Here is a 72,089-nt window from a genome sequence, read left to right as displayed (position 1 = left end):
AATTAAATGGCGTCTCGCCCGAGTGTGTTTTCTGGTGACTGTGAAGATTTTATTTCCGTGAAAATGCCTTCCCGCACACAGCGCAATTGAATGGCTTCTCGTTCGTGTGTGTTTTCTGGTGTCCGTTAAGATTTGATTTCCATGCAAATGCCTTCCCACACACCGAGCAATTGAATGGCTTCTCGCCCGTGTGTATCTTCTGGTGACTGTGAAGATGTGCTGACTGTGCAAATGCCTTCCCACACACAGAGCACTTGAACGGCTTCTCGCCTGTGTGTGTCTTATGGTGACTGTGAAGATGTGCTGACTGTGCAAATGCCTTCCCACACACAGAGCACTTGAAGGGCTTCTCGCCTGTGTGTGTCTTCTGGTGAGTGTAAAGAAGTGATTTCCGTGAAAATGCCTTCCCACACACAGAGCAATTGAATGGCTTCTCGCCCGTCTGTGCGTGACGCTGTGGAGAGAGTATCTGCTCCATGTGACTGATTCTTCAGAGCAGAGTAACAGTCGCGGGTGTCGTTGAGAGTTAAAGGCACCCTCTAAGCTGCGTGGATGTCTGGCTCAAATCGCCAAGAAGCAAACTCTCACTAACGTCTAACCGACACACAGTAACGTCTCGTAAGTCGGGCTACACGCGACTACCAGTTTTATCCACTAACGAAGACACTTACTTGTTGATGCACGGCGTGTCGATGTCCCTGTAACCCGTCTGAAGAGATCGCTACGAACTCTCCCAGTCGCCAGGCAATCGGGCTCGCCAGGCTGGGTCTCGCAGGAAAAGGGTAATCTGCAGAGAGAGGAGTCGAGCGTCTATCCTCAGTGAAATCCCTCTCGAAATGGTCTTGAGGCCTAAATTTAAGCCCCTTATAACTCCCCTCTAGCATCCAAATCCTTTGTTCTCGTCCTGACCTATCATGGACTTTGCATTCAATTGTAAATTTTTACATTAACAATCCGCATATGTAGCAACATAGCTTAGCTAATCCGGCCATTGTAATTTAACCTTAATACATATGCATATCTCACTGCATAATTGTACGCTTCCGTTTAAATAAAGATCTACATATCCATGCATAATTCGTGCTTCGTGTTAATTTGCCAATATTCACCCGACAATGTCCTTTAAACTGATGCAAGTTTAGAAGATTTAACATCGACATAGAGTCTGAAGTATCAAAATGCTGATGTCCAGTTCGATTTGGACTAAGAGGTGCAAATGTATACTGTACTGACTTTGTTTTATAAAAACATATTTAAGTATTTGTGTTGATATGAGCGCGTCAGTAAATCAAGGTGATTTGTTTAATTTAATTCACGACAATTATTACGATTGCTGTCATACACTTGTATTGATAATCGAAATGGTATCGCTTGTAAGTGTGTGTGAGCAATGTCTTTCTCCAACTTTAGCTCAACAAGACCACTTAACAACGAGAGTAAAATCAGGACCACCTTAACGTGACAAAGTTTGGAATAAACAAGACAGCACGCTCACATCATTTGCTGTGCAATAAACACATTCCTTCGGAGTGGGCAGGTAGGAACTTGGTTGGACAGCGCATTCGTGCGATCCGTGTTGGATACCGTAGTCATGTTGGAGGTTGTAGCTGTTACTATTGCATCTGATGATGATTCTTGATTTATTGCTGTAGGTCTTTAAGTTCATGCTGCTGCTGCAGCAGGTCGCGCCTGTGCTGTGACGCCGCCTCCTGCGTGTACCACGCGCGCCAATCCACCTGACCTGGTCCTTGAACGGCCACGATGTTGTCGTAATGGCGCACCAGGTGCATGATGTTGAGCAGGGCGTAGACGCCGCAGTCGAGGAAGGTCACCTGCGGGCGTTGCACCGGGGAAACCCGGGGCAGCACGTTGGCCACCTCGACAGGACCGTCTTGCATGAAACAAATGGCGTTCCCCGTTGAGTGGTTCGCCCATATCAAGATGTCAATATTGAAGGCTCGGGCGGGTAAAATCGCGTTGAGCGTCGCGCTGTTCACTGTGGCCAGCGACCCCCGACGACCACAGTCGTGCCCGTTGTAGAGGCTGAAGTCGTGATCGGCCGGATCCTTCGCACAGGTCGAGCACAGGACGACGTTGTTGATGTCGGGCACGAGATCCGGATTGAGATGGTACCGGGCGTCGTTCGCGCGCAGCACGGAGACGTGCCGTTCACCGAGATGCTCCGGCAGGGTGCACTGCTCGGCGACTTGCTCATTGGTGAGGCGGAACACAACGGGAAGCTGTTCGACGGGGCCGGCGTCGACGATGGTCTTATTGGCCTCAAAGAGAAACTCATTGCACGCCGCGCACGCCGCGACGCGCCCCGTGCCGGGGTCGCGGGCAGCCGCACTGCGCTGACAGTGCACAGCGTCGTCGTGGCCTACCGCGCCGCCAATGGCTCGCAGGATCCGCTCGCAGACCGCGGGTCCGTTAGGCCCATGCAGGCTCTCATCATTGAAAACAAAGGCGTCGGGATGGTTTGCGCACAGGTGGAAATACAGCAGCGCCAGACGCGGATCCTTCACGAAATTTTTCGACTTTGCCAGGAACCTGACGGTCTCCTCACTAGGGTCCTGCTCAGCGAGAGCGGTCTCGGCCAAAGACGCGAGCATGGCGTCCTCAGTATCGACGCTGACGCGTCGCTTCTCGGCCTTCGCGACGCGCGCGCGCTCCAGTCGGGCAACACGCTCTTCGCCGCCGTACTGTGGCCAGACGTCGCCGATGGTTGCGAACATCCCCACTTTCTCCACACCGCCGATGGTTGCACTGAACGTCGGCGATCGTGCCAGAAAACTTTTGCAGTCAAGCAAACTGCAATATGCCAAGACAGTCACAGTCACTGAACTGCGCAGAGTGGACGACAGACTAATATGCACGACAGACCGCCAAATAATCCCTGGTGGGCAGTGTGGAAGCTGTTGTTCCTCCCTGTATAAGATTCAAATACTGTCAATAATATCTGTATTATAATAAAATACTGTCAATTATCCATTTTCACACTCACGATGTATGTATCATGTCAGAATAATTTATAAATAAGAAATGCCAAACCTATTTTTTTCAAATTAAGAAATGGCAACCTCGTGTCTTACCCACAAATGTAGCAACTACCCAAAGCGTTGAGTAGGCACGTAAAATAAATTCATCAACTGAAATTGATTATGCTCCTGACAAATAAACAAGTCACGTGAGATTAGATTATTTACAATGCATGTACATTACATGCCAATGTTCATCATCATCATCAGCCATGCTCAATCTACTGCTGGGAGAAAAGGTTCCCCAATATTTTCCCCGATATTGTCACCATCCCTCATGATCTTGTGATCCACCCAGCTCATGCGCATGAGATGATCTCATTGCTTCATCTCTGTGGTGGTTATTTTCTCACACGTGTTTTCTCCATCGGTTGACATTCCATCCCAAGTTCTGTCCACTTGCTATTATCCCTTTTAGTCACGATGTGTCTTGGCCAAGCCTAATTAAAACTCTACTTGCATTTTTGCAATGTTGCATTGAGGAGAAAGTAAAGTAACCAAAAAATAACTGTATGAATTAAAATAGAGATGGTCAAAATGGGAAAAAAATAATGAAATAATGACTGTAAATCTATCACAATTAATTGAAAACTGGAAAGTGTGCTGGGAGTGGGGGGGGGGGGGACTCCAGTTGAATCGTAAACATGGCCACAGGCAGCCATTGCCACCATGCACACATGTCCAGTTAGGGATGTTCATTGAATTTTTAAGGGTGTTGCGATAATTGCATGCACAAAAGCCTATTAAAAAAGCATTACCAATCTTCAGCACACCCACAATGAGTGAAATATGGTCAAAACAAGCTCAATGACTGACATGGCGTGGTTAGGCCTTCATCTAGCAGTGGCTTGACCAAGTGGTGAACGTTTATTATATTGTTTATATTGTATCTATAATAATCAGAACAATGACATTGCAAGATGCGTCTGTAAAAATGCGTGCCATGCGCCAAGCAGTTTGATCAAGTACTCAAAAAGTAGAAGATTATAGATTCCATGACTTAGGAATCAATACAATATTCCATAAGCAAACGATTCAAATCGATAATAAAAGTGCAGGAGATACAAAACACTGAGCACGCTTCGCCAGTACTCTAACTTACAATACGATATTATATGTGCATAGGCAGCTTATTCTGCGTCAAGAGATACGATAAAAAAGCTTATCTATATACTCGTGGTGTTTTAGTGATAAAGCAAATATCTGTGGAGTCGCGTACCGCCTTGAAGACTCTTAATAGAAGACTCAATTTCTAATTTTTCTCTCGTGGTTAAGTGGTTTTGTTGAGCTAAAGTTGGAGAAAAACTGTGATCACAACTTTGCTCAATATTTAAAACATGTTCTTTAATTTTTTATCATTGTGTAATAAATAAAATAACTTAAAATTATAGGTTTCAGAGTGTGCGTGGATTGCACGTTCGTTGTTCTTGTGTTTGATGGCTTGGACTTCTGGACGAATGGCTTCAGTCGAAAAGGACGTCAATGGGGAAATCGACGTTTACGTGTTAGATTTTAAGAATATGTTTCAACTGTTGAATTCCTATTGGGATATAATTTCCCTAGTTCCTTCCTGTTTGAGCAAGCGTATTAATACAGATTTCGATACGAGTATTAACGTGAATTTTCTTGCAGATTAATAAAGACCTGAATTGTTTTTAAGATGACTGACGTTACGTTATTTCAACCCTATCCTTCCTTTAAAAAACACGGACGAGTAGACATACACACACAAGTGTGCTTATAAACACGACTGTCTACAGCGGTGTGCATTCACACACGAGTGTGCATGTGTTTCTACGAGTTTTAACTTTAATTTACTTGCAGAACAATAAATACCTGACATGTTAAAGATGACTAATCGTCCCTTATTGAAGAAGGGAAATAAAAAAATAATAAAAATAAAACAATAAAAATAAATTATAATTTTTTTATTATGTTTTATTATTTAATAAAAATAAAACGTAATAAAACATTTTTTTAACAATTTTTACTATGTTTTATTTTCATTAAATAATAAAAAATGTCATTTAAAACAGAATAAAATAACTTTATAAAAACATTTTTAATTTATTTTATTTTATTATTTCCCTTCTACGTGACTTTACCGAAAGAACCAAGAAGGTTAATTTACTTGCAGAACAATAAAAACCTGACATGTTAAAGATGACTAATCGTCCCTTATTGCTACAATGTTCATAGCGAACACGTGTGGAGGCGAGTTTCAGGTGAAGCATCTCCAGCACACAAGTTGACCCTCACCTGGCAGCATCGTGGCTGTCCGCTGATCACACTCATGACGTCACACTCATGACGTCACACGCACGAGCTGTAGGGGCGGGGCTCTGTCCGCTCAGTGGCGCTGTTTTCATTAATTTAGCACCACGAGCGGGGAGTCTCATCCCTGTAGTTCCCTGTTGTGGTGCCGCATTCATCACCACGTTTTCTTGGTTCTTTCGGTAAAGTCACGTAGAAGGGAAATAATAAAATAAAAAAAAATAAAAAAAATTGTTTTTATTATTTCATTATTTCCCTTCAAAAATAAAAATAATAAAAAATTTATTTTTATTATTTTATTACTTCCCTTCTACGTGACTTTACCGAAAGAACCAAGAAGATTAATCCCAGCAGTCACGAAAGCTTTAAATGGAAACATTACCACGTTGCCCCTCAATTCTTTGTACGACACAATATGAAAATAAGTTGTGTGTTCCACTACACATACTTACACGAGTACACACATACACTCACTTGTACACACACCCACACACGAGTGGACATACACAGCGGTGTAGATACATACACGAATGTGCATATGTAATGTAGTAACTCGGCGGGAGACGACTTCACGGGTAACACACTCTTTATTTTATCAAACTCGTTTACATGTGACTAACACCTACTTATTATCTCGGGTGACAAACACCCACTTAGTATCCCGGGTGACAACACCCACTTAGCTACTTGGCGACTAACGCCCACTGAGCTACTCGGATGACCAACATCCACTTAGTACTCGGGTGACAAACACCCACTTAGCTACTTGGCGACTAACGCCCACTGAGCTACTCGGATGACCAACATCCACTTAGCTACTCGGCGACTAACGCCACTGAGCTACTCGGATGACCAACATCCACTTAGTACTCGGGTGACAAACACCCACTTAGCTACTTGGCGACTAACGCCCACTGAGCTACTCGGATGACCAACATCCACTTAGCTACTCGGCGACTAACGCCACTGAGCTACTCGGATGACCAACATCCACTTAGCTACTCGGCGACTAACGCCACTGAGCTACTCGGATGCACTAGGTCTTCAGCTCCGTCTTCGGGTCTTCAACTGGGTAACTCTCCCCGAGTGCTCTCGCCCGTCCCCCTTTATACCCCACCTGCGGACGTCGCTGCGAGCACCCACTTATTCGACCAATCGCCGGGCGCTGGCTACGATCCTCTTTTCCCACATCTCATCGTGCCTCACCACTCACGCCGCGCCGCCCCGTCATCTGTCACTCCCGGCGCGCGCGTCCACACCACGCCCACAACGCGTGCCCAACCCCGCACCCCGCGCCGCCCCGTGATCCATCACTGTCACAGTCGGCGCACGTCAATACCACCACTACATCACCCCCTACCACATAGCTCGCAGCCGCCCCGGCTGCTATAAAAATATACAAACCCCCCCTGTGTGCCCCGTAACACAACACAACAACAAGAACAACAACTAAGCTAACAACACAACACGACGCGAACACTACCATCCGCAACCCTCAACCAATGCCACCGCGACAATAGAACAATATATACAAACCGGCGAGTGACAATAGCAATGTGTATGCAAAAAAAAGAAAATAAATGGAAATTTTTTTTTTTTCTTTCGACTCGTGCAGTGTCCCCTTTTCTTCCGAGCGTCCCTACAACGGGACATTACCCCGGCAGAGGGGAACACCGGGCGAGCTCGGTGTAGAGCAAAAAACGTCTTCATGAAAATTTTTGAGACCTAGCCCGAGTCCGCCTTGCCGGTCCGTCGTACGGCACCAGACGCGGTTGAACGTCCGGTGGTGCCGGCGGTTCAGGAAGACATCGGCCAGGCATCGAGGACTCGTGCGTGCCCCGGGGTTCAGGCTCTCGACGGTCAGCAGCCGTCAAGCCCGAGGCACCGGGTTTTGTTGGGATGACTTGTGGCCCTGGTCGTCGTCCCGACGTGGTCCTGTGGCGCGCTGACGCGGGGCCCGGCACCCGGCTGTGACGTGACCCCGAAGGCCGCAGTTGTAGCAGACGACGGACGTCGTAGGTTTCGGTTGCTCCAGCTTGCGGGGCGAACGTGTGGGCGAACGACCTCCCGTTCTCCACTCCCCCGGACGCGATGCAGCGAAGGCCTGCTCCTGCACCGCAGCTGGCTGAGGTTCGGCGATCGTGGCGGCCAGTGCCGCGTTCCCCGGCCATTTGCAGACGACCCCCGGCTTGCGTTTGAGGACCTCGTACGCGTGAATGCTCGTGGCGATCGCCAGGGAGCAGATCTCCATCTCGTCTGCCACGTTGATGGGGACCCCCAACTCGTGGGCCAACACCAGCAGCTGCTCCGTCACCATGGCGTCCTTCCCCTCCTTATCCATGCGGGGAAAAGCTGCGTCCGCCAAGGCGAGTAGTGCCGTGCGGTAGGCTAGCGTCGTTTCCCCAGCCACCTTCCGCCGATCGTAGAACTGGTGGCGACACGTGGAGGGCGGCCCGAACACCTTCGCCATCAGGTGTAGTGCGGCCTGGAGCGTAGAGCGGGACGACCTTGCAGCAGATGTGAAGGCTGCAAGCGCGTCGTCGTCAAGCATCGCTGGCAACGCACGCAGGGCAGTGGTGTCGGACCACCCCGACATCTCCTGATGAGCGAGGAACCTTCGTTGGAAGGCTCCCCAGTCGCCCCCATCCGCCTTGAACGCCGACAGCGCGGGCAATCTTTGCTGGAGGACCCGATCGTCGTCGACGTCGGAGAGATTTTCCCGCGCTCCGCTGGAGTTGTGTAAAATGTCGGCTCGGTTGTCAGGCGCAAAATGGAGGGCTCCGGCGCGCGCTGATGACGTGGGCTGCGCTGCGCGGAGGTGTCCGGCCACGTGGCGTCCGTCTTTCCCGCCAATCGGTGGCGGCCCCCCAAAAACGGCGGCAACTTCCAGACTTTTGGCGCGAAGCGCCTTTTGGCGGGAATCCTCCAACGTCGCTTCCTCCACGACCCCCGCAGCCGTTTTTCCGCTCGCCGGAACGGAGATGTCGGCCAAGACAGCGGCGGCGGCGAGTAGCAACTCCGCCAACCGGGAGTGCGCGTCCTGGAGGCTGGTGTCGGAGGCAAGCGGAGCGTCGGCCATTACCGCGAAGTGCTGCATCGGCGGCAACTCCTCGTCCTCTACTCCCGAGGTCGGTGTCCCCGGTACGCCGTCGTCATCCCGACCTCGCTCGTGGGTACGGGTAGTCTTCCTTGTGTCCATACTTCTTGAAGACAGGTTTACTTCTGACGCCAGTTGTAATGTAGTAACTCGGCGGGAGACGACTTCACGGGTAACACACTCTTTATTTTATCAAACTCGTTTACATGTGACTAACACCTACTTATTATCTCGGGTGACAAACACCCACTTAGTATCCCGGGTGACAACACCCACTTAGCTACTTGGCGACTAACGCCCACTGAGCTACTCGGATGACCAACATCCACTTAGTACTCGGGTGACAAACACCCACTTAGCTACTTGGCGACTAACGCCCACTGAGCTACTCGGATGACCAACATCCACTTAGCTACTCGGCGACTAACGCCACTGAGCTACTCGGATGACCAACATCCACTTAGTACTCGGGTGACAAACACCCACTTAGCTACTTGGCGACTAACGCCCACTGAGCTACTCGGATGACCAACATCCACTTAGCTACTCGGCGACTAACGCCACTGGGCTACTCGGATGACCAACATCCACTTAGCTACTCGGCGACTAACGCCACTGAGCTACTCGGATGCACTAGGTCTTCAGCTCCGTCTTCGGGTCTTCAACTGGGTAACTCTCCCCGAGTGCTCTCGCGCGTCCCCCTTTATACCCCACCTGCGGACGTCGCTGCGAGCACCCACTTATTCGACCAATCGCCGGGCGCTGGCTACGATCCTCTTTTCCCACATCTCATCGTGCCTCACCACTCACGCCGCGCCGCCCCGTCATCTGTCAATCCCGGCGCGCGCGTCCACACCACGCCCACAACGCGTGCCCAACCCCGCACCCCGCGCCGCCCCGTGATCCATCACTGTCACAGTCGGCGCACGTCAATACCACCACTACACATACACACCGCTTTGTACATACACACACGGGCGCACATGCATACACGAGTGCGCATACACACACGAGTATACATACACAGCAGTGCACGTACACAGGGATTGCGTTTGACATCACAAATAAATGGGCGAACAAATGATTGTACATACCTATACACACACATACACGCGGGTACATAGCCACATGAACAAGTGTAAATATACACACGAGTGGACATACACAGCAGTACAGATCCATGTGCATACACACAGTAGCAGACTAGGATAGCGGGGTTTTGTGATTATTTTCACAGGTTTACCTGACGATATAAATCTTAGATGCCCCACAACACTGAAGTACGTTATACTTTTGAACAAAAAACGCATTCAATTCTAATTCCCTCTGTTTCCACTCCAAACTATTGGAATTATTAATATTATTTAAAATAGTGGCCCCATGTTTAATGAGTGTAGTGAAGACATTAGTTTCGTTTATTTCATTCTATTTGTTTGCATTTGCTACGGCACACTGGTTGAGATTATTTTTCCCATTTATGAAATCAAACTAGAATCATTTGCATTTTCTTCATGAACTTCCTTGCATTCAATTTTTATTCTCGGATGTAACGCTCCTCATATCTAAAAGACCTAATTTCATGTGGCCATTGTGCTTAAGCCTCAATAGTAATGTGCATTTCACTGCATCATTGTTCGCGTGCGTTTGAATACGGATAGGCATCTCCTTGCATAATAATGTGCATGTTGTTAGTTTGCACATTTACAATGGCCTGTAAATTGCTATCAATGTGTAGGGGTGTTAGAGAGAGAGCCCGTTATGCATGGCAGCTTATGGCAAACAAACACAGTGGGCGGGGCTACGTGAGTGCACGGGGAGGTGCTCTCTACGATGTCCGCGCCAGGCACCCGGGGGGGCCCCACCCCTCAGCGGGGGGCTGGGTATAAAAGGGGATGTATCGGAGGGCTCGGGGTTCTTGTTAAGCTAACCAGTGAAGACTGAAGACGTCTTAGCTAGAGCCCTGGACTCCCCTGGTTCGCCGTCCTTATCAGGGCCGAACAGGACCGAGCCAGCGGCGTGGTCCCGAGATCCAGAGCCGGTGCTCTTGTCAGCGCTGGTCTGGGACTCAGGGTACCGGGCCCGACTTACCAGTGTCGGGCCAGATAGCCTCCCCTAGCCCGTTAGAGGAGGACTAGGAGGCAGGCTAGGAAGTAGCTAGCGCGTGTATCCCCAGCTAGCCGGGTGAGGGGGCCGACACCCCCTCTAGTGTTGTATGCCACAACTGTGCTGTGTGAATAAACCCGTGTGCCTCTGTAATGTAGTAACTCGGCGGGAGACGACTTCACGGGTAACACACTCTTTATTTTATCAAACTTGGTTACAGGTGACTAACACCTACTTTGTATCTCGGGTGACAAACACCCACTTAGCTACTTGGCGACTAACGCCCACTGAGCTACTCGGATGACCAACATCCACTTAGTACTCGGGTGACAAACACCCACTTAGCTACTTGGCGACTAACGCCCACTGAGCTACTCGGATGACCAACATCCACTTAGTACTCGGGTGACAAACACCCACTTAGCTACTTGGCGACTAACGCCCACTGAGCTACTCGGATGACCAACATCCTCTTAGCTACTTGGCGACTAACGCCACTGAGCTACTCGGATGACCAACATCCACTTAGTACTCGGGTGACAACCACCCACTTAGCTACTTGGCGACTAACGCCCACTGAGCTACTCGGATGACCAACATCCACTTAGCTACTCGGCGACTAACGCCACTGAGCTACTCGGATGACCAACATCCACTTAGCTACTCGGCGACTAACGCCACTGAGCTACTCGGCTGACCAACATCCACTTAGCTACTCGGCGACTAACGCCACTGAGCTACTCGGATGCACTAGGTCGTCAGCTCCGTCTTCGGGTCTTCAACTGGGTAACTCTCCCCGAGTGCTCTCGCGCGTCCCCCTTTATACCCCACCTGCGGACGTCGCTGCGAGCCCCCACTTATTCGACCAATCGCCGGGCGCTGGCTACGATCCTCTTTTCCCACATCTCATCGTGCCTCACCACTCACTCCGCGCCGCCCCGTCATCTGTCACTCCCGGCGCGCGCGTCCACACCACGCCCACAACGCGTGCCCAACCCCGCACCCGCGCCGCCCCGTGATCCATCACTGTCACAGTCGGCGCACGTCAATACCACCACTACATCACCCCCTACCACATAGCTCGCAGCCGCCCCGGCTGCTATAAAAATATTCAAAGCCCCCCTGTGTGCCCCGTAACACAACACAACAACAAGAACAACAACTAAGCTAACAACACAACACGACGCGAACACTACCATCCGCAACCCTCAACCAATGCCACCGCGACAATAGAACAATATATACAAACCGGCGAGTGACAATAGCAATGTGTATGCAAAAAAATAAATGGAAAATTTTTTTTTTTTTCTTTCGACTCGTGCAGTGTCCCCTTTTCTTCCGAGCGTCCCTACAACGGGACATTACCCCGGCAGAGGGGAACACCGGGCGAGCTCGGTGTAGAGCAAATAACCGTCTTCATGAAAATTGTTGAGACCTAGCCCGAGTCCGCCTTGCCGGTCCGTCGTACGGCACCAGACGCGGTTGAACGTCCGGTGGTGCCGGCGGTTCAGGAAGACATCGGCCAGGCATCGAGGACTCGTGCGTGCCCCGGGGTTCAGGCTCTCGACGGTCAGCAGCCGTCAAGCCCGAGGCACCGGGTTTTGTTGGGATGACTTGTGGCCCTGGTCGTCGTCCCGACGTGGTCCTGTGGCGCGCTGACGCGGGGCCCGGCACCCGGCTGTGACGTGACCCCGAAGGCCGCAGTTGTAGCAGACGACGGACGTCGTAGGTTTCGGTTGCTCCAGCTTGCGGGGCGAACGTGTGGGCGAACGACCTCCCGTTCTCCACTCCCCCGGACGCGATGCAGCGAAGGCCTGCTCCTGCACCGCAGCTGGCTGAGGTTCGGCGATCGTGGCGGCCAGTGCCGCGTTCCCCGGCCATTTGCAGACGACCCCCGGCTTGCGTTTGAGGACCTCGTACGCGTGAATGCTCGTGGCGATCGCCAGGGAGCAGATCTCCATCTCGTCTGCCACGTTGATGGGGACCCCCAACTCGTGGGCCAACACCAGCAGCTGCTCCGTCACCATGGCGTCCTTCCCCTCCTTATCCATGCGGGGAAAAGCTGCGTCCGCCAAGGCGAGTAGTGCCGTGCGGTAGGCTAGCGTCGTTTCCCCAGCCACCTTCCACCGATCGTAGAACTGGTGGCGACACGTGGAGGGCGGCCCGAACACCTTCGCCATCAGGTGTAGTGCGGCCTGGAGCGTAGAGCGGGACGACCTTGCAGCAGATGTGAAGGCTGCAAGCGCGTCGTCGTCAAGCATCGCTGGCAACGCACGCAGGGCAGTGGTGTCGGACCACCCCGACATCTCCTGATGAGCGAGGAACCTTCGTTGGAAGGCTCCCCAGTCGCCCCCATCCGCCTTGAACGCCGACAGCGCGGGCAATCTTTGCTGGAGGACCCGATCGTCGTCGACGTCGGAGAGATTTTCCCGCGCTCCGCTGGAGTTGTGTAAAATGTCGGCTCGGTTGTCAGGCGCAAAATGGAGGGCTCCGGCGCGCGCTGATGACGTGGGCTGCGCTGCGCGGAGGTGTCCGGCCACGTGGCGTCCGTCTTTCCCGCCAATCGGTGGCGGCCCCCCAAAAACGGCGGCAACTTCCAGACTTTTGGCGCGAAGCGCCTTTTGGCGGGAATCCTCCAACGTCGCTTCCTCCACGACCCCCGCAGCCGTTTTTTCCGCTCGCCGGAACGGAGATGTCGGCCAAGACAGCGGCGGCGGCGAGTAGCAACTCCGCCAACCGGGAGTGCGCGTCCTGGAGGCTGGTGTCGGAGGCAAGCGGAGCGTCGGCCATTACCGCGAAGTGCTGCATCGGCGGCAACTCCTCGTCCTCTACTCCCGAGGTCGGTGTCCCCGGTACGCCGTCGTCATCCCGACCTCGCTCGTGGGTACGGGTAGTCTTCCTTGTGTCCATACTTCTTGAAGACAGGTTTACTTCTGACGCCAGTTGTAATGTAGTAACTCGGCGGGAGACGACTTCACGGGTAACACACTCTTTATTTTATCAAACTCGTTTACATGTGACTAACACCTACTTATTATCTCGGGTGACAAACACCCACTTAGTATCCCGGGTGACAACACCCACTTAGCTACTTGGCGACTAACGCCCACTGAGCTACTCGGATGACCAACATCCACTTAGTACTCGGGTGACAAACACCCACTTAGCTACTTGGCGACTAACGCCCACTGAGCTACTCGGATGACCAACATCCACTTAGCTACTCGGCGACTAACGCCACTGAGCTACTCGGATGACCAACATCCACTTAGTACTCGGGTGAAAAACACCCACTTAGCTACTTGGCGACTAACGCCCACTGAGCTACTCGGATGACCAACATCCACTTAGCTACTCGGCGACTAACGCCACTGGGCTACTCGGATGACCAACATCCACTTAGCTACTCGGCGACTAACGCCACTGAGCTACTCGGATGCACTAGGTCGTCAGCTCCGTCTTCGGGTCTTCAACTGGGTAACTCTCCCCGAGTGCTCTCGCGCGTCCCCCTTTATACCCCACCTGCGGACGTCGCTGCGAGCACCCACTTATTCGACCAATCGCCGGGCGCTGGCTACAATCCTCTTTTCCCACATCTCATCGTGCCTCACCACTCACGCCGCGCCGCCCCGTCATCTGTCACTCCCGGCGCGCGCGTCCACACCACGCCCACAACGCGTGCCCAACCCCGCACCCCGCGCCGCCCCGTGATCCATCACTGTCACAGTCGGCGCACGTCAATACCACCACTACATCACCCCCTACCACATAGCTCGCAGCCGCCCCGGCTGCTATAAAAATATTCAAAGCCCCCCTGTGTGCCCCGTAACACAACACAACAACAAGAACAACAACTAAGCTAACAACACAACACGACGCGAACACTACCATCCGCAACCCTCAACCAATGCCACCGCGACAATAGAACAATATATACAAACCGGCGAGTGACAATAGCAATGTGTATGCAAAAAAATAAATGGAAAATTTTTTTTTTTTTCTTTCGACTCGTGCAGTGTCCCCTTTTCTTCCGAGCGTCCCTACAACGGGACATTACCCCGGCAGAGGGGAACACCGGGCGAGCTCGGTGTAGAGCAAATAACCGTCTTCATGAAAATTGTTGAGACCTAGCCCGAGTCCGCCTTGCCGGTCCGTCGTACGGCACCAGACGCGGTTGAACGTCCGGTGGTGCCGGCGGTTCAGGAAGACATCGGCCAGGCATCGAGGACTCGTGCGTGCCCCGGGGTTCAGGCTCCCGACGGTCAGCAGCCGTCAAGCCCGAGGCACCTGGGGGTGGGTCAGGTGGAGACACGTGAGGAGCAGCCTGCGACACCTCCCTCCCCGAGTCGACGGTCACATCACACGCCCGGTCGTCACGGCACAGAACGGGGTCACACGGTGCCGCATAGGGCTTCAGTCGGGAGGGGTGCACATACCAACGGCGTTTCCCCCATTTAATCTGTATACTCTGGGGTCGTGCAACCCGCACAATTTCCACCGGTCCCCTCCAAGGTCTCAACAACTTGGGGGACGTAGCCAACGGTGCATGTGGACAATGCAGCCAGGCCTTATCGCCTGGTTTCCAATCATGCGTATGCACCTTCCGCTCATGCAATTTCTCGTTTGCAATTTGCCGCGACCGCGAATTCAACCTTGCCGCCTCCCGCGCTTCAGTCAATTTGGCGATATTAAATTTGATGTGGTCTGCCAATTTAGATTTTGCACGTGGCTGGGAAATCCCCAGTTGGACGTCCATGGCCGGATCGGCCTCCCGCCCATACATAAGAAAAAATGGGGAAAACCCCGTCGCCGCGTGAGGGGCCATTCGATAGGCCGCGAGTACCCCCGGCACCTGTAAGTCCCAATCAACCTGATCGTCGCAGACCTGTTGGCACAACATAGACGTAATCGTCCTGTTCAGACGCTCAACCATCCCGTCAGTCTGCGGGTGGTAGGGGGAAGTACGCACTTTCTTTGTACCCAACAGGTCGCACACCTCGCGCAACAAAACGCTCGAAAAATTCTTCCCTTGATCCGTCAGCAAGCGTTCGGGGGCGCCCTTGTCCAACACATAACCCTGGACAAAGGCGTCCGCCACCGCCGCAGCCGACTGGTTGGCGAGCGGCCATGCCATAGGCCATCGGGTGAAGTATTCCACGCCAACCAGCAGGAACCTATTTCCCCTTGGTGTAACCGGAAAGGGCCCCAAGATGTCCAACGCTACCAATTCGTTTATACGCGAAACCTGAATGGATTGCAGCGGTGGATTAGCTGCCAATGGTGGCGGTTTCCTTTTGGCGCACCCTACGCATCCCTTAAGAATATTCGCCACGTCGTTACCCATCCCCGGCCAATAATAGTCTCGCTGGATTAGGGCGAGCGTTTTGTGAAAACCCAGATGCATGAGCCGTTCATGAGCTGCCAGAACAACCCTACCCCGCATAGCAACAGGCACAACGAGCACGTGACGCCGGGACATGTTGTCCCACCTCATCAAAAGGCCCTGTCTGCACACCCAGGAACCGACCCGCGCCTCCCCTTCTTCGGGAGCGCCAACTTTCCGACGCAGCGTAAGTAGGGAGCTGTCGGACATCTGGAGGCGGCCCCACTCAATGAGGGGCAACGACAACAGCGAATCCTTCCCCGTGGGGGCGTCCTCTCCCGGGGTGTCAGTGGCGGCGAGCGCAACTCCCGGGGTGCCGGCGACCGGGGGTTTGCACCGCGCTGATCCCAACAAACATGTGCAGTCCGTGCACGGCGGCAACCGCGACAAGGCGTCCGCGTTTGAGTGCCGCAACCCCTTTCGGTAAATCGTCGTGAATTGGTAGTCTTGAAGGACCTCCAACCATCGGGACAATTGGCCCGATGGCTGTGCCACGCGCATAGCGTATTGTAGAGCCGCATGGTCCGTCCGGACCGTAAAATGACGGCCGTAAAGATACGGCCTGAATTGCTGTGTAAAAACCACAATGGCTAACAATTCACGACGAGTTACGCAATAGCGTTGTTCTGCGGGGGAAAGAACCCTACTACCGTAGGCGACCACCCGTTCAACCCCCCCGACCACCTGTGAGAGCACCCCCCCGATACCCGTATTGCTGGCGTCCGTGTCAAGCAAAAACGGTTGTGTGAAATCGGGGTAACACAAGGGGGGAGCCTGCACCAAAGCGTCACGGAGGGAGCAGAACGCAGCCTCCTCTTCCGCCCCCCAGTGAAACCTCACACCCTTAGCCGTCAAAGCGTGCAGGGGCTTGGCTATGGTGGCAAATTGCTTGACAAAACGACGGTAATAGGAGGCAAAACCAATGAAACTACGAACCTCCGTGACCGAGGTTGGCGTTGGCCATGAGCTGACGCAATGCGTCTTAGCAGGGTCCGTCGAGATCCCTGAACGACTCACGATATGGCCCAAATACCTGACCGATTCCCGAAGCAGAAAACATTTAGCCGGTTTAAATTTAAGCTTAGCGGAACGCATCCTGAGGAACACCGCTCTCAGTCGCTGAAGGTGCTCCTCGAAAGTCCGACTAAAGACGATAATATCGTCAAGATAAATCAAACAGGTATCCCATTGGAGCCCCGACAAAACCAATTCCATGAGTCTCTGGAACGTGGCGGGAGCGGAATGTAAGCCCATGGGCAAACGGTTGAATTCAAATAGGCCCCCAGGTGTTCGGAAAGCAGTTTTAGGTTTAGACTCGTTATCGAGTGGCAATTGCCAAAATCCAGAAAGCAGATCGAGTGTGGAAAAAAACTGCGCTCCCGCCAAGGCATCCAGTGACTCATCCATCCTGGGGAGCGGATACGCATCCGCCATCGAGATTTTGTTTAAGCGGCGGAAATCGACACAAAACCGCAAGGACCCGTCCTGTTTCTTTACTAGGACAATAGGAGCACCCCACGGACTAGAAGAGGGCGAAATGATATCTGCCGCCAACATATCATTAACCGCCGATTGCACATGTTCCTTCTCGGCCGGGCTGAGCCGGAAGGGATTCTGACGAATAGGGGCCGCGTCCCCTGTAGCTATGTGGTGGCGCAACAGGTCAGTGCAGCCGATATCGTACTTATGTTTGCTGAACACGTCAGCAAACTCGATGAGCAAACCCCGCAATGCTCCCAATTGCACCCCGGACAAGTTATCTGAACCCGCACACAGCGAGTCCAACCACTCAGGCCCCTCATCACTTTGAGGATGCGACTCGACAGTGAAATCTGCTTGAGCCACGAGCCGTTCCTCAACGGGTAGCGGCGCGGCGTGAGCCAGCACCGTTCCCTGCGCAATTACGGCCGGCCGCGACCCCGTATTCAGGACCATTACGAACGGCTCACTGTCCCCTCTCACCATGGTTTGAGCAACCGCTAAGTCGAGGCCCTTACTGGCTCTGTTTGACGGCCCCAACAGCACCCCCTGTGCCTCCGCACCCACCTCGAGTGGCTTCCTGAACCGAAGGGGTACTAACATTTGCGATCCCGGGGGCACCCGTACAGTGTGAGTCGCCAGCGCCTGCACCGTCGCACAAACCGTGCGCACTTTGGTAGGGCTCGACAAGAAGGCAACCCGCCGACCTGACGGAAGCTCTATGCAGGCCTGATCTATAAGAATTTTGATGGGCATTTTTGACAAAAAGTCCGTACCTAGCAAACAGGGAACGGCCAGCGATGATGATACAAAAATAGGGCCCGCTAATTTAATGTCACCAATACAAATAGTCGCCCGAATCTGGCCGATGATCCCCAGGGATCCCCCATTCGCCGCATAAAATGGCACGTCTACCGGCAGAAGGGGTCTACTTTGGACGGGAAGAATGTTATAAATAAGGTCCGAGATGATGGTGGCCGACGCACCCGTGTCAACAAGCACCCGGACCTCAACCCCGTCAATGAACCCCGTTACCACGGACGACCCGGCCGACGCAGCCACGATCCTGTGGGCCAATTCGGACCACTCGACTGCTTGCGGGCCGCGTACGGACCCCCCTCGCCGAATTGAACCCCCGGCACCCAGCCGCGAACCCCCCACCGCGAAGCGGCGACCCGAATGTGCCGTGTTTGTGGACCGAACGTGTGAGGTGCCGCGACTTGCCGGGTTTTGTTGGGATGACTTGTGGCCCTGGTCGTCGTCCCGACGTGGTCCTGTGGCGCGCTGACGCGGGGCCCGGCACCCGGCTGCGACGTGACCCCGAAGGCCGCAGTTGTAGCAGATGACGGACGTCGTAGGTTTCGGTTGCTCCAGCTTGCGGGGCGAACGTGTGGGCGAACGACCTCCCGTTCTCCACTCCCCCGGACGCGATGCAGCGAAGGCCTGCTCCTGCACCGCAGCTGGCTGAGGTTCGGCGATCGTGGCGGCCAGTGCCGCGTTCCCCGGCCATTTGCAGACGACCCCCGGCTTGCGTTTGAGGACCTCGTACGCGTGAATGCTCGTGGCGATCGCCAGGGAGCAGATCTCCATCTCGTCTGCCACGTTGATGGGGACCCCCAACTTGTGGGCCAACACCAGCAGCTGCTCCGTCACCATGGCGTCCTTCCCCTCCTTATCCATGCGGGGAAAAGCTGCGTCCGCCAAGGCGAGTAGTGCCGTGCGGTAGGCTAGCGTCGTTTCCCCAGCCACCTTCCGCCGATCGTAGAACTGGTGGCGACACGTGGAGGGCGGCCCGAACACCTTCGCCATCAGGTGTAGTGCGGCCTGGAGCGTAGAGCGGGACGACCTTGCAGCAGATGTGAAGGCTGCAAGCGCGTCGTCGTCAAGCATCGCTGGCAACGCACGCAGGGCAGTGGTGTCGGACCACCCCGACATCTCCTGATGAGCGAGGAACCTTCGTTGGAAGGCTCCCCAGTCGCCCCCATCCGCCTTGAACGCCGACAGCGCGGGCAATCTTTGCTGGAGGACCCGATCGTCGTCGACGTCGGAGAGATTTTCCCGCGCTCCGCTGGAGTTGTGTAAAATGTCGGCTCGGTTGTCAGGCGCAAAATGGAGGGCTCCGGCGCGCTCTGATGACGTGGGCTGCGCTGCGCGGAGGTGTCCGGCCACGTGGCGTCCGTGTTTCCCGCCAATCAATGGCGGCCCCTCAAAAACGGCGGGAACTTCCAGACTTTTGGCGCGAAGCGCCTTTTGGCGGGATCCCGCCAGCCTCGCTCCTTCCTCCAACCCCGCAGCCGTTTTCCCGCCCGCTGGAACGGAGATCTCGGCCAAGATTGCAGCGGCGGCGAGCAGCAACTCCGCCAACCGGGAGTGCGCGTCCTGGAGGCTGGTGTCGGAGGCAAGCGGAGCGTCGGCCATCACCGCGAAGTGCTGCATCGGCGGCAACTCCTCGTCCTCTACTCCCGAGGTCGGTGTCCCCGGTACGCCGTCGTCATCCCGACCTCGCTCGTGGGTACGGGTAGTCTTCCTTGTGTCCATACTTCTTGAAGACAGGTTTACTTCTGACGCCAGTTGTAATGTAGTAACTCGGCGGGAGACGACTTCACGGGTAACACACTCTTTATTTTATCAAACTTGGTTACAGGTGACTAACACCTACTTTGTATCTCGGGTGACAAACACCCACTTAGCTACTTGGCGACTAACGCCCACTGAGCTACTCGGATGACCAACATCCACTTAGTACTCGGGTGACAAACACCCACTTAGCTACTTGGCGACTAACGCCCACTGAGCTACTCGGATGACCAACATCCACTTAGTACTCGGGTGACAAACACCCACTTAGCTACTTGGCGACTAACGCCCACTGAGCTACTCGGATGACCAACATCCTCTTAGCTACTTGGCGACTAACGCCACTGAGCTACTCGGATGACCAACATCCACTTAGTACTCGGGTGACAACCACCCACTTAGCTACTTGGCGACTAACGCCCACTGAGCTACTCGGATGACCAACATCCACTTAGCTACTCGGCGACTAACGCCACTGAGCTACTCGGATGACCAACATCCACTTAGCTACTCGGCGACTAACGCCACTGAGCTACTCGGCTGACCAACATCCACTTAGCTACTCGGCGACTAACGCCACTGAGCTACTCGGATGCACTAGGTCGTCAGCTCCGTCTTCGGGTCTTCAACTGGGTAACTCTCCCCGAGTGCTCTCGCGCGTCCCCCTTTATACCCCACCTGCGGACGTCGCTGCGAGCCCCCACTTATTCGACCAATCGCCGGGCGCTGGCTACGATCCTCTTTTCCCACATCTCATCGTGCCTCACCACTCACTCCGCGCCGCCCCGTCATCTGTCACTCCCGGCGCGCGCGTCCACACCACGCCCACAACGCGTGCCCAACCCCGCACCCCGCGCCGCCCCGTGATCCATCACTGTCACAGTCGGCGCACGTCAATACCACCACTACACCTCCAACTCCGGCGTCCAAGAGTCGTGAACTCTATTACATCTGTATCGGCCTTAGCTGTGAAATACCGTCTAAGATATCACAATGTTGATCGAGATATACTTTAACTAAGAGGTGCATGCTTCATAGCGTGTTGATGTGGTTTTATGAATATGTTTAAGGACACTTGCTGATCAGCGTGTGTCTCGACAACGAAGGCGAATTGTTATATTCGATCAATTAAAATCGTTACAATTGCCGTGGATACCCATCTGGATGGTATAGTTTGTAAGCGTTGTTTATTATATTGTAACGCAGCCATTATCACATTTCAGTCTATAGCAGAAAGTCTCGTGTGTATTTAGACCTTTGTGTATTACAGTGCTGTGTATACGAATGTGTTGAAACATTTTCCACGTGTTTTCACGTTAAGTGCATTGAATGTGGAGGGGTAACCAGCCCCTCGCAACAGTCCGGAGACCTCGAGGGCCGCTGTGATCGCTATGAGCATTCCTTCCGGGACATTGCTCACAGTTACCACAGCTTTACCGTCCGCGAGGAATTTAGCATATTTATGGTAAAGGCGTAGGCGGTGAGCTGGGGTGTTTCAAAGTCATATTATGCCCGTGCATTATTCAGGATTAGCAGCATCAAAGGGAGGGGGTAGCATTAACAAAGGGAGTGAATGTTAATAGTATGTAGAAGCATGAGACCCGCAGTGGAGCTAATAATGCATTCCCTGTGGAGAACACAAGATACACAGTCAATGCCAGTGAGTGGACTGCGGTCTGAAAGTCACCGTAAACGTGAACAACAATCAGTTAAGATCCGAAATGGTTTATTACGTCCTGGCGGTGAGCTGTGAGAAGCTGTATGCCCCAGGCGAGGAGTGGTGGTTGCTCATGCCTACGCCGAAGGTGAACATCAGTGCAGGGATGCAGGCAAGACCGATTAGTCATATGCCTTTCGTAATATCCCGTATTATAATCACACTGTGCTCGAATGAATACATTGTGTGTGTATCTATATGCGAACTGCGGGCTGCGGGATTTGAATGGCATTATAATTACTAGTATCACATTGTGGTCGATTTAGAATCACACTATTCACTACTGGATCTGCCCTCTCAATGGATTCATATATATATACACGGTATGATTATTTGACGTTTACGTATTGATTTTTTAACTGTTGAATTTCTGAAAGTTTCCTGCTGTAAGTAGCAGCTCGGCAGGACTGTGGGGTTAGAGCGGGGATATAAACGCGGCGCTTTTGGTTCGTGACCACTTTTCCAGGCTCCACCTTATCGCCGCCACTATTTTATTTTTTATCAGCCAAAACTTCAGGCATGAGTTGTACTAATCACATACCTGCATTTCCCATATCCCCTCCCTTTGATGCTGCTAATCTTGCATAATGCACGGGCATAAGTAGTACTAATCACACACCTGCATTTCCCATAGCCCCTCCCTTTGATGCTGCTAATCCTGCATAATGCACGGGCATGAGTAGTACTAATCACATACCTGCATTTCCCATAGCCCCTCCCTTTGATGCTGCTAATCCTGCATAATGCACGGGCATAAGTAGTACTAATCACATACCTGCATTTCCCATAGCCCCTCCCTTTGATGCTGCTAATCCTGCATAATGCACGGGCATAAGTAGTACTAATCACATACCTGCATTTCCCATATCCCCTCCCTTTGATGCTGCTAATCCTGCATAATGCACGGGCATAAGCAGTACTAATCACATACCTGGATTTCCCATAAATATGCTAAATTCCTCTTGATATGCAAATTAGTTTGTCAAGGCGCCCTTCCCCCCCCCCCCCAACCCAGCTTATATAAATGCTCCAAGCACGTTTGCTGTTTCATTCAGACGCTGTCGCCTCGACAGACCTGGTTATCACCTGAGGACGGCTACTTGCGTTGTGGCCGAAACGTCGTGAGAATTGTTTTATTATGCTTTATTTTTATTATTTTATTACTTCCCTTCTACGTGACTTTACCGAAAGAACCAAGAAGAAGAAAAAACTTCAGGCATTTCAAGAGGGGTTGGTTTGTTTTGAATAGTTTAGATCACCCACCCTGCGTGTCTCTGGGACCACCCGATACGCTCGCGATACGCCGCAGGATGACCCCTTCATCCCGACATTCACATCTGAGCCTCCGCGTTCCCGAACACTCGCACACACTGAAGGCACTTGTCGCCTTACATGGCGTCTGCCACCGACTGTTGGGCCACATTCCCTGGTGTTGGCCGTGAGCATGAATTTAACGTGACCGAGAATTGAGCTGTGCGCTAACCACTACACTACCTCTACACACACGCGGGTGTGCATGCACAGCAATATTAACGTCAATAGTGTTTTGCAGATTAATAAAAATCTAATTTTTTAAAGTTATCTAAGCGTTCGTTAACTGTACAATGCTTACAACAAACACGTGTACACACACACGAGTCAAAGTCAAGTGTACTTACACAGCAGTGTAAATGCACACACGCTTACAAGCGATGCCATTTCGATTATCATTAAAAGTGTATGACAAAAATACTTCAGTCTGCATTTCCCTGGTAACGCCTTTGAACTGGCAGCAGTTTGCAGCACATTGCAGGGTGAATATTAGCAAATTAACACGAATTTTGCGGTGACATGAATATACGTATTCAGGATTAAGCTCAATAGCCAGATTACATAAGCTAATAGCTAGATATGCAGATTGTAAATTCAAAAAATAACAATTGAATGTAAAGTTCATGAAATGCAACGTCGGAGAACTTAATCTTTCATCAATGCAACATCATTCCAAACGAACCCACCATTCGTGCTGGTGTCATTGACCCAATTCGATTGATACCTGTGACTTACAGCTTTCCACACCTTACGCCACGCTCCCACGCCCCCTTCATTCGTTTTTTGTTTATCAGAAGGAGGCACTCCCTGTTGTTTGGCAATCCCCTGCCACGAGTAAAGTTTTGCAAAAACAACCCCCTTCCTTCATTGACGGTGTTGGACGGTAACGCTGTGGTGGATGTGAGCAATGTCCCGGAGGGAAGGCTCGTAGCCACCACAGTGGCCCACGAGGTCTTTGGACGGGTGCGAGGGGCTGGTAACCCCTCAATAGTCAATGCAATTAGCAAAAAAACTCGTCACAAATTTTAAAACTGGCAAAATATTGAACACATACACACTGGTGTATATACACACCGAAGGTCGTATGTTACAGACTAGAAGATGACGATTGTTTTTTTTGCGTAACGTTATTATGAACCACGCTTTCAAGCTAAACCATTCAGATGATTATTCAAAGTTTATGACGGAAATTATAACAAAACACACTCGTTTGCTAAAAGCGCCATGCTCAACACGAGTGTCCTTAAATATGTTTATTAAACAGGTTCAGAACAGTATTAACTTGCACCTATTAGTCCAAGATGGGGCCGGCTAGTTTTTTAGGCTAGTCCCGTGTGTGTTTGTTGTGTGAGGTGTCTTGATAGCAGTCGTTCTCCACTGCAGTCCTGGCATCTGCTGCTCAGATTCCTTCCACAGCTGTGGTCCCAGTGGCACCGTCTCTCCGGGGGGGAACCATGTGGTGTGTGTGTGTGTGACGTGTATCACGGGGTGTGTGGGTGTGTGCCTGGGATGTGTCACGGGGTAAGTGGGGAGCGGTGGTGCAGCGGTTAGCGCGCTGCGCTATGAACCTGGCGACCCGGGTTCGATTCCCGCTCACGGCCAACACCGCCAGTGACGATTATCTGAACCAGTCCTGGGCCTCCCCTAGGTCGACTCAGCCTCAAATGAGTACCTGGTGAGGTGTGTAAACATCGCCACTAGTGAGACAAAGGCGGTCGGGCGTGGTGCTGGCCACCCACCCTCTCGTGTACCGTTCCGGCCTTCATAGGTGCTCGCTAACAGCACTTGCCCCTACAGTCTGTTAAGGCTATACGGGGGATCTTTGTGTCACGGGGTGGGTGGGTAGTCTGGTGATAGTGGTCATGGTTGGCAGCGATCCACGACCACAACAACCACCCCTACTGTGTGGTGGACATGCCACCACAAAGCAGCACGCGGCGGAGGAGTGAGGTGATCGCTCTCGCCACGCGAGCAAGGCCCCCTCGCTTCCTCTTCTCTCCCTGCATCAACAACAACAACAATAACCGCCATTCGCCACTAAGTGGCGGTGACGTCACCACGACGCTTGTGCCAGGCCAAGTGCACCTTGAAGTGTCGAACGCCCGCTGGCAGGAGGTCACGGGGCAGACCCAGCAGGTGCCACGGGTCGACTGACCGAGATGACCGAGATGACTGGCTGATGCACCATCTGTGCCCCCTACTGTACCAACTTGCTGTGCTTTAGCCACCCGGCGCTCCGCTCGTTGTTGTGAGCATCGCTCTTCCGCCCTCCGTTGTTGTTGGAGGGCGACTGCCCTCCAAAACACACACGGGCGAGAAGCCGTTCAATTGCTCTGTTCGTGGGAAGGCATTTGCTTGGAAATCTATTCTTCACAGTCACCAGAAAACACACACGGGCGAGAAGCCGTTCAATTGCGCTGTGTGCGGTAAGGCATTTGCAAGGAAGTCAGATCTTTACAGTCACCAGAAAACACACTCGGGCGAGAAGCCATTCAATTGCGCTGTGTGCGGGAAGGCATTTTCACGGAAATAAAATCTTCACAGTCACCAGAAAACACACTCGGGCGAGAAGCCATTTAATTGCTCTACGAGGGAGAGGACATGTTCACGGTCATCACCCCGAAACAAGCACCAGAAGATCCGCAATGATAGAATTGAAATCAAAATGTAGAATTTAAAGTGCTGCAATGAGTCCTGATAAAAATGCATCTTACTAACCTTTGCAGGTGGATCCTGAGAGATTGCTGGATGGTATGGAGTGGCTGGAGACTCAAGCGTATTGAGTACATCTGTTAACTGATGCATTGTGTATATTCGCGTCTCTGAGATATATGTTTTCAGTGATTTCCAGTACACCGAGCTGGAGTGATGTTGTGAATGCTCTATAATGTGTTCAGATGAAAGCTTTCCTTTAAGTTCCAGAAGTATTCACTTATTTCAGGATGACAACAATGTTATACTTCTATAGATGCGTTGCTTCGTCTGGTGGTTGTATCATCGGGACTGGTAAATGTGTGGTGTTTATGGTAGAAGGTGCCATGTCATCTTCTCACAGCTAATTGCGTGTTAAAGTTTATTCTAGACTTCGTCACGTTAAGGTGGTGCTTTGCGCAGTGGTTGTGTGGTGGTTCAATTTCTAATTTGACTCTCGTGGTTAAGTGGTTTTGTTGAGCTAAAGTTGGAGAAATACTGTGATCACAACTTTGCTCAATATTTTAAACATGTTCTTTAATTTTCGATTTAAAGCTTTCGTGACTGCAGGGATTCATCTTCTTGGTTCTTTCGGTAAAGTCACATACTTTACTGAAAGAACCAAGAAGATGTTCTTAAAAATGTTTTATCATTGTGTAATAACAAAAAAAATAGTTTCAGAGTGTGCGTGGATTGCACGATCGTTGTTCTTGTGTTTGATGGCTTGGACTTCTGGACGAATGGCTTCAGTCGAAAAGGACGTCAATGGGGAAATCGACGTTTACGTGTAAGATTTTAAGAATTTGTTTTAACTGTTGAATTCCTATTGGGAAATAATTTTCCTAGTCCCTTCCTGTTTGAGCAAGCGTATTATTAAAGATTTCAAATACGAGTATTAACGTGAATTTTCTTGCAGATTAATAAAGACCCGAATTGTTTTTAAAGATGACTGATCGTACGTTATTTCAACCATATCCTTCCATAAAAAAACACGGACGAGTAGACAAACACACACAAGTGTGCTTATAAACACGACTGTCGAAACAGCGGTGTGCATTCACACACGAGTGTGCATGTGTCTCTACGAGTTTTAACTTTAATTTGCTTGCAGAACAATAAAGACCTGACATGTTAAAGATGACTAATCGTCCCTTTTTGCTACAATGTTCATAGCGAACACGTGTGGAGGCGAGTTTCAGGTGAAGCATCTCCAGCACACAAGTTGACCCTCACCTGGCAGCATCGTGGCTGTCCGCTGATCACACTCATGACGTCACACTCATGACGTCACACGCACGAGCTGTAGGGGCGGGGCTCTGTCCGCTCAGTGGCGCTGTTTTCATTAATTTAGCACCACGAGCGGGGAGTCTCATCCCTGTAGTTCCCTGTTGTGGTGCCGCATTCATCACCACGTTGCCCTCAATTCTTTGTACGCAACACACACCCACACACGAGAGGACATAGCAGTGTATATGCATAGACGAATGTGCATACACACCGCTTTGTGCATACAAACAGCTAAACTACCGCTCCCCAAGTGTACTTACACAGCAGTGTAAATACACACACGCTTACAAGCGATACCATTTCGATTATCAATAAAAGTGTATGACAGCAATCGTAATAATTTTCGTGGATTAAATTAAACAAATCACCTTGATTGTTCTGACGCGGTCATATCAACACAAGTGCTTCAATATTTTTATAAAACAAAGTCAGCACGGTATAAACTTGCACCTCAAAGTCCAAATCACAATTTTAATACTACAGTCTGCATCTGCCTGGTAACGCCTTTGAACAGGCAGCAGTTTGCAGCACATTGCAGGGTGAATATTAGCAAATTAATGTGAATTATGCAGTGACATGAATATACGTATTCAGGATTAAGCTCAATTGCCAGATTCCACAAGTCATGACTAATCCCATATCTGCATTTCCAATAAATATGCTAAATTCCTCTTGATATGCAAACTCTTGGAACCTCCGAGTTCAACCAGCCTACACAACAAAGGCTCATTCCTAACAGCGTGTTTCAGCCGCATCGAACCTCACAATAATAATATCCTCCCACCCTCAACCAGTATATATATACAAGGACTGTTTTCTTGAAATTTCTCTTACTTGATACAGCTATCGTGCTGTGAAGGTTCCACCTGAAGACGGAAGCTTGTGTTGCCTCCGAAACGTCGTGAGAATTAATTTATTATGTTTTTTTTTATTTTATTATTTCCCTTCTACGTGACTTTACCGAAAGAACCAAGAAGATAGAGAAGCTCTGTTGCTAGATATGCAGATTGTAAATTCAAAAAATAACAATTGAATGTAAAGTTCATGAAATGCAACGTCGAGAACTTCATCTTTCATCAATGCAACATCATTCCAAACGACCCCACCATTCGTGTGCTGGTGTCATTGACCCAATTCGATTGATACCTGTGACTTACAGCTTTCCACACCTTACGCCACGCTCCCACGCCCCCTTCATTCGTGTTTTGTTTCTCAGAAGGAGGCACTCCCTGTTGTTTGCCAATCCCCTGCCACGACTAAAGTTTTGCAAAAACAACCCCCTTCCTTCATTGACGGTGTCGGACGGTAACGCTGTGGTGGATGTGAGCAATGTCCCGGAGGGAAGGCTCGTAGCCACCACAGTGGCCCACGAGGTCTTTGGACGGGTGCGAGGGGCTGGTAACCTCTCAATAGTCAATGGAATAACCATAAAACACGCCCAAAATATTAAACACGTGCAACATATTGAACATTAACAAAATATTGAACACATTCACATTGGTGTATATACACACCGAAGGTCGTATGTTACAGACTATAAGGTGACGATTGTTTTTTTTTGCGTTACTTTATTATAAACCACGCTTACAAGCTAAACCATTCAGATGATTATTCAAAGTGTGACGTAAATTATTATATAACACACTTGTTTGTTAGAAGCACCATGTTCAACACGAATGTCCTTAAATAGGTTTATTAAACAGGTTCAGCACAGAATAAACTTGCACCTCTTAGTCCAAATCAAACTCGACATCTTCATTTCTATACTTCGAACTGTATGTCGCTGTTAAATCTTCTAAACCTGCAGCAGTTTACAGGACATAGCTGGGTGAATATTAGCAGATTCACAGGAAGCACTGAATTATGCGTACAATTATGCAGTGAGATGTACATACGCATTAATGTTTAATTACAATGGACATATTAGCTAAGCTATGTTGCTATATATGCGAATTGTTAATGTAAAAATTAACAATTGAATGCAAAGTCCATGATAGGCCAAGTCGACAACAAAGGATTTGTATGCTAGAGGGGAGTTATACGGGGATTAAATTCAGACCTCAAGACCATTTCGAGAGGGATTTCACTGAGGATAGACGCTCGACTCCTCTCTCTGCAGATTACCCTTCTCCTGCGAGACCCAGCCTGGCGAGCACGATTGCCTGGCGACTGGGAGAGTTCGTGGCGATCTCTTCAGACGGGTTACAGGGACATCGACACGCCGTGCATCAACAAGTAAGTGTCTTCGTTAGTGGATTCAACGGATAGTCGCGTGTAGGAAATGAGTGACAAACGGTGACTCACCAGTGACTCACGGCCTACCCGTACCCGGCCGCACCAGGGTCGCAAACGGGTTCCCGTACCCGGCCGGGTACGGGTAGCCGGGTATTGGTATTGCAGATTGTAAATTTCAAAACATAACAATAAAATGTAAAGTTTAGGACATTGCGGGTAAATAAATTAACAATAAACACGGAATTATGCATGGAGATGTATGTAATTATTCAAACAGTGGGATGTACATACATATTAAAGTTTAATTAGTTAAGCTATGTAGATTGATATGCGGATTGTAAATGTAGAAGGATTTGTATGCAAGAGGGAAGTTATAAGGGGCTTAAAATCAGACCTCAAGACCATTTCGAGAGGGATTTCGCTGAGGATAGACGTGCAACTCCTCGCTCTGCAGATTACGCTTCTCCTGCGAGACCCAGCCTGGCGAGCCCGATTAACCTGGCGACTGGGAGAGTTCGTGGCGATCTCTTCAGACGGGTTACAGGGACATCGACACGCCGTGCATCAACAAGTAAGTGTCTTCGTTAGTGGATAAAACTGTTAGTCTCGTGTAGCCCGACTTACGAGACGTTACCGTGTCTCGGTTAGACGTTAGTGAGAGTTTGCTTTTTGGCGATTTGAGACAGACATCCACGCAGCTTAGAGTGTGCCTTTAACTCTCAACAATACGCATGACTGTTACTCTGCTCTGAACAATTAGTCACATGGAGCAGATAAACTCTCCACAGCGCCATGCACACACGGGCGAGAAGCCGTTCAATTGCTCTGATTGTGGGAAGGCATTTTCACTGAAATCAAATCTTAAAACTCACAAGAAAACACACACGGGCGAGAAGCCATTCAAGTGCTCTATTTGTGGAAAGGCATTTGCGGATAAATCAAACTTTAACAGTCACCAGAAAACACACACGGGCGAGAAGCCGTTCAATTGCGCTGTGTGCGATAAGGCATTTGCAAGGAAGTCAGATCTTTACAGTCACCAGAAAACACACTCGGGCGAGAAGCCATTCAAGTGCTCTGTTTGTGGGAAGGCATTTGCTTGGAAATCTATTCTTCACAGTCACCAGAAAACACACACGGGCGAGAAGCCGTTCAATTGCTCTATTTGTGGGAAGGCATTTGCGGATAAATCAAATCTTAACAGACACCAGAAAACACACAAGAACGAGAAGCCATTCAATTGCACTGTGTGCGGGAAGGCATTTTCACGGAAATAAAATCTTCACAGTCACCAGAAAACACACTCGGGCGAGAAGCCATTTAATTGCTCTACGAGGGAGAGGACATGTTCACGGTCATCACCCCGAAACAAGCACCAGAAGATCCGCAATGATAGGGAATTGAAATCAAAATGTAAAATTCAAAGTGCTGCAATGAGTCCTGATAAAAATGCATCTTTCTAACCTTTGCAGGTGGATCCTGAGAGATGGCTGAATGGAATCAAGCGTATTGAGTACATCTGTTAACTGTTGCATTGTGTATATTCGCGTCTCTAAGATATATTTTTTCAGCGATTTCCATTACTCCGAGCTAGAGTGATGTTGTGAATGCTCTATAATGTGTTCAGATAAAAGTCTTCCTTGTAAGTTCCAGAAGTGTTCACTTATTTCAGAATGACAACAATGTTATACTTGTATAGATGCCTTGCTTCGTCTGGTGGTTGTATCATCGGGACTGGTAAATGTGTGGTGTTTATGGTAGAAGGTGCCATGCCATCTTCTCACAGCTAATTGCGTGTTGAAGTTTATTCTAGACTTCGTCACGTTAAGGTGGTGCTTTGTAGTCCTATCGGACTACTTGTTGATGTGTTGTGAAGCGCAGTGGTTGTGTGGTGGTTCAATTTCTAATTGGTTAAGTGGTTTTGTTGAGCTAAAGTTGGAGAAATACTGTGATCACAACTTTGCTCAATATTTTAAACATGTTCTTTAATTTTTTTGTATCATTGTGTAATAAATAAATAACTTAAAATAATAGGTTTCAGAGTGTGCGTGGATTGCACGTTCGTTGTTCTTGTGTTTGATGGCTTGGACTTATGGACGAATGGCTTCAGTCGAAGAGGACGTCAATGGGGAAATCGACGTTTACGTGTTAGATTTTTAGAATATGTTTTAACTGTTGAAATTGGGAAATAATTTGCCTAGTCCCTTCCTGTTTGAGCAAGCGTATTAATAAAGATTTCAAATACGAGTATTAACGTGAATTTTCTTGCAGATTAATAAAGACCTGAATTGTTTTTAAAGATGACTGATCGTACGTTATTTCAACCATATCCTTCCTTAGAAAAACACGGACGAGTAGACATACACACACAAGTGTGCTTATAAACACGACTGTCTATACAGCGGTGTGCATTCACACACGAGTGTGCATGTGTTTCTACGCGTTTTAACTTTAATTTACTTGCAGAACAATAAAGACCTGACATGTTAAAGATGACTAATCGTCCCTTATTGCTACAATGTTCATAGCGAACACGTGTGGAGGCGAGTTTCAGGTGAAGCATCTCCAGCACACAAGTTGACCCTCACCTGGCAGCATCGTGGCTGTCCGCTGATCACACTCATGACGTCACACTCATGACGTCACACGCACGAGCTGTAGGGGCGGGGCTCTGTCCGCTCAGTGGCGCTGTTTTCATTAATTTAGCACCACGAGCGGGGAGTCTCATCCCTGTAGTTCCCTGTTGTGGTGCCGCATTCATCACCACGTTGCCCTCAATTCTTTGTACGAAACACACACCCACACACGAGTGGACATAGCAGTGTATATACATAGACGAATGTGCATACACACCGCTTTGTACAAACAAACAGCTACACTACCGCTCCCCAAGTGTACTTACACAGCAGTGTAAATACACACACGCTTACAAGCGATACCATTTCGATTATCAATAAAAGTGTATGACAGCAATCGTAATAATTTTCGTGGATTAAATTAAACAAATCACCTTGATTGTTCTGACGCGCTCATATCAACACAAGTACTTCAATATTTTTATAAAACAAAGTCAGCACGGTATAAATTTGCACCTCAAAGTCCAAATCACAATTTTAATACTGCATTTCCCTGGTAACGCCTTTGAACTGGCATCAGTTTGCAGCAAATTGCAGGGTGAATATTAGCAAATGAACGCGAATTATGCGTTGAGATGAATATACGTATTCAGGATTAAGCTCAAAAGCCAGAATCCACAAGTAATGACTAATCCCCTATATGCATTTCCCATAAATATGCTAAATTCCTATTGATATGCAAACTCTTGGAACCTCCGAGTTCAACCAGTCTACACAACAGAGGCTCATTCCTAACAGCGTTATTCAGCCGCACCGAACCTCACAATAATAATATCCTCCCACCCTCATCCAGCATATATACAAGGACTGTTTTCTTGAAATTTCTCTTACTTGATACAGCGATCGTGCTGTGACGGTTCCACCTGAAGTCGGAAGCTTGTGTTGCCTCCGAAACGTCGTGAGAATTATTTTATTATGTTTTATTTTTTTATTTTATTATTTCCCTTCTACGTGACTTTACCGAAAGAACCAAGAAGATAGAGAAGCTCTGTTGCTAGATATGCAGATTGTAATTTCCAAAAATAACAATTGAATGTAAAGTTCATGAAATGCAACGTCGGTTGTTTATTTTTTTACGTGGTTGTTTAGTTACTGCAGCCAAATACTATTAACATTCCTTCCCTTTATTAATGCTACCCCTACCCCCTCCCTTTGATGCTGCTAGTCCTGCATAATGCACGGGCATAAGTACAACTAATCACATACCTGCATTTCCCATAAATATGCCCATAAATATGCTAAATCCCTCTTGATATGCAAATTATTTTGTCAAGGCGACCTTCCCCCCCTTCCAACCCAGCTTAAATATAGCTCCAAGCATTGTGCTGTTTCATTCAGACGCTGTCTCCCCGACAGACCTGGTCTTCACCTGATGACGGCTGCTTGCGTTGTGGCCGAAACGTCGTGAGAATTATTTTATTATGTTTTATTTTATTATTTTTTATTGTTTCCATTCGACGTGACTTTACCGAAAGAACCAAGAAGATGAATCCCTGCAGTCACGAAAGCTTTAAATCGAAATTTAACTGATCGTTCGTTATATCCTTTCTTTCAAAAAAACTCGGACGAGTAGACATAAACACACGAGTGTGCATATACAGGGGTGTACATACAGATATGCAACGCAGTGTACATAACACACGAGTGTACATACAAAGCATTGTACATACACTAGGATTGCGTTCCACTGCGAACACGCACGTTTGTTCCTACATACAAATGCACACAAACGCATGTACATGCACACACGAGTGCTCGTCTTGTTGTAGTGTTTCCTATGTTATGGTTTATGGTATACGCAGAAGTACATTAGAACAATACATTTACTCAACGAGTTTTGATTAGGATGGTGCGGTTAAATAGCTATTCCAATCCATTGAGATTGCACATTCAGCAAATTATAATGCGACCACAATGCGATCATAATAATTATAGTGCAATTCTAATCCCGCACCCCCAGATCCGTCCCTAGTTTCGAAAATAAATATCTGCATACATATGCATACATCTGAGTATAGTTGGATTATAATGTAGGAGGACATAGAATAAATCTAACTCGACTTATATGCATCTTCGGTGGATATGAGTCGAGTTAGATTCCTTCTATGTCCTCCTACATTATAATCCCACTATACTCGGATGAGCAACCACCACTCCTCGACTCCCGTTGATTGGGAGGTGAGCCCACGGTAGCCTGGCGCTTAAAGCTTTCCACACCTTACGCCACGCTCCCACGTCCCCTTGATTCGTTTGTTTTTCTCTGAAGAAGAGCCCCCTGTTGTTTGGCATTCCCCTCCCACGAGTAACGTTCCATAAAAAAATAATCCACTACCTCATCCGCGGTGCCGGACGGTAACGCTGTGGTGGATGTGAGCAATGTCCTGGGAGGGAAGACTAGTAGCCACCACAGAGGCCCACGTTGTCTCTGGGCGTGTGCGAGGCGCTGGTAATCTCTCCATATTCAATGAAATTACCATAAAAACACGTCCAAAATATTAAACACATGCATTCGAGTTTAACACGTCGGATTTCGGGACCAATATCATCCATAATAGAGGCTTTGGGATTAGATCGCGGAAGTATTTGAATGTGTCGTTAAAATTATACCATGAAAACACGTCCAAAATATTAAACATGTGCAAAATATTGAACATTACCAAAATATTTAACACATACACACTGGTGTATATACACACCAAAGGTCGTATGTTACAGACTAAAAGGTGATGATTGTTTTTTTTTTGCGTAACGTTATTATAAACCATGCTTTCAAGCCAAACCATTCAGATGATTATTCAAAGTTTATGACAGAAATTATAACAAAACACACTCGTTTGCTCAAAGCACCATGCTCAACACGAGTGTCCTTAAATATGTTTATTAAAGAGGTTCAGAACAGTATTAACTTGCACCAATTAGTCCAAGATGGGGCCGGCTATTTTTTTTTTGGCTAGTCCCGTGTGTGTTTGTTGTGTGAGGTGTCTTGATAGCAGTCGTTCTCCACTGTAGTCCTGGCATCTGCTGCTCAGATTCCTTCCACAGCTGTGGTCCCAGTGGCACCGTCTCTCCGGGGGGGAACCATGTGGAGTGTGTGTGTGACGTGTATCACGGGGTGTGTGGGTGTGTGCCTGGGATGTGTCACGGGGTAAGTGGGGAGCGGTGGTGCAGCGGTTAGCGCGCTGCGCTATGAACCTGGCGACCCGGGTTCGATTCCCGCTCACGGCCAACACCGCCAATGACGATTATCTGAATCGGTCCTGGGTCTCCCCTAGGTCGACTCAGCCTCAAATGAGTACCTGGTGCGGTGTGGAAATATCGCCACGAGGGAGACAAAGGCGGTCGGGCGTGGTGCTGGCCACCCACCCTATCGTGTACAGTTCCGGACTTCATAGGTGCTCGCTAACAGCACTTGCCCCTACAGTTTGTTAAGGCTATACGGGGGATCTTTGTGTCACGGGGTGGGTGGGTAGTCTGGTGATAGTGGTCATGGGTGGCAGCGATCCACGACCACAACAACCACCCCTACTGTGTGGTGGACATGCCACCACAAAGCAGCACGCGGCGGAGGAGTGAGGTGATCGCTCTCGCCACGCGAGCAAGGCCCCCTCGCTTCCTCTTCTTTCCCTGCATCAACAACAACAACAATAACCGCCATTCGCCACTAAGTGGCGGTGACGTCACCACGACGCTTGTGCCAGGCCACGTGCACCTTGAGGCTACCACGTGAAGTGTCGAACGCCAGACTGCAGGAAGTCACGGGGCAGACCCAGCAGGTGCCACGGGTCGACTGACCGAGATGACCGAGATGACTGGCTGATGCACCACCTGTGCCCCCTACTGTACCAACTTGCTGTGCTTTAGCCACCCGTTGTTGTGAGCGTCGCTCCTCTGCCCTCCGTTGTTGTTGGAGGGCGACTGCCTCCAACTGCCCAGTAGCGTCCTTCACGAGCCTGCATCACCACCTGCACCTCCTCCACCTCCTCCTTTGTCTCGTCCTCCATCTCTTCCGTCGTGAGAATTATTTTATTATGTTATATTTTTATTATTTTATTACTTCCCTTCTACGTGACTTTACCGGAAGAACCATGAAGATGAATCCCGGCAGTTTGGAGGACATTGTCGGGTGAATATTAGCAAATTCACAGGAAGTACGGAATTATGCATGGAGATGTATGTAATTATTCAAACAGAAGTGTACAATTACGTAGTATAATGTACATACGTATTAAGGTTGAATTACAATGGCCAGATTCGCTAAGCTATGTTGCTACATATGCGGATTGTTAATGTAAAAATTTACAATTGAATGCAAAGTCCATGATAGGTCAGGACGAGAACAAAGGATTTGGATGCTAGAGGGGAGTTATAAGGGGCTTAAATTTAGGCCTCAAGACCATTTCGAGAGGTATTTCACTGAGGATAGACGCTCGACTCCTCTCTCTGCAGATTACCCTTCTCCTGCGAGACCCAGCCTGGCGAGCCCGATTGCCTGGCGACTGGGAGAGTTCGTGGCGATCTCTTCAGACGGGTTACAGGGACATCGACACGCCGTGCATCAACAAGTAAGTGTCTTCGTTAGTGGATAAAACTGGTAGTCGCGTGTAGCCCGACTTACGAGACGTTACTGTGTGTCGGTTAGACGTTAGTGAGAGTTTGCTTTTTGGCGATTTGAGACAGACATCCACGCAGCTTAGAGGGTGCCTTTAACTCTCAACAACACCCGCGACTGTTACTCTGCTCTGAAGAATCAGTCACATGGAGCAGATACTCTCTCCACATCGCCACGCACACACGGGCCAGAAGCCGTTCAAATGCTCTTTGTGTGGGAAAGGATTTTCACAAAAATCACATCTTCACAGTCACCAGAAAACACACACAGGCGAGAAGCCGTTCGAGTGCTCTGTGTGTGGGAAGGCATTTTCACATAAACAACATCTTAACAGACACCAGAAAACACACACGGGCGAGAAGCCATTCAGGTGCTCTGTTTGTGGGAAGGCATTTTCGGAGAAATCAAATCTTCACAGTCACCAGAACACACACACAGGCGAGAAGCCGTTCAATTGCTCTGCGTGTGGGAAGGCATTTGCATGGAAGTCAGCTCTTCCCATGCACCAGAAAACACACTCGGGCGAGAAGCCATTTAATTGCTCTGTGTGTGGGAAGGCATTTTCACAGAAATCACATCTTCACAGTCATCAGAAAACACACACGGGCGAGAAGCCATTCAATTTCTCTGTGTGTGGGAAGGCATTTTCACTGAAATCAAATCTTAACACTCACAAGAAAATACACACAGGCGAGAAGCCATTCAAGTGCTCTACGTGTGGGAAGGCATTTGCGGAGAAATCAACTCTTAACAGACACCAGAAAACACACAAGAACGAAAAGCCATTCAATTGCGCTGTGTGCGGGAAGGCATTTTCACGTAAATCACATCTTAACACTCACCAGAAGACACACACAGGCGAGAAGCCATTCAAATGCTCTGTTTGTTTGAAGGCATTTGCAAGGAAAACAATTCTTCACAGTCATCAGAAGACACACACTGGCGAGAAGCCATTCAAGTGCTCTGTGTGTGGGAAGTCATTTGCATGGAAGTCAGATCTTCACAGGCACCAGAAGACACACACAGGCGAGAAGCCATTCAAGTGCTCTATTTGTGGTAAAACATTTTCACAGAAATCAAATCTTCACAGTCACCAGAAAACACACACAGGAGAGAAGCCGTTCAAGTGCTCTACGTGTGGGAATGCATTTTCACGTAAACCACATCTTAACAGACACCAGAAAACACACAAGAACGAAAAGCCATTAAGTTGTTCTCCGAGGGAGATGACATGTTCACGGTCATCACCCCAAAACAAGCACCAGAAAATCCGCAATGATAGGGAAGTGAAATCAAAAGGTGAAATTCAAAGTGCTGCAATGAGTCCTGAAAAAAATGCATCTTTCGAACCGAGGCAGGTGGATCCTGAGAGATCGGTGATTGTAGCGGATGTAATGAGTCCTGACGACAATTCATCTTTCGACCCCATGCAGTTGGATCCTGAGAGATGGCTAGATGTAGTGGATGTGAAGTATTGGAAATGACGGCAGGAAACTCCTTGACGGGAACACACTTCTTTTATTAAATCTTGACTTGTAACAATACAACGCGTGGCCTCTCTTCTTCACAATGCGGTCACCATACAACGGTACAACTCGTGACCTCTTCTTCTTCACCCTACGCTTCTCTTGACTCTCTGGATTCTGTGCTGCTGGCTCTCTGTGCCTCGTGTAGACTCCGCGCCTCGGCTACACTCTTCTCTCGCCTCGTGTAGACTCTGCGCCTCTGCTACACTCTCCACTCGCCTCGTGTAGACTTTGCATCTCTCTCTCTGGCTACACCGTATGCATACTCGGCTCGTGTAGACCTTCCTCTCTCTCTGGCTACACCGTATGCATACTCGGCTCGTGTAGACCGTTCTCTCTCGCTGGCTACGCACTATACATCACTCAGCTCGTGTAGACCGTTCTCTCTCTCTGGCTACACACTATACATTACTCAGCTCGTGTAGACCGTTCTCTCTCGCTGGCTACACACTATACATTACTCAGCTCGTGTAGACCGTTCTCTCTCGCTGGCTACACACTATACATTACTCAGCTCGTGTAGACCGTTCTCTCTCGCTGGCTACACACTATACATTACTCAGCTCGTGTAGACCGTTCTCTCTCGCTGGCTACACACTTATACCTTACTCTCCTCTATTCTCCATTACTCTCCTCTACCCTCCATTACTCTCCTCTCCGGGCTCTATCTCTGCACCTTCGTCTTCATTCTTAGATGGTTCCACTTCTCCCCCCTGCTCCTCTGTGCATCACCTTATATACCTCTTCTTCCCGGGAGACGGAGCGGATGCGGACCTCAACGTCGGCACCGCTCCTCAGTTACCCAATCCCCACGCGCTATCCCTACGATCCGGTTCCGCTCAGCGCGTGTTTCCAGTCCCCGACCAATCACACCGTGCTGCTACCCGATCACTCCCTCTGGGCGCGTCACCGGCACACAGCCAATCAGCAGCACTACCCCCACCCGCGCACTGACGCCTGCTCCTCCCCGTCAGCGCGCGTCACCACACACACACCCGTACATACGCGCTGGCACACGACATATACACCCAGCGCGTATCACCACTACATCACCCCCTCCCACATAGCTCGCAGCCGGCCCGGCTGCTAACAACAACCAACCGCGACGATAAAACGACAACCAACAAAAAAAACCCCGTAACCCCCCGAGTGTGCCCCGTAACATAACACAACAACAACAACAACAACAAGAATAACTATGTACAGATTGACAATGAACACGAAAAGTCAACAATAACACGATACGAGCAAATTCGAAACGAACGCGCCCCACGTCCCTGCGACTACACGCAGTGACGAGGCGCTCCAACTGCCCCGACTCCTCACGAGGCAGGTCATGCAAAGTAGCACGACCTGGCGCGAGTCCGTCTGGCTGGTCCATCGTATGGGGCGGGACACTGACGACCGTCCGGCGGTTCCGGCTGCTCCAGACGGCGCGGAACGGGCCTGAAAGGGCCGGCCCCGCCGCGGAGATCCGGCCGCCGGTGATCGGCAGCTGTCAGTTCCGAGACACCTGGGAGCAGATCAGGCGAAAATACGTGTGGATCAGGCAGAGACATTTCCCCCCCTGGGTCGCCGGTCACGTCACACGCCCGGCCATCACGACACAAGGGGAGGCCATATGGAGGCGAGAACGGTTTCAGTCGGGAGGGGTGAACGTACCAACGGCGCTTTCCCCACTTTATCTGAACGCACTGGGGCCGTGCAACGCGCACGACCTCCACGGGTCCCCTCCACGGTCTCAACAATTTAGGCGACGTAGCCAAAGGTGCCTGAGGGCAATGCAGCCAGGCCCTGTCACCTGGTTTCCATTCGTGCATGGACACCTTCCGTGCCCGCAACCGTTCATTAGCAATTTGGCGAGCCTGCGAATTAAGCCGTGCGGCCTCCCTCGCCTCTGTCAGCTTGTGAATATTAAACTTAATATGTTCTGCCAAATTAGAATTAGTTCGTGGAGCGGACAGGCCAAGTTGCGTTTCCATTGGCGGGTCAGCTTCCCGACCGTACATCAAATAGAATGGGGAAAACCCCGTAGCTGCATGGGGGGCCATTCTATACGCGGCAAGGACTCCCGGGACCTGCAGGTCCCAATCTACATGTGCCTCGCACACCTGCTGGCACAGCATGGAAGTCAAAGTTTTGTGGAGTCTCTCCACCATCCCGTCAGTCTGCGGGTGGTACGGGGAGGTACGCACCTTCTTGGTACCCAACAGATCGCACACCTCTTGCAACAATTTACTCGAAAAATTTTTACCTTGGTCGGTCAGCAGGCGTTCGGGAGCCCCCTTGTCCAGGACATAGCCCTGGACGAAGGCATCCGTCACAGCCGCTGCCGACTGGTTAGCGAGAGGCCACGCCATAGGCCATCGGGTAAAGTATTCGACCCCCACTAACAAATATTTATTCCCTCTCGGCGTGACTGGGAAGGGCCCCAAAATATCGAGTGCAACGAGCTCGTTGGTACGCGAGACCTGAATAGATTGCAGCGGTGGATTAGCTGCCACGGCCGGTGGTTTACGCCTGGCGCACTCAACGCACCCCTTCAGAATATGCACCACATCACTTCCCATCCCCGGCCAGTAATAGTCACGCTGAAGCAGGGCAAGCGTCTTGTTAACTCCCAAGTGCAAGAGGCGTTCGTGTGCCGCCAAGACAACCCTCCCCCTCACAGCGGAAGGCACCACGAGTGCGTTCCGCCGGGACAAACTGTCCCATTTCAATAACACGCCCTGCTCAAGTACATAGGAGCCGGTACGCTCCTGGTCCCCCTCGGGACCCCCAACCTTGCGGCGCAATGCTAGCAGCGAGATGTCCGCCATCTGGAGGCGGCCCCATTCGCTGAGCGACAGCGAGAGCAGCGAGTCCCGACCCTGAGAGGCAGTGGAATCATCCCCGATCGGTGCGCCCGCTGTCGCAGCCAGTGCCCCCATCTCCCCCGCAAGCGTCGGTTTACAGCGCGCCGATCCCGACAAACACGCGCATTCATCACAAGGCAACAACCGCGACAAGCAATCGGCATTCGTGTGTCGCAACCCCTTACGGTACGTAGTCGTAAACTGATAGTCCTGGAGGACTTCCAACCAACGCGACAACTGGCCCGAGGGCTGGGCGACCCTCAATGAATACAGTAGCGCCGCGTGGTCCGTTCGGACTGTAAAGTGACGACCATAAAGATATGGCCTAAACTGCTGCACAAAAAAAACAATGGCAAGCAGCTCGCGACGGGTGACACAGTAGCGCTGCTCCGCCGGAGACAGCACCCTACTACCGTAGGCGACAACTCTTTCGACACCCCCAACGACTTGGGATAGCACCCCCCCAATGCCCGTGTTGCTAGCATCCGTGTCCAGCAAAAAGGGACTGGCAAAATCGGGATAACACAAGGGTGGGGCACCCACCAAGGCGTCCCGGAGGGAGCGAAACGCGGCCTCCTCCTCCGGTCCCCATTTGAACTTCACTCCTTTCGCCGTTAGAGCGTGCAAGGGTTTTGCAATAGTGGCGAAGTGCTCAACGAACCGCCGATAATAAGAAGCAAACCCGATGAAACTACGCACGTCGGAAACGGACGTAGGTGTCGGCCACGAACCGACACAATCCGTCTTCGCGGGATCGGTGGAGATCCCCGAAGAATCGACAATGTGACCCAAGTATCTAACGGACCTACGAAGGAGGTGACATTTGGCCGGTTTAAATTTCAACTTAGCCGATCGCATTCGCAAGAACACCCCTCTCAATCGCCGGAGGTGTTCTTCAAACGTTTTACTGAAAACAATGACATCGTCCATATAAATCAAGCATGTATCCCACTGCAAGCCCGACAAAACCAGCTCCATAAGTCGCTGAAACGTCGCTGGAGAGGAGTGAAGTCCCATGGGTAACCGGTTAAACTGGAACAGCCCCCCTGGAGTCCGAAATGCTGTCTTAGGTTTCGACTCTTCGTCGAGCGGCAACTGCCAAAACCCCGATAACAAATCAAGAGTCGAAAAATATCGCGCACCAGACAATGCATCGAGGGACTCATCCATCCTGGGGAGCGGATACGCGTCAGCCACAGAGACCTTATTCAGGCGACGGAAATCAACGCAGAATCGCAGGGACCCGTCCTGCTTCTTAACCAGCACAATAGGCGCTCCCCACGGGCTAGAGGAGGGCGAAATAATATCGGCTTCTAGCATATCGTTAACAGCCGACTGAACATGTTCCTTCTCCACGGGACTCAGTCGGAAGGGATTTAGCTTGACCGGCGCCGCATCGCCCGTTTCAATGTGATGGTGCAACAAATCCGTGCACCCAATGTCATACTTATGTTTACTGAATACATCAGAGAATTCAATGAGCAACTCGCGCAGCGCACCCAACTGCGCCGCCGACAAATCGTCCGAGGCGGCACATAGCGAATGGACCCACTCAAGGTCTTCCCTTGGCTCAACGTTCCGCGCGGGGCTCGAGCCCACCTGCGCAACCAACCCATCATCCCCAGGGACCTGCGCCGCGTGAGCCAGCACGGTGCCCTGCGGAATGACAGCTGGTCGCGACCCCGCCTTCAAAACCATCACAAACGGATCCCTGTCAGCCCGCACCAAAGTGTGAGCCACCGATAAATCAAGACCCCCGACAGCCTTGTTAGAAGGACCCAAAAGCATACTCTGTCCCGAAGCCTCCCTCACCCATGGTTTCCGCAACCGGAGGGGAATCAACATCTGTGAACCCGGGGGCACTTGCACTGTCTGCGTCGCCACCGCTTGTATCGTAGCGCATGCCGTCCGAATGTCAGTAGGGCCCGTCAAAAATGAAATCCGGCGACCCGATGGCAGTTCAATGCATCGTTGATCGATAAGAATTTTAATAGGCATTTTAGCCAAAAAATCAGTGCCCAAAAGACACGGAACTGCCAAAGAAGACGAAACGAATACGGGTCCCGACAATTTGATATCTCCAATGCAAATGGACGCCCTAACCTGACCGATAATGCCCAACGATCCCCCATTAGCGGCGTAAAATGGCACATCCACTGGAAGCAGCGGACGACATTGGACTGGAAGAATATTATAAATGAGGTCCGATATAATAGTTGCCGATGCCCCCGTGTCCACTAACACCCTAATCTCAACCCCATCAATAGATCCCGTAACAACGGACGAACCCGCCGAAGCAGCCACAATTCTATGCCCCAATTCCGCCCATTCAATGTCTCCCTGGTCCCGGCCGAACCCCCCTCGCCGAACCGAATCCCCGAACCTTAACCGGCCCTCCTCCGCCGCAACGCGGCGTCCCATGTGTGCCGAATAAACAGGCCGAGCGTGTGAGGTGCCGCGACTTGCCGGGGATTGTAGAGATGACTTGGGCTCTCGGTCGTCGTCCAGCCGAGCTCCCATGGCGCGCTGCCGCGGAGCGCGGCACCCGGACGCCACGTGGCCCCGGAGGCCGCAGTTATAGCACGTGACGAGGGTCGGAGTAGATCTTGGTTGCTCCGACTTTCGGCCCGATCGCAGAGGCGACCGGGCCCCCGGCCTCCAGTCCCCTGGTCGTCCCGTGGCGAACGCCTCCTCTCGTGGGCTGACGACTTGGGGTTCGGCGACCACCAAACCCGGGGCTGCGACGACAGCAGCGTTGCAACCAACGCCTTGCTTCCGTTGTAGGGCCTCGTGTGCTTGAATACTCGTGGCGACTCTCAAAGAAGAAATATCAATCTCGTCAGCTGTGTTGATAGGGACCCCCAGGTCCTGCGCCAACTTGAGCAGCTGCTCCAAAACCATCGCGTCTTGGCCCTCCTCGTCCATCCGAGGGAACGCAGCATCAGCAAGAGCCAGCAACGCCGTGCGATAGGCCAGCGCGGTCTCCGTGGCCGCTTTCCGTCTTGCGTAGAACTGATGGCGGCACGTAGAGGGAGGTCCGTAGACCCTGGCCAACAAACCCAGCGCATCCTTCAGCGTGGAGCGGTCCGACTTCCGTGCAGCCCTGAAGGCCGCGAGCGCATCGTCGTCCAGCATGGCGGGCAATGCCCGCAGCGCCCGAGCATCGGACCACGCTGACATCTCTTGATGCGCCAAAAACCTTCGCTGAAATTGGCCCCAGTCTCCGCCTTCCGCCTTGAAGGCTGACAACGTGGGCAGGCGCTGCTGAAAAATGAAGTCATCCGCCTCGTGGTTCCTCTCCGCCTGTCCGTCGGTGTCTAAGATGGCGGCTCCAGCAGCAGACGTAAGATGGCGGACCCCCTCGCGCGCTGATGACGTCGATGCGCGCGCTTGGGAACCCACCACCACGTGGCGCTCGCCGTTCCCGCCAAAAGTAGGCCCAGGCGCAATGGCGGGAATCCCCCATTCGTTTTGGCGGGAATCTGCGGGGCGACCTTGTAAAATGTCCCCCACCGTCCCCGCTCCTCCCGACGAGCTGATCTCCGCCAAGATGGACGCGGCGGCGAGCAGCAGCTCCGCCAGTCGGGAGTGCGCCTCACGAAGCCCGGCGTCGGTCCCCGGTCGCTCGGCCGGCGCCGTCGACGGACCCTGTAGCGTGGGCAAGTCCTCTTCCTCACCCCCCGCCACCAGCGGCCCCGAGTCGTCCAGGTCTTCCTCGCGGTCAATCCCGTGGGTCCTACGGGTCTTCCTTGTCTCCATACTTGGAAGCCCGTTTCACTTCTGACGCCAGATGAAGTATTGGAAATGACGGCAGGAAACTCCTTGACGGGAACACACTTCTTTTATTAAATCTTGACTTGTAACAATACAACGCGTGGCCTCTCTTCTTCACAATGCGGTCACCATACAACGGTACAACTCGTGACCTCTTCTTCTTCACCCTACGCTTCTCTTGACTCTCTGGATTCTGTGCTGCTGGCTCTCTGTGCCTCGTGTAGACTCCGCGCCTCGGCTACACTCTTCTCTCGCCTCGTGTAGACTCTGCGCCTCTGCTACACTCTCCACTCGCCTCGTGTAGACTTTGCATCTCTCTCTCTGGCTACACCGTATGCATACTCGGCTCGTGTAGACCTTCCTCTCTCTCTGGCTACACCGTATGCATACTCGGCTCGTGTAGACCGTTCTCTCTCGCTGGCTACACACTATACATCACTCAGCTCGTGTAGACCGTTCTCTCTCGCTGGCTACACACTATACATTACTCAGCTCGTGTAGACCGTTCTCTCTCGCTGGCTACACACTATACATTACTCAGCTCGTGTAGACCGTTCTCTCTCGCTGGCTACACACTATACATTACTCAGCTCGTGTAGACCGTTCTCTCTCGCTGGCTACACACTATACATTACTCAGCTCGTGTAGACCGTTCTCTCTCGCTGGCTACACACTTATACCTTACTCTCCTCTATTCTCCATTACTCTCCTCTACCCTCCATTACTCTCCTCTCCGGGCTCTATCTCTGCACCTTCGTCTTCATTCTTAGATGGTTCCACTTCTCCCCCCTGCTCCTCTGTGCATCACCTTATATACCTCTTCTTCCCGGGAGACGGAGCGGATGCGGACCTCAACGTCGGCACCGCTCCTCAGTTACCCAATCCCCACGCGCAATCCCTACGATCCGGTTCCGCTCAGCGCGTGTTTCCACTCCCCGACCAATCACACCGCGCTGCTACCCGATCACTCCCTCTGGGCGCGTCACCGGCACACAGCCAATCAGCAGCACTACCCCCACCCGCGCACTGACGCCTGCTCCTCCCCGTCAGCGCGCGTCACCACACACACACCCGTACATACGCGCTGGCACACGACATATACACCCAGCGCGTATCACCACTACAGATGTAATCAGCGCTGAAGACAATTCCACTTTCGACCCCATGCAGTTGGATACTCAAAAATGGCTGCTGGAGTGGCTGGAAAATCAAAGTTTTGAGCACTTCTTTTAGCTGTTGAAGTCCTGGAACGTGCATGTCTGTATCTCTGTAAGATCAATTAATAACGTACAAGTCTTTTTTAATCAGTGATTTGCAGCAGTACTCCAAGCTAGTGTGATCATTTGAACAAATATGTTTGATTGCTCTGTGTGTTTGAAGCATTTTCACGGTTAGAAAACACTTCACAAGTCATCAGGAATAAAAAGCTGAATTCGAAAGTGATGTAATGAGTTCTAAAGGAAATTCCACTTTCGACCCCATGAAGTTGGATCCGGAGAGATGGCTGGATGTAGTGGAGTGGCTGAAGACTCAAACGTATTGAGTACATCTGTTAATGTTGCCCTGTGTATATTCGTGTCTCTTAGATATATTTTTTCAGTGATTCCCAGTACTCCAAGCTAGAGTGATGTTGTGAATGCTCTATAATGTGTTCAGATGAAAGTCTTCCGTTTAAGTTCCAGAAGTGTTCACTTACTTCAGGATGGCAACAATTTTATACTTCGATGGATACATTGCTTCGTCTGGTAGTTGGATCATCGGGGTTGTTAAATGGCTGGTGCTTATGCTAGAAGGTGGCATGTGTTGTAATCTTCTGACAGCAAATGATGTGAGCGTGCTGTCTTGTTTATTCCAGACATTGTCACGTTAAGGTGGTGCTTCGTAGTCCTATCGGTTTTGTTGAGCTAAAGTTGGAGAAATACTGTGATCACAACTTTGTTCAATATTTTAAACATGTTCTTTAATTTCTTTTTTATCATTGCACGTTCGTTGTTCTTGTGTTTGATGGACGAATGGCTTCAGTCGAAAAGGACGTCAATCGGGAAATCGACGTTCACGTGTTAGATTTTAAGAATATGTTTTAACTGTTGAATTCCAATTGGGAAATCATCTGCCTAGTTCCTTCCTGTTTGAGCATGCGTATTAATAAAGATTTCGATACGAGTACGTTATTTCAACCATATCCTTCCTTAAAAAAAACACGGACGAGTAGACATACACACACACAAGTGTGCTTATGAACACGACTGTCTATACAGCGGTGTGCATTCACACACGAGTGTGCATGTGTCTCTACGAGTTTTAACGTTAATTTACTTGCAGAACAATAAAGACCTGACATGTTAAAGATGACTAATCGTCCCTTATTGAAGAAGGGAAATAATAAAATAAAAAAAATAAAACAAAACAAAAATTCTAAAATAATTGTATTATGTTTTATTTTTATTAAATAAAACAATAATAAATTTTTAACAGAATAAAATTACTTCTAAAACTTATTTCATTATGTTTTATTATTTTATTATTTCCCTTCTTCGTGACTTTACCGAAAGAACCAAGAAGGTTAATTTACTTGCAGAATAATAAAAACCTGACATGTTAAAGATGACTAATCGTCCCTTATTGAAGAAGGGAAACAATAAAATAAAAAATATATAAATTTCTAAAATAATTGTATTATGTTTTATTTTTATTAAATAATAAAATAATAATAATAAATTACTCAATTGTATTACTTCATACAATTTTGTTTTTACACTATGGGAACCTCATTTGCCAGTAAAAATATGATAATTGGTTTTTTACCCTTCTATCTGGCAACAAAACTGACACCTTTTTACAAGGAGTCATGTTTGCATAGACCGCAATACCTGCAGTCATAATGCAAACAAAACACATAACTCTGATAATGTGCACTGTCCTTGAAGTTGATTGGTCCACACCCGAGACAGCTTTCCTTAGAGCCTAGTCTCACATGGGTTGGACCAGATGACACGTGTGCGCCTTTTGGCGTCATCTGGTCCAACCCATGTGAGACTAGGCTCTAAGGAAAGCTGTCTCGGGTGTGGACCAATCAACTTCAAGGACAGTGCACATTATCAGAGTTATGTCTTTTGTTTGTATTATGACTGCAGGTATTGCGGTCTATGCAAACATGACTCCTTGTAAAAAGGTGTCAGTTTTGTTGCCAGATAGAAGGGTAAAAAACCAATTATCAATTTTGTTTTTATTATTTTATTATGTCCCTTCTTCGTGACTTTACCGAAAGAACCAAGAAGGTTAATTTACTTGCAGAAGAATAAAAACCTGACATGTTAAAGATGACTAATCGTCCCTTATTGCTACAATGTTCATAGCGAACACGCGTGGAGGCGAGTTTCAGGTGAAGCATCTCCAGCACACAAGTTTACCCTCACCTGGCAGCATCGTGGCTGTCCGCTGATCACACTCATGACGTCACACTCATGACGTCACACGCACGAGCTGTAGGGGCGGGGCTCTGTCCGCTCAGTGGCGCTGTTTTCATTAATTTAGCACCACGAGCGGGGAGTCTCATCCCTGTAGTTCCCTGTTGTGGTGCCGCATTCATCACCACGTTGCCCTCAATTCTTTGTACGACACAATATGAAAATAAGTTGTCTGTTCCACTACACATACTTACACGAGTACACATATACACTCCCTTGTACACACACCAAAACACGAGTTGACATACACAGTGCTGTAGATACATACACGAATGTGCATACATATTCACACGAATGTGCATATACAGGGGTGTACATACATATACACAACGCAGTGTACATAAACACACGAGTGTACATACAAAGCATTGTACGTCAACTAGGATTGCGTTCCACTGCGAACACGCACGTTTGTTCCTACATACATTTGCACACAAATACATGTACATGCACACACGAGTGCTCGTCTTGTTGTAGTGTTTCCTATGTTATGGTTTATGGTATACGCAGAAGTACAAAATGTGCACTTCACACCTTACGCGCTTCGTCTGGTAGTTGGATCATCGGGCTGTTAAATGGCTGGTGCTTATGCTAGAAGGTGGCATGTGTTGTAATCTTCTCACAGCAAATGATGTGAGCGTGCTGTCTTGTTTATTCCAGACGTTGTCACGTGTGCTTCGTAGTCCTATCGGATTACTTGTTGATGTGGTGTGATGCGCAGTGGTTGTGATGTGGTTCAATTCCTGATTTTAATCTCGTTGTTAAGTGATTTTGTTGAGCTAAAGTTGGAGAAAGACTGTGATGATAACTTTGCTCATTATGAGAAAAAGCATTTTCCTCATTGTTTAATAAACACTACTGCAGATTATCGGTTTCAGGATGTACGTGGATTTCAGGTACGTCAATGGGGAATGATAAATCGACGTTTGCGTGTTTGATTTTTAGAAGATTTTAAACTATTAAATTCTTGAAAGTAAAATAATTTGTATCGTTCTTCAACTGTTTGACCAAACGAATATTAATAAAGATTTCGATACGAGTTTTAACATCAATATTCTTGCAGATTAATTAAAACCTGATTTGTTTTTAAAGATGACTGATCGTACGTTATTGCTACCATCTTCTTCTTTAGTGCTGCCTAATGGCGTGTGCGACTTCACGATGATATTGGTCCCGGTCTCGCACGGCGTGTAGAGTTTGTGCTGCTGCTGCTGTTAATTGTCGCCATGTTTTGATGTTACTGAGCCATGTCGTTTTTGGCCGTCCTGGTCGTTTTTTCCCTTCGATTTTCCTTCCAGGATTTGCTTTAATAGCTGGTATTTGTGGTCGTTTCGGGCAATGTGGCCTAGGCAGTAACACTTCCTGCTAATGACGGTCTTCAGCAGTGGACTGTCAGTGCCCATATCTTGCAGAACTTGTGTATTGGTGGTTTTGGCTGTCCATGGGATTTTCAGCATTCTTCGATACAGCCACATCTCGAAAGCTTCGAGCCTTTTTGTTGCTGTTGTTGTCAGTGTCCACGTCTCTACTCCGTACAGCAAAATTGACCAGATGTAGCATTTCAGTGTGCGCAGTTTCAGTGATGTACTCAAGTTGCGGTCTGCAAGGAGTGTTTTCCATTGAATAAATGCTTGCCTTGCTTGTTCAATTCTGCTCTTGATTTCGACTTCATGGTTCAACTGATCGTCAATGATTACACCAAGGTATGTAAATCGGTGTACTTGTTCCAATTTTTCGCTGCCAAGCTTGATTGTTATTTCGCTTGTAGTTCGGCTGACCTTCATAACCTTTGTTTTCTTTTTATTAATTCGTAAGCCCCATATTTGACTCTCGGTGGCAACCTCGTCCAAGATTTGTTGTAGGTCTTGTTCCGAATCGGCCAGCAGTGCAGTGTCGTCGGCATACCTGATGTTGTTGATGTATTGTCCATTGACTTTAATACCAATGTTTTTATCTGCTAGTGTTCGATCAAAAATCTGCTCCGAGTAGATGTTGAAAAGACTGGGTGAAAGTGGGCAGCCTTGTCGTACACCTTTTTGTATTGGTGTTGGGTCTGTCAATTCGTTGTCATATCGGAGTTGGGCTGTTTGCTTCCAATAAAGAGCAATGATGAAGTTGATGTCGTCTTTATCTAGTCCCAGTTGTTTTAATAGAGCTGCTAGTCGGTCGTGGTCGACGGAGTCAAAGGCTTTCTCGTAATCTATGAAGCAGATGTACACTTCTTTCTGATGTTCGTAGCATCGCTGTAGTAGTATCTGTAGACAGAAGATTGCTTCTCTTGTGCCTAGTCCTTTGCAGAAGCCAAACTGTGTGTTCTTCAATGCATTTTCGCATGTGGAGCGTATGCGCTGTTGGATCACCTTCAGGAAGACTTTCAGCACGTGGCTCATCAAGCTTATCAGTCTGTAGTCCTCGCATTTCCGGCTTGTTGCTTTCTTTGGTATGGCCACACAGATGTATTGTAGCCAGTCGGATGGAATTTTATTTCCATTGTATATTTGATTGTACCAATTAGTCAGTTGTCGTATGTTGTTACTGTCTAATAGTTTGAGCAATTCTGCATGGATTGTGTCGGGCCCGCACGCTTTGCCTGACTTAGCTGTTTTGATTGCATGTTCTACTTCTGATGTTAAAATGTGTAGAGCGTCTTTCGACATCTGTTGGTCTTTTTCTGCAGGTGTTCTCGCGGCGCCATAGAGCTTGTGTATATAGTTTGTCCAGGTGTCCATTTTTTCTTGTTTATTTAGGATTGGTTGGTTGTTGTCCGCATACAAGGTAGCTGTTGGGGCTGGTCTGTAGATGTTACCAGCTTCTTTGAGCTTCTTGTGCAGAGTAAAATTGTCATGTTTTCTAATTAGTTCTTCAATCTAGGCGCATTGTTCTTCCATCCACTTTTCTTTTGCCTGTCGGATTGCTTCTCTGATCTTCTGTTGCATTTGTTTGTACTTCTCCAAGTTGTTATTTTTGTACATTCTTCGTTTGCTCATTAGATCGAGAATACAATGTGTCATCCATCGTTGTTTCTTTTTCGGTGGCTGATGTCCCAGCATGACTTCTGTTGTTTCTGTGATGCATTGTTTGAACGAGCGCCAGTACTCCTGAACATCTGCTGTTTCTGTTGTTATTGAGCGGATGCTATCGTTGAGATGTTGCTGTACTTGTCTTTTATCGGCGCTGTTCTTCAGTTTCTCCAGGTCTGCTCGTCTCGTCTTTGTACATTGTATTGATCGCAATTTGAGTCTTATTGTAGCTGTTACTGGGTTATGATCTGACGATATATCGGCTCCAGGGTAGGTTTTTGCTGTAATCACACTGGACTTAAACCTGATGTTAATTAGGATATAATCGATTTGGTTCCTGAGGATGTTGTTGTCGGAGTCTTGCGGCGAGGTCCACGTGTACAGTCGTCGAGGTGGTAATTGGAACCACGTGTTAGCAATACTGAAACGTTCTTCTTGGCAGAATTGAACCAGTCTGTCGCCTCGTTCATTCCGTGTTCCGAGTCCGTGTTCTCCGACAATGTTCTGCATTCGACCGTGGCCAACCTTGGCGTTGAAGTCGCCCAGGATTATAGTGAGGTCTTGCTGCCTCAGCGGCTTCAGCGTGTTGGTTAGTTGCTCATAGAACGATTCGATTTCATGATCTTGTTTATCTGCTGTTGGAGCATACACCTGTAGAATGTTCACGTTAACTTTGTTGCCTGCTAATTGTAGTAGTGCTATTCGTTCTGATACTGGGGTAAAGTTGTTGACTTTATTCGCTAATTTATTGTGTACTATAAAGGCGACACCGTATGTTTGTTTGGTGTTTTCTTCTCCTCCGGAGCAGAAGATGTGGTGTTCGCTCGATATAAACTTTTTTGTTCCAGGCCATTTAGTTTCGCTTAGACCGATTATGTTGATTTTAAGTCGATCCATTTCTTGTATGACATTGGCTAGTTTTCCTGCTTGCAGTAAACTTCTAACGTTCCAAGTTGCTACTTTGAAAGGGTTCTTTGACACAAGTTCGGAGATTCTTAGCACCCCTGTCCTATTCAAAGGACGCCGATACTCAGGGCCTTTGTTGATTTTGCTTGTCATCATTGAAGTTTTCAAGGGAGAAATAATCCAAGTAGTTTCCCGTTGCTTTATTGGATCACCATTTATTTGAAAAGGTCATGTGGGGACCTTTCGAAACGGGTTTTGTCTGACGTCTCCACTGAAGTCTTCCCGCCTTGGGTGACCCTTCTGAGAGCACTAGGCTCTCGACGGTATAGCGATCAGCTTCTCAGACGTACACAAACTCTCTCGCCGCATTAAGGCACCGTTTCTCGAGAGAGGATGAATCCCTGCAAGCTTTAAATCGAAATACACCGCTTTGTACATACACACACGGGTGAAGATGCATACAAGAGTGTGCATACACACACGAGTGTGCATGCACAGCAGTGCACGTACACAGGGATTGCGTTTGACATCACAAATAAATGGGCGAACAAATGATTGTACATACCTATACACACATACGCGCGGGTACATAGCCACATGAACAAGTGTAAATATACACACGAGTGGGCATACACAGCAGTACAGATCCATGTACATACACACAGTAGCAGACTAGGATAGCGGGGTTTTGTGTTTATTTTCACAGGTTAAACTGACGATACAAATCTTAGATGCCCCACAACACTGAAGTACGTTATACTTTTGAAAAAATACGCATTCAATTCTAATTCCCTCTGTTTCCACTCCAAACTATTGGAATTATTAATAATATTTAAAATAGTGGCCCCATGTTTAATGAGTGTAGTGAAGACATTAGTTTCGTTTATTTCATTCTATTTGTTTGCATTTGCTACGGCACACTGGTTGAGATTATTTTTCCCATTTATGAAATCAAACTAGAATCATTTGCATTTTCTTCATAAACTTCCTTGCATTCAATTTTTATTCTCGGATGTAACGCTCCTCATATCTAAAAGACCTAATTTCATGTGGCCATTGTGCTTAAGCCTCAATAGTAATGTGCATTTCACTGCATCATTGTTCGCGTGCGTTTGAATACGGATAGGCATCTCCTTGCATAATAATGTGCATGTTGTTAGTTTGCACATTTACAATGGCCTGCATATTGCTATCAATGTGTAGGGGTGTTAGAGAGAGAGCCCGTTATGCATGGCAGCTTATGGCAAACAAACACAGTGGGCGGGGCTACGTGAGTGCCCGGGGAGGTGCTCTCTACGACGTCCGCGCCAGGCACCCGGGTGGGCCCCACCCCTCAGTGGGGGGCTGGGTATTAAAGGGGATGTATCGGAGGGCTCGGGGTTCTTGTTAAGCTAACCAGTGAAGACTGAAGACGTCTTAGCTAGAGCCCTGGACTCCCCTGGTTCGCCGTCCTTATCAGGGCCGAACAGGACCGAGCCAGCGGCGTGGTCCCGAGATCCAGAGCCGGTGCTCTTGTCAGCGCTGGTCTGGGACTCAGGGTACCGGGCCCGACTTACCAGTGTCGGGCCAGATAGCCTCCCCTAGCCCGTTAGAGGAGGACTAGGAGGCAGGCTAGGAAGTAGCTAGCGCGTGTATCCCCAGCTAGCCGGGTGAGGGGGCCGACACCCCCTCTAGTGTTGTATGTCACAACTGTGCTGTGTGAATAAACCCGTGTGCCTCCAACTCCGGCGTCCAAGAGTCGTGAACTCTATTACATCTGTATCGGCCTTAGCTGTGAAATACCGTCTAAGATATCACAATGTTGATCGAGATATACTTTAACTAAGAGGTGCATGCTTCATAGCGTGTTGATGTGGTTTTATGAATATGTTTAAGGACACTTGCTGATCAGCGTGTGTCTCGACAACGAAGGTGAATTGTTATATTCGATCAATTAAAATCGTTACAATTGCCGTGGATACCCATCTGGATGGTATAGTTTGTAAGCGTTGTTTATTATATTGTAACGCAGCCATTATCACATTTCAGTCTATAGCAGAAAGTCTCGTGTGTATTTAGACCTTTGTCTATTACAGTGCTGTGTATACGAATGTGTTGAAACATTTTCCACGTGTTTTCACGGTAAGTGCATTGAATGTGGAGGGGTAACCAGCCCCTCGCAACAGTCCGGAGACCTCGAGGGCCGCTGTGATCGCTATGAGCATTCCCTCCGGGACATTGCTCACAGTTACCACAGCTTTACCCTCCGCCGATGCGGTAGGGGGTTGTTTTTACAGAACTTGACTCGTGGAAGGGGAATGCCAAACAACAGGGAGAGTGGCTCTTCTTCTTGGTTCTTTCGGTAAAGTCACGTAGAAGGGAAGTAATAATATAATTAAAATAAAACATAATACAATAATTATCACGACGTTTCGGCTACAACGCAAGCAGCCTTCTTCAGGTGAAGAATGAAACACTGCCAAGCTTGGAGCGTATATATAATCTGGGTTGGAGGTGGAAGAAGAGCGCCTTGACAAAATAATTTGCATATCAAGAGGAATTTAGCATATTTATGGAAAATGCGTAGGCGGTGGGCTGGGGGTTTCAAAGTCATATTATGCCCGTGCATTATTCAGGATTAGCAGCATCAAAGGGAGGGGATAGCATTAACAAAGGGAGGGAATGTTAATAGTATGTAGAAGCATGAGACCCGCAGTGGAGCAAACAATGCATTCCCTGTGGAGAACACAAGATACACAGTCAATGCCAGTGAGTGGACTGCGGTCTGAAAGTCACCGTAAACGTGAACAACAATCAGTTAAGATCCGAAATGGTTTATTACGTCCTGGCGGTGAGCTGTGAGAAGCTGTATGCCCCAGGCGAGGAGTGGTGGTTGCTCATGCCTACGCCGAAGGTGAACATCAGTGCAGGGATGCAGGCAAGACCGATTAGTCATATGCCTTTCGTAATATCCCGTATTATAATCACACTGTGCTCGAATGAATACATTGTGTATGTATCTATATGCGAACTGCGGGCTGCGGGCTGCGGGATTTGAATGGCATTATAATTACTAGTATCACATTGTGGTCGATTTAGAATCACACTATTCACTACTGGATCTGCCCTCTCAATGGATTCATATATATACACAGTATGATTATTTGACGTTTACGTATTGATCTTTTAACTGTTGAATTTCTGAAAGCTTCCTGCTGTAAGTAGCAGCTCGGCAGTACTGTGGGGTTAGAGCGGGGATATAAACGCGGCGCTTTTGGTTCGTGACCACTTTTCCAGGCTCCACTTTATCGCCACCACTATTTTATTTTTTATCAGCCAAAACTTCAGGCATGAGTAGTACTAATCACATACCTGCATTTCCCATATCCCCTCCCTTTGATGCTGCTAATCCTGCATAATGCACGGGCATAAGTAGTACTAATCACATACCTGCATTTCCCATAAATATGCTAAATTCCTCTTGATATGCATATTCATTTGTCAAGGCGCCCTTTCCCCCCCCTTCCAACCCAGCTTATATAAATGCTCCAAGCACGTGTGCTGTTTCATTCAGACGTTGTCGCCTCGACAGACCTGGTTATCACCTGAGGACAGCTACTTGCGTTGTGGCCGAAACGTCGTGAGAATTGTTTTATTATGCTTTGTTTTTATTATTTTATTACTTCCCTTCTACGTGACTTTACCTATAGAACCAAGAAGAAGAAAAAACTTCAGGCATTTCAAGAGGGTGTGGTTTGTTTTGAATAGTTTAGATCACCCACCCTGCGTGTCTCTGGGACCACCCGATACGCTCGCGATCCACCGCAGGATGACCCCTTCATCCCGACATTCACACCTGAGCCTCCGCGTTCCCGAACACTCGCACACCCTGAAGGCACTTGTCGCCTTACATGGCGTCTGCCACCGACTGTTGGGCCACATTCCCTGGTGTTGGCCGTGAGCTTGAATTTAACGTGACCGAGAATTGAGCTGGGCGCTAACCACTACACTACCTCTACACACACGCGAGTGTGCATGCACAGCAATATTAACGTAATCATTTTTTTTGCAGATGAATAAAAATCGGATTTTTTAAAGTTATCTGAGCGTTCGTTAACTGTACAATGCTTACAACAAACACGTGCACACACACACAGGAGTCAAAGTCAAGTGTACTTACACAGCAGTGTAAATACACACACGCTTACAAGCGATACCATTTCGATTATCATTAAAAGTGTATGACAAAAATACTTCAGTCTGCATTTCCCTGGTAACGCCTTTGAACTGGCAGCAGTTTGCAGCACATTGCAGGGTGAATATTAGCAAATTAACGCGAATTTTGCGGTGACATGAATATACGTATTCAGGATTAAGCTTAATAGCCAGATTACAGAAGCTAATAGCTAGATATGCAGATTGTAATATCCAAAAATAACAATTGAATGTAAAGTTCATGAAATGCAACGTCGGAGAACTTCATCTTTCATCAATGCAACATCATTCCAAACGACCCCACCATTCGTGTGCTGGTGTCATTGACCCAATTCGATTGATACCTGTGACTTACAGCTTTCCACACCTTACACCACGCTCCCACGCCCCTTCATTCGTTTTTTGTTTATCAGAAGGAGGCACTCCCTGTTGTTTATCAATCCCCTGCCAGGAGTAAAGTTTTGAAAAAACAACCCCCTTCCTTCATTGACGGTGTCGGACGGTGACGCTGTGTTGGATGTGAGCAATGTCCCGGAGGGAAGGCTCGTAGCCACCACAGTGGCCCACGAGGTCTTTGGACGGGTGCGAGGGGCTGGTAACCCCTCAATAGTCAATGGAATAACCATATAACACGTCCAAAATATTAAACACGTGCAAAATATTGAACATTAACAAAATATTGAACACATTCACACTGGTGTATATACACACCGAAGGTCGTATGTTACAGACTATAAGGTGACGATTGTTTTTTTGCGTTACTTTATTATAAACCACGCTTACAAGCTAAACCATTCAGATGATTATTCAAAGTTTACGACAGAAATTATAACAAAACACACTCGTTTGCTAAAAGCACCATGCTCAACACGAGTGTCCTTAAATATGTTTAATAAACAGGTTCAGAACAGTATTCTCTCCGGGGGGGGAACCATGTGGTGTGTGTGTGACGTGTATCACGGGGTGTGTGGGTGTGTGCCTGGGATGTGTCACGGGGTGGGTGGGTAGTCTGGTGATAGTGGTCATGGTTGGCAGCGATCCACGACCACAACAACCACCCCTACTGTGTGGTGGACATGCCACCACAAAGCAGCACGCGGCGGAGGAGTGAGGTGATCGCTCTCGCCACGCGAGCAAGGCCCCCTCGCTTCCTCTTCTTTCCCTGCATCACCACCTCCACCACCTGCACCTCCTCCGCCTCCTCCTTTGTCTCGTCCTCCATCTCTTCCGTCGTGAGAATTATTTTATTATGTTTTATTTTTATTATTTTATTACTTCCCTTCTACGTGACTTTACCGAAAGAACCATGAAGATGAATCCCTGCAGTTTAGAGGACATTGTCGGGTGAATATTAGGAAATTCACAGGAAGCACGGAATTATGCATGGAGATGTATGTAATTATTCAAACAGAAGTGTACAATTACGCAGTAGGATGTACATACGTATTAAGGTTAAATTACAATGGCCAGATTCGCTAAGCTATGTTGCTACATATGCGAATTGTTAATGTAAAATTAACAATTGAATGCAAAGTCCATGATATGCCAAGTCGAGAACAAAGGATTTGGATGCTAGAGGGGAGTTATAAGGGGCTTAAATTTAGGCCTCACGACCATTTCGAGAGGGATTTCACTGAGGATAGATGCGCAACTCCTCGCTCTGCAGATTATCCTTCTCCTGCGAGACCCAGCCTGGCGAGCACGATTGCCTGGCGACTGGGAGAGTTCGTGGCGATCTCTTCAGACGGGTAACAGGGACATCGACACGCCGTGCATCAACAAGTAAGTGTCTTCGTTAGTGGATAACACTGGTAGTCGCGTGTAGCCCGACTTACGAGACGTTACTGTGTCTCGGTTGGACGTTAGTGAGAGTTTGCTTCTTGGCGATTTGAGGCAGACATCCACGCAGCTTAGAGGGTGCCTTTAACGCTAAACAACACCCGCGACTGTTACTCTGCTCTGAAGAATCAGTCACATGGAGCAGATACTCTCTCCACATCGCCACGCACACACGGGCGAGAAGCCGTTCAATTGCTCTGTGTGTGGGAAGGCATTTTTACAGAAATCACATCTTAACACTCACCAGAAGACACACACAGGCGAGAAGCCATTCAAATGCTCTGTTTGTGGGAAGGCATTTTTACTTAAATCAAATCTTAACACTCACCAGAAAACACACTCGGGCGAGAAGCCATTCAAGTGCTCTGTTTGTTTGAAGGCATTTGCAAGGAAAGCAATTCTTCACAGTCATCAGAAGACACACACCGGCGAGAAGCCATTCAAGTGCTCTATTTGTGGTAAAACATTTTCACAGAAATCACATCTTCACAGTCACCAGAAAACACACTCGGGCGAGAAGCCATTCAAGTGCTCTGTGTGTGGGAAGTCATTTGCATGGAAGTCAGATCTTCACAGGCACCAGAAAACACACACGGGCGAGAAGCAGTTCAATTGCTCTGCATGTGGGAAGGAATTTGCATGGAAGTCATCTCTTCACAGGCACCAGAAAACACACTCGGGTGAAAAGCGAATCAATTGCTCTACGAGGGAGAGGACATGTTCACGGTCATCACCCCGAAACAAGCATCAGAAGATCCGCAATGATAGGGAAGTGAAATCTAAAGGTGTAATGCAAAGTGCTGCAATGAGTCCTGAAAAAAATGCATCTTTCGAACCTATACAGGCGGATCCTGAGAGATCGTTGAATGTAGCGGATTTAACGAGTCCTGACGACAATTCATCTTTCGACCCCATGCAGTTGGATCCTGAGAGATGGCTAGATGTAGTGGATCTAATCAGCGCTGAAGACAATTCCACTTTCGACCCCATGCAGTTGGATACTCAAAAATGGCTGCTGGAGTGGCTGGAAAATCAAAGTTTTGAGCACTTATTTTAGCTGTTGAAGTCCTGGAACGTGCATGTCTGTATCTCTGTAAGATTAATTAATAACGTACAATTTATTAAATCAGAAATTTACAGCAATACTCCAAGCTAGTGTGATCATTTGAACAAATATGTTTGATTGCTCTGTGTGTTTGAAGCATTTTCACGGTTAGAATAAAGGCTGAATTCGAAAGTGATGTAATGAGTTCTAAAGGAAATTCCACTTTCGACCCCATGCAGTTGGATCCTGAGAGATGGCTGGATGTAGTGGAGTGGCTGGAGACTCAAACGTATTGAGTACATCTGTTAACTGTTGCCCTGTGTATATTCGTGTCTCTTAGATAATTTTTTCAGCGATTTCCATTACTCCGAGCTAGAGTGATGTTGTGAATGCTCTATAATGTGTTCAGATAAAAGTCTTCCTTGTAAGTTCCAGAAGTGTTTACTTATTTCAGAATGACAACAATGTTATACTTCTATAGATGCCTTGCTTCGTCTGGTGGTTGTATCATCGGGACTGGTAAATGTGTGGTGTTTATGGTAGAAGGTGCCATGTCATCTTCTCACAGCTAATTGCGTGTTAAAGTTTATTCTAGACTTCGTCACGTTAAGGTGGTGCTTTGTAGTCCTATCGGACTACTTGTTGATGTGTTGTGAAGCGCAGTGGTTGTGTGGTGGTTCAATTTCTAATTTTTCTCTCGTGGTTAAGTGCTTTTGTTGAGCTAAAGTTGGAGAAATACTGTGATCACAACTTTGCTCAATTTTTTATTTTTTTTATCAATGTTTAATAAGTAAAATAACTTAAAATTATAGGTTTCAGAGTGTGCGTGGATTGCACGTTCGTTGTTCTTGTGTTTGATGGCTTGGACTTCTGGACGAATGGCTTCAGTCGAAAAGGACGTCAATGGGGAAATCGACGTTTACGTGTAAGATTTTAAGAATTTGTTTTAACTGTTGAATTCCTATTGGGAAATAATTTTCCTAGTCCCTTCCTGTTTGAGCAAGCGTATTATTAAAGATTTCAAATACGAGTTTTAACGTGAATTTTCTTGCAGATTAATAAAGACCCGAATTGTTTTTAAAGATGACTGATCGTACGTTATTTCAACCATATCCTTCCATAAAAAAACACGGACGAGTAGACAAACACACACAAGTGTGCTTATAAACACGACTGTCGAAACAGCGGTGTGCATTCACACACGAGTGTGAATGTGTCTCTACGAGTTTTAACTTTAATTTACTTGCAGAACAATAAAGACCTGACATGTTAAAGATGACTAATCGTCCCTTATTGAAGAAGGGAAATAATAAAATAATAAAAATATAACAATTTTTTTCTAGATTAATTTTATTATGTTTTATTTTAATAAAATAATAAAATATTACATTTTAAGCATCATAAAAATACTTAATAAAATTAATTAATTATTTTTATTATTTTATTATTTCCCTTCTTCGTGACTTTACCGCAAGAACCAAGAAGATGAAGAAGAAAATAAAACATAATAAAATTATTGTATTACGTTTTATTTTAATTATTTTATTATTTCCCTTCTTCGTGACTTTACCGAAAGAACCAAGAAGGTTAATTTACTTGCAGAACAATAAAGACCTGACATGTTAAAGATGACTAATCGTCCCTTATTGCTACAATGTTCATAGCGAACACGTGTGGAGGCGAGTTTCAGGTGAAGCGTCTCCAGCACACAAGTTGACCCTCACCTGGCAGCATCGTGGCTGTCCGCTGATCACACTCATGACGTCACACTCATGACGTCACACGCACGAGCTGTAGGGGCGGGGCTCTGTCCGCTCAGTGGCGCTGTTTTCATTAATTTAGCACCACGAGCGGGGAGTCTCATCCCTGTAGTTCCCTGTTGTGGTGCCGCATTCATCACCACGTTGCCCTCAATTCTTTGTACGCAACACACACCCACACACGAGAGGACATAGCAGTGTATATGCATAGACGAATGTGCATACACACCGCTTTGTGCATACAAACAGCTACACTACCGCTCCCCAAATGTACTTACACTGCAGTGTAAATACACACACGCTTACAAGCGATACCATTTCGATTATCATTAAAAGTGTATGACAGCAATCGTAATAATTTTCGTGGATTAAATTAAACAAATCACCTTGATTGTTCTGACGCGCTCATATCAACACAAGTACGTCAATATTTTTTATAAAACAAAGTCAAAACTTGCACCTCAAAGTCCAAATCACAATTTTAATACTGCATTTCCCTGGTAACACCTTTGAACTGGTAGCAGTTTGCAGCACATTGCAGGGTGAATATTAGCAAATTAACGCGAATTATGCGGTGAGATCAATATACGTAATCAGGATTAAGCTCAATAGCCAGATTCCACAAGTAATGACTAATCCCATATCTGCATTTCCCATAAATATGCTAAATTCCTCTTGATATGAAAACTCTTGGAACCTCCGAGTTCAACCAGTCTACACAACAGAGGCTCATTCCTAACAGCGTGTTTCAGCCGCACCGAACCTCACAATAATAATATCCTCCCACCCTGAACCAGCATATATACAAGTGTAATGCGGGCGTAAGCGACCTTCCGGATGTGACGTCACAGGGGGGCGGAGTCATGTGACGTGGGTGGAAGGTTCGGGCCTTTAAGGGGGTAAACCGGAAGGAGAAGTCAGTCGGGTTGTGAATGGAAAAGGAGGAGGCCACGCGGGCGAAGAAGAGGAGGGGGGCACCGTCGGATAGGGAGCCAACCCCGGGAACAGTAGCCAGTAAGGCTGGCTGAGTGAGAGGCAGCGGTGTGGCTGCCAGGAGTTGCAGGGGCAACGGAGAGAGAGACAGCACGAGGCTGTCAGAGCTGCGGAGTAGCAGAGAGAGAGAGAAGAGCTGCAGCAAGAACAGCCAGGAGGGGCTGTGTGAGAATAACAGCGGCGGAGCTGTGGTGGTGCTACGAGAGCGACAAGGATCAGCAGCGGGGCTGCTGATGGTGACTGGAGCGACATCGGAGCCAGCACTGTGGGGACTGAACAAATAAGAGAGACAGCCGTGTGGGGAATACAGTGCGAACCTAATAAAGGACACTGATCCAGACATCGTGGTCAAGTCTTTTATTACACAAGGACTGTTTTCTTGGAATTGCTCTTACTTGATGCGGCTATCGTGCTGTGACGGTTCCACCTGAAGTCGGAAGCTTGTGTTGCCTCCGAAACGTCGTGAGAATTATTTTATTATGTTTTATTTCTTTTTATTTTATTATTTTTCTTCTACGGGACTTTACCGAAAGAACCAAGAAGATAGAGAAGCTCTGTTGCTAGATATGCAGATTGTAATTTCCAAAAATAACGATTGAATGTAAAGTTCATGAAATGCAACGTCGGAGAACTTCATCTTTCATAAATGCAACATCATTCCAAACGACCCCACCATTCGTGTGCTGGTGTCATTGACCCAATTCGATTGATACCTGTGACTTACAGCTTTCCACACCTTACGCCAAGCTCCCACGCCCCCTTCATTCGTTTTTTGTTTATCAGAAGGAGGCATTCCCTGTTGTTTGTCAATCCCCTGCCACGAGTAAAATTTTGCTAAAACAACCCCCTTCCTTCATTGACTGTGTTGGACGGTAACGCTGTGGTGGATGTGAGCAATGTCCCGGAGGGAAGGCTCGTAGCCCCCTCGCTTCCTCTTCTTTCCCTGCATCAACAACAACAACCGCCATTCGCCACTAAGTGGCGGTGACGTCACCACGACGCTTGTGCCAGGCCAAGTGCACCTTGAGGCTACCACGTGAAGTGTCGAACGCCAGCTGGCAGGAGGTTACGGGGCAGACCCAGCAGGTGCCACGGGTCGACAGACCGAGATGACCGAGATGACTGGCTGATGCACCACCTGTGCCCCCTACTGTACCAACTTGCTGTGCTTTAGCCACCCGGCGCTCCGCTCGTTGTTGTGAGCGTCGCTCCTCCGCCCTCCGTTGTTGTTGGAGGGCGACTGCCTCCAACTGCCCAGTAGCGTCGTTCACGAGCCTGCATCACCACCTCCACCACCTGCACCTCCTCCACCTCCTCCTTTGTCTCGTCCTCCATCTCTTCCGTCGTGAGAATTATTTTATTATGTTTTATTTTTATTATTTTATTACTTCCCTTCTACGTGACTTTACCGAAAGAACCATGAAGATGAATCCCTGCAGTTTAGAGGACATTTTCGGGTGAATATTAGCAAATTCACAGGAAGCACGGAATTATGCATGGAGATGTATGTAATTATTCAAAAAGAAGTGTACAATTACGCAGTATAATGTACATACGTATTAAGGTTAAATTACAATGGCCACATTCGCTAAGCTATGTTGCTACATATGCGGATTGTTAATGTAGAAATTAACAATTGAATGCAAAGTCCATGATAGGCCAGGCGAGAACAAAGGAATTGTATGCGAGAGGGGAGTTATAAGGGGCTTAAAATCAGACCTCAAGACCATTTCGAGAGGGATTTCACTGAGGATAGACGCTCGACTCCTCTCTCTGCAGTTTACCCTTTTCCTGCGAGACCCAGCCTGGCGAGCCCGATTGCCTGGCGACTGGGAGAGTTCGAGGCGATCTCTTCAGACGGGTTACAGGGACATCGACACGCCGTGCATCAACAAGTAAGTGTCTTCGTTAGTGGATAAACTGGTAATCGCGTGTGTAGTTCGACTTACGAAGCGTTACTGTCTCGGTTAGACGTTAGTGAGAGTTTGTTTCTTGGCGATTTGAGCCAGACATCCACGTAGCTTAGAGGGTGCCTTTGACTCTCAACAACACACGCGACTGTTACTCTGCTCTGAAGAATCAGTCACATGGAGCAGATACTCTCTCCACAGCGCCACGCACACACGGGCCAGAAGCCGTTCAATTGCTCTGTGTGTGGGAAGGAATTTTCACGAAAATCACATCTTGATACTCACCAGATGACACACACGGGTGAGAAGCCATTCAAGTGCTCTGTTTGTGGGAAGGCATTTGCAAGGAAAACAATTCTACACAATCACCAGAAGACACACACGGGCGAGAAGCCGTTCAATTGCTCTGTTTGTGAGAAGGCATTTGCACAGAAATCAACTCTCAACAGTCACCAGAAAACACACACAGGCGAGAAGCCGTTCAAGTGCTCTGTGTGTGGGAAGGCATTATCACGTAAACAACATCTTAACAGACACCAGAAAACACACACGGGCGAGAAGCCGTTCAATTGCTCTGTTTGTGAGAAGGCATTTGCACAGAAATCAACTCTCAACAGTCACCAGAAAACACACTCGGGCGAGAAGCCATTCAAGTGCGCTGTTTGTGGGAAGGCATTTGCATGGAAGTCAGCTCTTCACAGGCACCAGAAAACACACTCGGGTGAAAAGCGAATCAATTCCTCTTTCGACCCCATGAAGTTGGATCCGGAGCGATGGCTGGATGTAGTGGAGTGGCTGAAGACTCAAACGTATTGAGTACATCTGTTAACTGTTGCCCTGTGTATATTCGTGTCTCTTAGATGTTTTTTTTCTGTGATTTCCAGTACTCCGAGCTCGAGTGATGTTGTGAATGTTCTATAATGTGTTCAGATGAACGTATTCCTTTTAAGTTCCAGAAGTGTTCACTTATTTCAGGATGACAACAATGTTATACTTCTATAGATGCGTTGCTTCGTCTGGTGGTTGTATCATCGGGACTGGTAAATGTGTGGTGTTTATGGTAGAAGGTGCCATGTCGTCTTCTCACAGCTAATTGCGTGTTAAAGTTTATTCTAGACTTCGTCACGTTCAGGTGGTGCTTTGTAGTCCTATCGGACTACTTGTTGATGTGGTGTGATGCCCAGTGGTTGTGTGGTGGTTAAATTTCTAATTTTACTCTCGTGGTTAAGTGGTTTTGTTGAGCTAAAGTTGGAGAAATACTGTGATCACAACTTTGCTCAATATTTTAAACATGTTCTTTAATTTTCGATTTAAAGCTTTCGTGACTGCAGGGATTCATCTTATTGGTTCTTTCGGTAAAGTCACATATAATGGAAATAATAAAATATTATTATTTTATTATTTTATTATTTCCATTCTACGTGACTTTACTGAAAGAACCAAGAAGATGTTCTTAAAAATGTTTTATCATTGTGTAATAAACAAAATAACTTAAAATAATTAGTTTCAGAGTGCGTGGATTGCACGTTCGTTGTTCTTGTGTTTGATGGCTTGGACTTCTGGACGAATGGCATCAGTCGAAAAGGATGTCAATGGGGAAATCGACGTTTACGTGTTAGATTTTAAGAATATGTTTTAACTGTTGAATTCCTATTGGGAAATAATTTGCCCAGTTCCTTCCTATTTGAGCATGCGTATTAATAACGATTTCGATACGAGTGTTAAGGTGAATTTTCTTGCAGATTAATAAAGACCTGAATTGTTTTTAAAGATGACTGATCGTACGTTATTTCAACCATATCCTTCCTTAAAAAAACACGAGTTTCAGGTGAAGCATCTCCAGCACACAAGTTTACCCTCACCTGGCAGCATCGTGGCTGTCCGCTGATCACACTCATGACGTCACACTCATGACGTCACACGCACGAGCTGTAGGGGCGGGGCTCTGTCCGCTCAGTGGCGCTGTTTTCATTAATTTAGCACCACGAGCCGGGAGTCTCATCCCTGTAGTTCCCTGTTGTGGTGCCGCATTCATTACCACGTTGCACTCAATTCTTTGTACGAAACACACCCACACACGAGTGGACATAGCAGTGTATATGCATAGACGAATGTGCATACACATCGCTTTGTACATACTAACAGCTACACTATCGCTCCCCAAGTGTACTTACACAGCAGTGTAAATACACACACGCTTACAAGCGATTCCATTTCGATTATCAATAAAAGTGTATGACAGCAATCGTAATGATTTTCGTGGATTAAATTAAACAAATCACCTTGATTGTTCTGACGCGCTCATATCAACACAAGTACTTCAATATTTTTTTTATAAAATACAGTCAGCACGGTATAAAGTTGCACCTCAAAGTCCAAATCACAATTTTAATACTGCATTTCCCTGGTAACCTTTGAACTGGCAGCAGTTTGCAGCACATTGCAGGGTGAATATTAGCAAATTAACGCGAATTATGCGGTGAGATGAATATACGTATTCAGGATTATGCTCAATAGCCAGATTCCACAAGTCATGACTAATCCCATATCTGCATTTGCCATAAATATGCTAAATTCCTCTTGATATGCAAACTCTTGGAACCTCCGAGTTCAACCAGTCTACACAACAGAGGCTCATTCCTAACACCGTGTTTCAGCCACACCGAACCTCACAATAATAATATCCTACCACCCTCAACCATAATCCCATATCTGCATTTCCCATAAATATGCTAAATTCATCTTGATATGCAAACTTTTGGAACCTCCGAGTTCAACCAGTCTACACAACAAAGTTTCATTCCTAACAGCGTGTTTCAGCCGCATCGAACCTCACAATAATAATATCCTCCCAAACTCTACCAGATACATACTCGAGTACACATATGCACTCCCTTGTACACACACCCACACATGAGTGGGCATAGCAGTGTATATACATAGACGAATGTGCATACATATACACACGAATGTACATATACAGGGGTGTACATACAGATATGCAACGCATTGTACATACACACGAGTGTACATACAAAGCATTGTACGTCAACTAGGATTGCGTTCCACTGCGACCACGCACGTTTGATCCTACATACATAAGCACACAAATACATGTACATGCACACACGAGTGCTCGTCTTGTTGTAGTGTTTCCTATGTTATGGTTTATGGTAAACGCAGGAGTACAAAACGTGCACTGCACACCTACGTTCCCTTTGCCCATTGATCGTGATGATGATGATGATGAATAACATGTTACTTGATGTAACAGAAAAACGAATGCTGACAATTGGAACAATACATATGCTCAACGAGTTTTGATTAGGATGGTGCGGTTAAATAGCTATTCCAATCCATTGAGATTGCACATTCAGCAAATTATAATGCGACCACAATGCGATCCTAATAATTATAGGGCAATTTAATCCCTCACCCCCAGTTCGCATATCCGTCCCTAGTTTCGTAAATAAATATATCTTGATACATCTGAGTATAGTTGGATTATAATGTAGGAGGACATAGAAGGAATCTAACTCGAATTATATGCATCTTCGGTGGATGCATGAGCAACCACCACTCCTCGACTCCCGTTGATTGGGAGGTGAGCCCACGGTAGCCTGGCGCTTACAGCTTTCTACACCTTACGCCACGCTCCCACGTCCCCTTGATTCGTTTGTTTTTCTCTGAAGAAGAGCCCCCTGTTGTTTGGCATTCTCCTGCCAGGTAGACACTCAGTGGCGCTGTTTTCATTAATTTAGCACCACGAGCGGGGAGTCTCATCCCTGTAGTTCCCTGTTGTGGTGCCGCATTCATTACCACGTTGCCCTCAATTCTTTGTACGACACAATATGAAAATAAGTTGCGTGTTCCAATACACATACTTACACGAGTACACTCCCTTGTACACACACACGAGTGGACATACACAGCGGTGGAGAAAAATGCACGAATGTGCATCCACCCCGCTTTGTACACACAAAGATAAAGATCTCCCTATAGCCTTAACAGACTGTAGGGGCAAGTTAGCGAGCACCTATGAAGGCCGCAACGGTACACGAGGGGGTGGGTGGCCAGCACCACGCCCGACCGCCTTTGTCTCCCCACCAGGTACTCATTTGAGGCTGAGTCGACCAAGATGGAGGCCCGGGACCGGTTCAGATAATCGTCACTGGTGTTGGCCGTGAGCGGGAATCGAACCCGTGTTGCCGGGTTCACAGCGCAGCGCGCTAACCGCTGCACCACCGCTCCCCACATATACACTCCCTTGTACACACACCCACACACGAGTGGACATACACAGTGCTGTAGGAAAAATTCACGAATGTGCATAGACACCGCTTTGTACATACACACACGGGTGCACATGCATATGTAGTGGTGGTGTTGACGTGCGCCGACAGTGATGGATCACGGGGCGGCACGAGGTGCGGGGTTGGGCACGCGATGTGGGCGTGGTGTGGACGCGCGCGCCGGGAGTGAGGGATGACGGGCGGCGCGGCGTGGGTGTTGAGGCGCGCTGACACGAGGTGGGGAAAAGAGGATCGTAGCCAGCGCCCGGTGATTGGTCGAATGGGATAGGTGCTCTCAGCGACGTCCGCAGGAGGGGTATAAAGGGTGACGCGCGAGAGCACTCGTGGTTGTTTAACCAGTTGAAGATCGAAGACGGAGTGGAAGGAGTAGGGCCCGAGACCCCTAGTCCCGCCGTCCTTATCGGGACCGGGGCCCTGTGTGGCTCGAAGGCGAGATTGTGGGACCCGTGGTCCGACGCCCATGTGGGTCGGGACTGTGGGACCCAGGGTCGAGACGGACACCCCGGCTGGGTGTGTTCCGAGAGGCTACGGGGCGTAAGAGCCCGTGTCGGTGTAGCCCGGAGGACTGGGTAGGGTTAGGCTGGTGTTAGCCACCCGAGAAACTGAGTGGGTGTTGGTCACCCGAGTAGCTAAGTGGGCGTTGGTCGCCCGAGTAGCTAAGTGGGTGTTGGTCACCCGAGTAACCCAGTGGGTGTTGGTCACCCGAGTAGCTAAGTGGGTGTTGGTCACCCGTGTTGCTAAGTGGGTGTTGGTCACCCGTGTAGCTAAGTGGGTGTTGGTCACCCGTGTAAATATAGTTGGTTCAATAAAAGAGTGTGCTACCCGTGAAGTCGTCTCCCGCCGAGTTACTACATTACACATGCACAGTGTAATTGCACACAGCAATGTTTATAAACACATGTGCACGTATACAGCAGTGTGCATGCTCAGGGATTGCGTTTTAACACACACAAATATGCGAGCACACACGATTGTACATACATACACACGTGTACAGACCCACACGTGTCCATGAACGAGTGTAAATACACACACGAGTGCACATGCACACGAATGTACCCACAGAGAAGTACACACCCATGTACATACACATGGCTACAGTTCCCTGCTGTAATGGCTGGTGCTTATGCTAGAAGGTGGCATGTGTTGTAATTGTTGCACAGCAAATGATGTGAGCGTGCTGTCTTGTTTATTCCAAACTTTGTCACGTAAAGGTGGTGCTTCGTAGTCCTATCGGATTACTTGTTGATGTGGTGTGATGCGCATTGGTTGTGAGGTGTTTCAATTGCTGATTTTACTCTCGTTGTTAAGTGGTCTTGTTGAGCTAAAGTTGGAGAAAGACATTGCTCACACACGCTTACAAGCGATACCATTTCGATTATCAATAAAAGTGTTTGACAGCAATCGTAATAATTGTCGTGAATTAAATTAAACAAATCACCTTGATTTACTGACGCGCTCATATCAACACAAATACTTAAATATGTTTTTATAAAACAAAGTCAGTACAGTATGCATTTGAACCTCTTAGTCCAAATCGAACTGGACATCAGCATTTTGATACTTCAGACTCTATGTCGATGTTAAATTCTCTAAACTTGCATCAGTTTAAAGGACATTGTCGGGTGAATGTTGGCAAATTAACACGAAGCACGGAATTATGCATGGATATGTAGATCTTTCTTTAAACGGAAGCGTGCAATTATGCAGTGAGATATGCATATGTATTAAGGTTAAATTACAATGGCCGGATTAGCTAAGCTATGTTACTACATATGCGGATTGTTAATGTAAAAATTAACAATTGAATGCAAAGTCCATGATAGGCCAGGAAGAGAACAAAGGATTTGTATGCTAGAGGGGAGTTATAAGGGGCTTAAATTCAGAACTCAAGACCATTTCGAGAGGGATTTCACTGAGGATAGACGCGCAACTCCTCGCTCTGCAGATTACCCTTCTCCTGCGAGACCCAGCCTGGCGAGCCCGATTGCCTGGCGACTGGGAGAGTTCGTGGCGATCTCCTCAGACGGGTTACAGGGACATCGACACGCCGTGCATCAACAAGTAAGTGTCTTCGTTAGTGGATAAAACTGGTAGTCGCGTGTAGCCCGACTTACGATACGTTACTGTGTGTCGGTTAGACGTTAGTGAGAGTTTGCTTTTTGGCAATTTGAGCCAGACATGCACGCAGCTTAGAGGGTGCCTTTAACTCTCAACAACACCCGCGACTGTTACTCTGCTCTGAAGAATCAGTCACATGGAGCAGATAAACTCTCCACAGCGCCACGCACACACGGGCGAGAAGCCGTTCAATTGCTCTGTTTGTTTGAAGGAATTTTCATGGAAGTCATATCTTCACAGGCACCAGAAGACACACACGGGCGAGAAGCCATTCAAGTGCTCTGTGTGTGGGAAGGCATTTTCACTGAAATCAAATCTTAACACTCACCAGAAAACACACTCTGGTGAGAAGCCATTCAATTGCTCTGTGTGTGGGAAGACATTTTCACTGAAATCCAATCTTAACACTCACCAGAAAACACACTCTGGTGAGAAGCCATTCAAGTGCTCTGTGTGTGGGAAGGCATTTTCACAGAAATCACATCTTAACACTCACCAGAAAACACACTCTGGTGAGAAGCCATTCAATTTCTCTGTGTGTGGGAAGACATTTTCACAGAAATCCAATCTTAACACTCACCAGAAGACACACACGGGCGAGAAGCCATTCAAGTGCGCTGTGTGTGGGAAGACATTTTCACTGAAATCCAATCTTAACACTCACCAGAAGACACACACGGGCGAGAAGCCATTCAATTGCTCTGTGTGTGGGAAGACATTTTCACTGAAATCCAATCTTAACACTCACCAGAAAACACACTCTGGTGAGAAGCCATTCAAGTGCTCTGTGTGTGGGAAGGCATTTTCACAGAAATCACATCTTAACACTCACCAGAAAACACACTCTGGTGAGAAGCCATTCAATTTCTCTGTGTGTGGGAAGACATTTTCACAGAAATCCAATCTTAACACTCACCAGAAGACACACACGGGCGAGAAGCCATTCAAGTGCGCTGTGTGTGGGAAGACATTTTCACTCAAATCCAATCTTAACACTCACCAGAAGACACACACGGGCGAGAAGCCATTCAATTGCTCTGTGTGTGGGAAGACATTTTCACTGAAATCCAATCTTAACACTCACCAGAAAACACACTCTGGTGAGAAGCCATTCAAGTGCTCTGTGTGTGGGAAGGCATTTTCACAGAAATCACATCTTAACACTCACCAGAAAACACACTCTGGTGAGAAGCCATTCAATTTCTCTGTGTGTGGGAAGACATTTTCACAGAAATCCAATCTTAACACTCACCAGAAGACACACACGGGCGAGAAGCCATTCAAGTGCGCTGTGTGTGGGAAGACATTTTCACTGAAATCCAATCTTAACACTCACCAGAAGACACACTCGGGCGAGAAGCCATTCAAGTGCTCTCTTTGTGCGAAGGCATTTGTAAGGAAGTCAGATCTTCACAGGCACCAGAAAACGCACTCGGGTGAAAAGCCATTAAATTGCTCTCCGAGGGAGAGAACATGTTCACGGTCATCTCCACGAAACAAGCATCAGAAGATCCGGAATGATAGGGAAGTGGAATCAAAAGGTGTAATGCAAAGTGCTGCAATGAGTCCTGAAAAAGATGCATCTTTTCATCCTATACAGGTGGATCCTGAGAGATGCCTAGATGTAGTGGATGTCATGATTCCTGACAACAATTCCTTTTTAGACCTCATGCAGTTGGATCCTGAGAGGTTGCTGGATGTAATGAGCCCTGACGACAATTCCTCTTTCGACCCCATGCAGGTGGATACTGAGACATGGCTGCTGGAATGGCTGGAGAGTCAAAGTTTTGAGTTCTTCTGTTAACTCTTGAAGTCCTGGAATGTGCATGTTTGTGTCTCTGTTAGATCAGTTAATAAGGTACGAATTATTATTTCCGTGATTTCCAGTACTCCAAGCTAGAGTGATGTTTCGGCCACAACGCAAGCAGC

At 48.3% G+C, this 72,089-nt stretch overlaps 1 protein-coding gene and 1 pseudogene across 1 annotated transcript; both read left to right on the top strand.

The window, feature by feature from the left end:
• Positions 1–21,672: 21,672 nt before the first annotated feature.
• LOC144738293 (uncharacterized) lies at positions 21,673–64,542 on the top strand (annotated as a pseudogene).
• Positions 64,543–70,296: 5,754 nt separating this feature from the next.
• Positions 70,297–71,964, top strand: LOC144738292 (uncharacterized). The gene has a single exon (XM_078621299.1). It carries the CDS (start codon positions 70,297–70,299, stop codon positions 71,962–71,964), a length of 1,668 nt encoding a protein of 555 aa, XP_078477425.1.
• The last annotated feature ends 125 nt before the right edge of the window (positions 71,965–72,089 follow it).

Source organism: Lampetra planeri, chromosome 81 (assembly GCF_965212315.1).
Source record: "Lampetra planeri chromosome 81, kcLamPlan1.2.h2, whole genome shotgun sequence".
NCBI lineage: Eukaryota > Metazoa > Chordata > Hyperoartia > Petromyzontiformes > Petromyzontidae > Lampetra > Lampetra planeri.
The sequence above is the reverse complement of the archived record's forward strand: the minus strand, read 5'-3'. Positions and strand labels throughout refer to the sequence as shown.

What these genes read in the sequence shown, in the direction of transcription:
- LOC144738292 (XM_078621299.1), top strand. Translation starts at nt 70,297, where the DNA reads ATGGAGCAGATAAACTCTCCACAGCGCCACGCACACACGGGCGAGAAG.